Source organism: Mytilus trossulus, chromosome 10, assembly GCF_036588685.1.
Source record: "Mytilus trossulus isolate FHL-02 chromosome 10, PNRI_Mtr1.1.1.hap1, whole genome shotgun sequence".
NCBI classification, from domain to species: domain Eukaryota; kingdom Metazoa; phylum Mollusca; class Bivalvia; order Mytilida; family Mytilidae; genus Mytilus; species Mytilus trossulus.
This window is the reverse complement of record NC_086382.1, coordinates 63,201,381-63,273,469: the sequence shown is the minus strand read 5'-3', so window position 1 is coordinate 63,273,469 and position 72,089 is coordinate 63,201,381. Positions and strand designations below refer to the sequence as shown.

The window sequence follows — 72,089 nt, the reverse complement described above, 5'->3', positions numbered from 1 at the left end:
AATTGGAATTTTATAACATTGTGTGCCTATTGAAAAAGAAACCAAAAAGAAATTTAAGGTATTTAAATATTACATGTTTCCTGAAGCAAAATAAAAACTTAAATGGTTGAATATGTGATACGTTACGTGCGATGCACGTTTTTTGCATGTTTTGTGAGTCAAACTGCGCTACATATGCTGAAAAAGACGTATTTCAATCAAAGCAAAGATATCAATTTGCTTGATATAAATGTCCTTTTTCATTTATCTCCATTAAAACAATATAGAACGCATTTATTCGAGTTGATAAGCATTTTATTCTGCAGAGAATTGGAAAAGGGGGAAATATACATAGGCCGCATTCAAAAACAATATTTCATGAACTCAACGAAATAATTGTAACAATCAAACAATTTATTAAAGAACCAATCTTCGTTATTATAACACTTCGGTTAGAGACTTAAACACATAACTTATATTAAAGGTTTTGTTCATTATAGAAGGCTATATGGTAAAATATTAGTTGTCTAATGTCTACGTTAAATAGGTTTTGATGAAAGTTGTCGTATTGTTATCTCCATATTGTATAAAATCTGTCACATTTTACGTATTTGACCGAAATTTATTTATATGAAGAACTATTTAGAAAGTTCCTTATATGCGTATTAGTCAAATATATATTTGTGTTGAGTCACTATAGTTTGTTATTATGTAATAAATATAGTTATAACACTGTGTATATGTGATGCGTCTGGAATGTGATGTATGGCATAATACTACATATTTGACATTGCGTTCAATTTTGATATAAAAAGAAATATACGTTTCATTGAATTTGTAGAACTCTTCTGTAACTGAGTTATGCGGCGACTTTAAGTTCACACAAACATACAGTATGTAAAAGTAGCTTACATGCTAGCACAATTATGTCTTCATCTTATAGACTGTCTTGATAACAGAACCTATTGCATTATATGACACAAAATCGCACGTGTTTGTGTGAAATGAAAATAAAAAGCATCAACAGGTGTTATAACCTTTACAGTGAACGCCACAGTCGCTTATTGATCCAGTCTCTTTTGATTTGATGACTTCGAACTCGGGACAGTTGTTGTTCATCTAAAAACATCAATACAAAGCCTTCGTTAAAAAGGAATCTTTTGCTGCTGAAATAAAAACAACATTCATTGGCATTGTGCAACCAGATTTCTCTTGGTGGATCGCTCATTGGTGTGCCAATAGCATATCAAAGAATTTCATAATATAACAAAGTTCTGAAATGATATTTCTACATCTGTGGATTCATTTATTTTCGTGGGTATCAATTTTCGTGGATTCAGTAAACATTGCATTTTTGTGGATATTTTATTTGAATAAGTGGTTCACCTTTACCCACGAAATCCATGACAATTGATATTCCACAAATATTAATGAATCCAAAGTAAGTGTTTCTTCAGTTTCAGTATTAGGACAGAAACGTGCATGAAAGACTCAAGCTGTATTAGTAAAAAAACTTACTCGGTCTCATATTTGTCGAATGCAATCAACGGTTTTAAAACGTGGTTCTTTGTTTGTAAACAAATGTGTGCTATATAGGAGACAGGTTGTACTTAGAGATGTCTGGTTCTTTTTTCTTGTTGGTAGATTTGATATTCAATAGGCCCAACGCGTATCACATGAGGCAGGTTGCGCTTGTAAATAATTAAAAATCTACAACAATGTATGTTGTTTTAGTTAATTTATTGTAGGCAAGGCAGTATCAGCATTGGAGGTGGAGGAACAAAGGAATATGCCATGTTTTTTTTATTTGTTTCTAGATAGAAGGAATAATAATGAATGATAGATATATAAATAAATTATGCTTGCCATTTTCAACGATGATTGTCTATTGGAGCCGAGAAGATTGATACTGCAATGATTTCGCACTGTTCATTTCCGTATCAGACACTGTACTTAGAATTTTGAACTAGTCGTTTTTGCTAAGCAATACATTTTTTTTTTAGAAAATGACCAAATAGCGGAAAGATTACATTTATCTATGTGCTATTAGTGTTTTCTTACATATCTTTTAGTTGTAAATAACATTTTGTGTAAAACAAAGCATGCTTTTTATAATTTTGTCTTAAAATTGGTTAAAAGACTTGAATAGTCAAAGCAATAAATAACGATGACAATTTAGCAATTCTTTATATTCTGATAAATACGAACAAAATTCATAGCAGATAAGATATTTTGCACATAACAACACAATTCTCACATCGAACATGTAACATAATATTTCAATCATTTCATCATTTGCTATTATTGTAAAAATGTCCTTTTCTCAATTCAATTGATTAATGGACCTTTTATAACCGGTTAACTATAATTGCTTACATCCACTTCATTTGAACTTTAAACATGTTAAAGGAATACAGTGAATATTTTAGCTAATGGGCAAAACATTGTTTTATATATACTATATATGAAAGTAGAGAAATAATGTTAATGCAAATACAAAATAAAATAAAATGTTTGAGGATCAAATATCCTTGAAACTAGAATGCAAAAGTGTTGCCGTAAGACTTCCAACTTCTGAGTGTCCACTCTTCAATAGCTGTAGTGTTGTACTTCAAGTATGGTGTCTTTTCCTGTGATACCCACATTTGTTTTATCTCATAGTTACGTTAAAATCGAATTTGCCCATGTGTACGTTTGTTATAAGGTATCATTTATCTCAGTAAACACTTAGTAAGTTTGTCTGTTCTCTGTGCTCTTTTTGGTGTATATGTTTAAACTAGCTTACCTTGAAATCGTGAAAATCTAATTAAGTACAGAATAATGCATTCCACTAATTTCAATATCATTAACAGCAAAATAACAACTATCCTGCCACTCCATGAAAGTATTCACGTTGACTACATTTCCTGTTCCTACTTAAATGTGTCCATTTCCCCAGCTGACCCAGAAGTTTTTAAATTGATGTTCATGCAGTAACCCCCATTTGTTGTACTCGGAGACAATGTTATCCAGCCAGAACCCTTGCTGATTAACGATTTTGAATTGGCCCATGCAGCTATTGCAATCTGTAGAATAGAAAATTTTCTGTGGCAAAAGTCTCGTTATGGCACGTTTTGTTCCTTTCAGTTCAAATGTAAAAAAAATGCTGTTTCTAGGCAAAGCTTCACAATATGTAAGAAACACTCATCTCTGATTGGAACAGAAATATCAGCCCATGTAAGCAATATATATACGGACAGTTATTTGGCAAAACTTTTAGCAATTTTTGGTTCTCAATGCTCTTCAACTTCGTACTTTATTTGACCTTTTTAACCTTTTTGGATTCGAGCGTCACTGATGAGTCTTTTGTAGACGAAACGCGCGTCTGGCGTATATACTAAATTTAGTACTGGTATCTATGATGAGTTTTTTTAATTATTACGTGATATCTAAAACAATATTGTTTATACAAAAGATGCATTAACCTCAAGTGTAAAGAAATACAAAGATCTCACAAATGTTTATACAGTTAAAAAATGTGTGATACTTTCACTACGGTATTATTTATTGATTAATTTGTGTTATAGTTTTCTAGTATATCGTTCTCATATACAAATTTTTATCTCCAATACTGATTTGTTATAATATATATTAAGTTTAATAAGTTCTTTTTTGTCATATGTTTGAAATAAAACAAATTGGACGTTTATATTCGGGTAAAAATGTTATACGATTGTCATTTTTGTCATTTGTCAAATTTGTTGTGGATTGCAGATCTTTGGTTGTTTCTGTTTCATCTGATTTTAATTTATATTGACTCTGAAATATTTATAGATACACATTTTGTGTGAACACCTTGTATTTTGTTAAATAAGGTGTGTCATTTCTAGATTTTTTTGATTTTTTGTTAATTTTCAGTTTACCAAATTCATTTCTACCTTATTCGTTCTCTCGAATACACTTCAGGATTTTTAATAAAAATGAAGAATTAAAATGGGAAATGTGTGAAAGAGCCAACAAACCGACCAAACAACAGATACCGGTCGGAGGCAACCAATGGATATTCAACGCAGCGAGAAAATCACGCACTCGGAGGCGTGCTTTAGCTGGCCCCTGATAAAAAATGTATACTTGTTCAATGATAATGGACGTCATACTAAACTCCGAGATATAGAAAAGAAACTTAAATTAAGATGTATTATATGCAATTTTAGGTATAATATTTTTCCTCATTTTAATTGTGAAAAAATAGTGAGTCGACATATCGAATTGCTTGGATCGACGAATGTTTGATTACTACAATCTAACGAAAATAAGTCAACACCTACGCCGTTTTCATGTGATTGAATCCAAATTGAATCAGAGAAGTAACGTTAATACAGTTTTTGCGCTGGCATGTGTATGCCATCACGTTTAGCTATTTTATTAATTCGTCAAAATCATTCATAAACTATAGCAGAATTTTCATAGATTTCAAATTGATACGTTTTCTCCAAGTTCTTAAGTTCTGTTGTTTTTTTTGTAATGCATAATAATCAGAATAATAGTACTACAGCTGAACAGTTGCCGACGTCAAATGGAATTTTATGTTCTCAATTATCCGTTTCACTGGCTCCGCTACGCGTCAAACCGAGTAGTGTAACAGTTCAATATAAGATCATATACAAAAAACAGTTAACAGGTCTTGACTCATTTCATCGATGTTCAAAGCAGAAATACGTCTAACAAAACACAGAATGGACGTGACAGGGCACTTGCACAATCTGACAACCAATGAAAGCTGCATGTTGAAATAAGAGTGCTAATGAGACAACTCTCCGTCAGGTCAAATGTATAAAAAGTAAACAATGGTAGGTCAAAGTACGACCTGAAACACATAGCCTGTGGTCACACCGAAGAAGAGATCTGAACAAAAACCACTTCAATTCATTCTATGTTAGTTTTATTTCAATATAAAGTTCTTAAATTGACATTTGAATACATAGAAGGGAAATAAGTGTGTTAAACTTCTGCAAGTTTTGTTTATCTAAAATCGATTTTTACATATATGCCTATTGGTCAAATTTTTCCCAAATTAAGTTAAAGGGGGGGGGGGGGTCAGTGAAAAGACTATGTGAATTAAGTTTTTTTATCCTCCATTGTTCTTTTCATGTCTTCCCTAAGTAATATTTTGTACATATGAAAACGATACACAAACTCACGTTTCATTCTTGTTGGTATGTATACAGTAAATAGAAGCAACAACAAGTTCATGATTATAAAATTAACGGTACCAATTTTCTTGCACCAGATTATCTTTCTCCAAAACGTACGTTCACCAACTCAGAAGATCTATTTTATTTAAATATACTTAGAAAATACTACATTTCGTTATCTATTATTTATAAAGAGTTTAATTTTTTTGTTTAAATTATTCAGATATTTGATGAAATCTGGAGTTATATACAAATTAAGAGTGATATTGATTTCCTGATGTTCATATCTCGTAAATCGAGTAAGAAGAGAATAATACAAGTAACAAAAGAAACTGAGATGTGGATTGATGGCCACTGAGACAAATATTCGTAAGATACCAATTGAAGTAGATACTAGCATGCTAACTTGGATATTAGGTGAAAACAAAACAATATATTCGAAATTGAAATTATAGAACTTTAGAAGATAATTTTTTATTTTGTCTATGAAAAGGTATTGCATGATGCATGGAATCTGCCAACAAATATACTAGTTAGAAAGCTTAATGTCAGCTTAAATATCAATTTATCATTCTGTGTTCGATCAAAGAGGCCGGCATGTCTGCATAATATCATTATTGTCTGTTTATTATTTCAGATTTACTCAGTTTTCTACATAATAATTTTTAACTACCTTTCAAATGTAAAATGAAACGATGAATTCGACAACATAGAGTAGAAGTGGCCGAGTACTTGTATATCCCAACAACTAAAAGACAAAGAGAGTCTTAGAGGGTCTGGGTGTACTCACAGTTACTAGCAGCTAGATCAAAGTCACTAACAGCTTATAAAAAAAATCAATCTAACACTGAATTATCAATTATTACACATCCAACTTTCAATGGATTTAGTGTAAAGACGCCATACACAGTCAGAGAAAAATATGATGTTTTGTAATGTCAAGATACAGGTATCGATAGAGTGTAGATTCGTAAATGCGTATATGTATATTACAATGATATTTCAATTACTGATAACAAAATCAATATTAATACAAAAAAAAAACCAATATTAAATGATCTAATGAGCTTTTGAATATACCTTTTAGTTAGGGACCTTCCGCTTTTGAATTTTTCCCGGCGTTCGGCATTTTTGTGATTTTATTATGTACTCTTCGAAAACGATGTCCTTATTTCTTTAATGTAGCCCCATTTATCTAATACTGTTTTTTGAAATTATCTTGATTTCTCTTTCAATTCTTTGGTTTTGTTAACCTATCCTAGTACTTAGTGCACAGTGTATGTTCCTGTAACCTCAAATATTTCAAAAGGTTTCTAAACTTTAACATTTTGACGCCAAAAAAATCTATCAAATTGTTTACTTTTTCTCACAACTAATTGAATTTTCTAGACATAATCGATACAAAATCTGACAATTTTGCACCACCGGTAGCGTGATAAAATGTCTGGTGATTTATATGATTTTAATTATGATTTTGAAAAAAAAAGCGTAATTAAAACTTCATTTCAACAAATTATTAAAAAATCTATGTAATTTCATTAAGACGCCCCAACCACCTTAAAACTACTGTTCCCAATGCTCCATTGACGTGTCGACTACAGCGTATCATTTTACAGTAGAAAAGTAGTTAAAAATCATTGTTTAGTAATATGAATAAAATTCAAATACTACACAGACAATATGATATCATGTTAACATGACGGCCTCTTTTATCAAAAACATATGTTTTGAGTTTGATGGATAAATATTTAAGCTAACATTATTTTTTTTCAAATGGTAATATTTGTTGACCGGTTAGTTTGTAAATTATGAATAGTTGTGTTATGGGCAATCATACCACACACATCTCAGTTTCTCTTTTTTATATTCTTGTATTTTTCTCTTCTGAATGGATTTGCGAGATATGATATTTATGAAATCAATATCGCTCTTAACTTATATATTACTCTACTTTTCATCAAATATTTTAATAATTCAAAAATATATATGTAAACACGTTATGAATAATAGATAACGAAATGTAATATCTGACCATTATAATAGAATATATCTTCTGGGTTGGTGATCGTACGTTTTTTAGAAAAATAGTCATGAGCTTGTTATTGCTTCTATTAACTGTATACATACCAACAAGAATGATACGTGAGTATATACATATCGCATTCATATGCTTATTATATAACTTATCCGTTACAAATATAAAGAATAAGAAAAATCGACCCACGTTGACGTCACACCGTCTCTGATGAAACTCTCACAACTTTGAGCGCCAAATTCGACCCATTTCACTTTCTCTGTCTTTATATTTAAAACGTCTTATATTTGTCAACCTGTAGGGTTCTACCAAAGGTAGTACCCTACACACCGTTAAAAATATGCCAAAATCCCAAATTTCAATAAAAGATATTTAAAAAATGAGAAAAAACGTTACTTTCACGTTAAACTTTGTGGTCGAATTTCTATAAAAATTGCCAGATTTAGACTAAGACCAAGGATACAATCGTTATATACGTTCATATTTATTTTTACATCCTTCAGTACCTTGTACACCATGAGGCGCAAACACCCTTCGACTGATTAAAACGTGAAAACTGTATATCTGATTGAGAAAAAAATAGTTATAGTTAGAATTGGAATTTATTGTCTAAATGTGAATGAACAAAAATTGAAATGATTCTGTGACTTACGTATGGATTAAAAAAGTATAAAAAAACATGAGGTGAGGACTAATGTATTAAGAAACGTGATATGTGTAATTTACTAATATACATATTAATATGCACAGACATGGATTCAAATATCGATTATAGTACAAATATTTCTTACTATAAAAAAAAACCAAAAAAACATAGTGTTCCCTTCGTTCTTCCTAACATAAAGTAATATTGTTACATAAGGAATCAAACACACCTTTAGTTAAGAGCAGTTGAACAAAGATTTACCTGCATTTTTTCGATCAAGAGTTCAATTTTAAATCTACATATATATTTTATATCTAAAACTTGCATAGGCTGCATACTCAGGTTTTTTTTCCGAATTTGCATTTATTACGTATTTTCTAAATAGCCCATTTAAAATAAAGTATAATTGTTTAAAAATTATATTATTCAAATTATCTAAACATATTCCTAATAGAATGTCCTTCTCAACGATTGCATCATTATTTATAAAGTTAGAAAGTTGTACATTTCTGATAACTGTTTTTATCAATGATTTTACATTGTTACATTGATGAAATAAATGCTCAAGAGTTTCAATATTATTATTTCCATCACATAAGTGACATTTTCCATTTGACATGCATTATTTGCAGTCTGTTTTCGGTATATATAATCCTGTGTATACATTTCCATTTAAATTCTTTAACATTTTTATCAATATCCAATTAACTAAGATTAAGCAATTTTTCCCCCCAATTTATATACTCGCTTTAAGCTGGTGTCACACATTCACGTTTTTTACTGCCGTCTGTCACAGGACCATTCCCGATTAAAATATGTACAAAGTTTGATCAAGATCCTGTGAATCGTGAATGGAAATTCAAATTTTTAATTAAAATTTGTAAAACAAACAGTTTAATCACGAAAACAATCAGATATTGTTCAGGAAGCGTCGTTATTCAACCGTTTCCAAGCGAATTTATCCCGATAATCCCGTTCTCAATCCGCTTCTTATCCAATATGTATCTTTCGCCTGGTAAAATTCGATCGAGTCTGCCATGACTTTCTCTTGATTCTACTGAATGCAATCCGACAGAGATCAGACATTAATCAGACAGTGAACCGACGCTGACGGAAGTTATCTGTTCGAAAACTGTCGGCATACTCGGGATGATCAGGTACTGTCGGAACGTAATCCTATTACGGTTCACTCTATCGCATTGACATTGCAAACGGCTTTGTCTGGTTTCAGTCGTATTGTAATCTGTAATTGTCGGGACTCTGACGTGGGTATCATTGACGAATTTCGTATTAATAACCAGAACGGTTTTGGAAAAAACGGTTCGCAATCGACAAGATCTGGATGCAATCTGGAATCAATCGGCAGAAAAAAACCGCAATTAAAAATTTCTCCCGATCATTCCCGTTCCACAGAAAACCGTCCAGAATTCACAGAACATTGTTAGGATCTTGATCCGATACAGCAGAATCTGTCACGACATTGGCACGATTGAAATCCGACTAGACAAAATCGACTGAGTTTCCCCAAATGTTACGGGACGCACCTAACTGTCGGGGTGCTTCGCCGAACTATTCGGACTCTTCCCGACTCGTAGGAGTCTGTTACGAACTTAAACAACTGCGTTCAGGCAATGATAGGACATTCCAAATAATCGAGGATAGTAATCCGACTTTTTCACTTTACGTGTCGTATCGCAGTCTGATCTCAAATGGGAGCAATAATTGACAATGTGTGAACCCCGGATTACAAATTTCCCCATTTTGTTTGACATTTAGGGGTCTCAGATATGTTTAAGTTTAATTGAAGATATTGTTTTTATGTTAAATCTTTCATTTTGATGATTTTATTATCTAAATTGATAAATTCAAAGTTTTCAGAAGTTTTGATTTTATTTTTTTTAAAGTGCGTTGAACATGGCTATGTTTTAGCACCTGTATAACAATTTGAGGTACGGAACTTTTAATTCGTGAATATTCCGAAATACATTTACGTTTATCTATAAGTTGTTGATATATTTCACTGCACGATTTAACATCATTGCTTTTATCATCCCATATATCACCTATAGTTATTATTAAAATTTTCGAAAAAGAAGAATAGAATAAAGATTTTCTTTGAAATAAAATATTTGAGTTTCCAAATAAAGGCTGTTTCTTTACTTCCGTTTTATGAGATATACCCTGTGTGATTCTTGTCAATTTTTCAAGACCTGAAAGGTCTGAACATCTACGCTGAATAAGGTTATCTGCCAATTTTTATCATATTTTTTTAACCAAAATTTACCTATTGCATTCTAACTAGATAATTGCTTGTGTAATATCGAATATAACGATTTGATATATTACTTTCATTCCAACTATCAAAATTTACCATTCTCATGCCCCCCTTTTTGCCGTCTAAACAAATAAACCTTCAGGTCTACTTTTCTAGACATGTACACAATTTGGTACTTTTTTCAAATATTGATTTCCATATTTTGTCGTTATCGATGTTATAACCATGGTGAATACCTAGGTCTTCTATGTTATCTGTTGTCCCTCTTATCTTTTTATAAGTAGGCCGTTGCGTTTATTTCCGCAAATATTTATTCTCTTAGTCTTTTCGTAATTCATTTTTGAACCCGAGGCCTTTGAATAATTGTCTAATATTTAAAAACAAAATCTAATAGAACTTTCAGTATTATTAAATAATTGCGTGTCATCTGCAAGCATACCCCATTTGGTTTCTATTAGCTCGCCATTTAACTTCGGCTTAGTTTAAAGATATTTATTTAAAGTGGATTGGGAAACAAGTTTTGCAACTTATATAAATCCCTCTGTGAATTGGAAGGAAAGTTCTCATTGGCATTAATACCACATCTCAGTGTTTTTTGTTTAGTCTTGGTTTTTTTTCTCTCTTTAAAATGGATTTGCGAGATATGATATTTATGAAATCAATATCGCTCTTTTATATTACTCTATTTTACATAAAATATCTGAATAATTTAAACAAAAATATTTAAACACGTTATAAAAGATTGATACCTAAATGTATTATCTGCCCAGTATAATTAGATAGATCTTCTGACTTGGTGATCGTACGTTTAGAAGGAAGATAATCATGAACTTGAGCAATGAAAATTATTTCAATACATAATCGATATGAGGAGAAAATTTCAATAAAATTATTTCCCTTTTTTGTATTCAAATATCAATTCAGGGATTTTTAAACAGATATATCATGTTAAATAGGGGTATTTGCGAAAAATACCAGTCGAGAGAATGTTTCGGGAGCCGTAAGGCGAGGAAAATTCATTCTTTTCGCAAAAAAACCTCAAGAACATGCTTAATCTGTTAAATACATCGAATGTTTATGTTCAATAACGCATTGATTATCGTGACGTTACAAGCGTACTGTCGGAGAGAGTATATTTTGGCAAATACCATGGCAGAGAGTGTATAAAAGGCATATCCTTTTTGCAAATACCCTGGCGGCGTTAAAAAATGAACGATATTTATTTGAAAGCAGTAAATTGGTGAAAAATACACTGGATATCAACCATTCAAACCCAGGATTATTACATAAGGTGTAATTAATATTTAAATAGAAATACCATATCATGAACTGCAGGTTTTGTTTGGGTTTTTTTTATAATAAAATAGTTGTCAGTAATTGCTAGTACTCTCAGATTTATACTTCGGTTTGGTTTAAACATACTTATTCATAGTGGATTGGGAAACAAGTTTTGTAACTTATATTAATCCTTCCCACTTTGAGGGTGCGACCACTGCCTTATAGTGGCAGTAACCTGCTCTTTTTCGAAATCTTCATGGGTGTCTTTTACGTGCAAGATATATGGCTCTTCCTTTACACGGATTGAACCAAGCCTCCGTGTTGAAGGTTGTATTTGACCTACAATAGTTTATTTTTAGAAAATGCGACTTAGAAGGAAAGTGCTCATTGGCAGTCATACCACATCTTAGTGTCTTTTTGTTTACTCTTGTATTTTTCTCTTCTTAATGGATTTACGAGATACGATCTTTATGAAATCAATATCGCTCTCAACTTGTATATTACTCTATATTTGATCAAATATCTGAATATTTTTTTTATTTAAACACGTTATACATAATAGATAACTAAATGTTTTATCTAACCAGTATAATAGAATAGATCTTCTGAGTTGGTGAACGTACGTTTTGAAGAAAGATAATCATGAAGTTGCTGTTGCTTCTTTTTACTGTATACATACCAACAAGAATGATACGTGCGTATATATATATATATATCGCTTGCAAATGTATATACTATAACTTATCCGTTACAAATATAAAGAATAACAAACATCCAAAATTTCGAGATATTACTATATTGTTAAAACTGAACCTATTGTTTTTGATTTGTGAGTAGATATATCGCATTCACATGTATACCTAACCCGTTTGATAAAATAAAAATCCTAAAAATCCTAAAAAATCCAAAAATGCTTTATTGTTATAACTAATTAATTTGGTTTGTGAGTCGATATATCGCATTTATATTCATAGTTACTTTCAAAATTTTAGTCTATTTCCTTCTTTCGTTTTTTATTAAACAGCAATTCTCATCTTTTTATAGACTTATCAAAGTGCATTGAAAATTACTTCAATACATAATCGATATGAGGAGAAAATATTACTAAAAATATTTCCCTTTTTTGTATTCAAATGTCAATTCAGGGACTTAATATTTAGATAAAACTACCATATCATGCATTTTTTTTTATATAATTAACTGGTTGTGAGCAATTGCTAGTTGATTTAAACATATTTATTTATAGTGGATTAGGGAACAATTTACAATACTTTAATACATAATTGCATATGAGGAGAAAATCTCAATAAAAATATTTCCCTTCTTTGTATTCAAATGTCAATTCGAAGACTTTATATTTAAAAAGAACCAACATAGCATGCATTGAATTTTTTTTTTTCCCTTTTTTTTTTTTTTAAATAAATTAGTTTTCATTAATTGCTAGTACTCTCAGATCTATACATCAGCTTGAGCCAAGCCTCCGTGTTGGAGGTCGTACTTAACCTACAATTGTTTACTTGTTATAAATTGTGACTTGGGTGGCATTGGCATCATACCACGTCTTTTTCTAAATTCAGTGTCATTTTGTAGTGGGTTTGTACAAATACCCTGTCACATGCATCATTTCTGTGTGATGTATTTCTGCTTTGTATATTGATTTAATGAGCTAAGCCCTTGTCAGCTGATTTTTGCGGTTTTATCTTGTTATGAACTGTTACATAACTTGGTTGTTGGAGAGTTGACGCATAGCGGAGCCTGTAAAACGGATATCTGTGACTAGTACTAGTACTATTATTATGAGTATAATGCAATTTGTTGTCAGACTATAAAAAAATAAAATTCATAAAATTTTAAAGGGAGCTTCCATCAATAAATATAAACAATTCATTAAAGTTTCAGGATCACTGCCAATCATTTTTGAGTTATTGGCGGAATACTGTCAAATCCCCCTTTTATAAATTAACCCCGTACTCGAAAACGTAAAATCAAAAATTTATAAAAACCCTAACGGATCTCATGTTAAAAAAAAGGAGACGAAAGATACCAAAGGGACAGTCAACTCATAAATCTAAAACAAACTGACAACGCCATGGCTAAAAATGAAAAAGACAAACAGAAAAACAATAGTACACATGACACAACATAGAAAACTAAAGAATAAACAACACGAACCTCACCAAAACTAGGGGTGATCTCAGGTGCTCCGGAAGGGTAAGCAGATCCTGCTCCACATGTGGCACCCGTCGTGTTGCTTGTGTGATTACAAATCCGGTAAATAGTCTAATTCGGTAGGTCACATTCATGAAAGGAAAGGGCATTGTAGTTAGACATAAGAAACATATCCGATATCATTTGTGAAACGGTTATTCCATAACGGTCAACCAACTCGTGATGGCATCCGTAAAATTTACGAATGGATGATTTCAACTTCACCATTTGGAACTCTTGGTTTAATAGCTTCCTTGTGAGCAGCAAACCTCTATCAAGAAATTCATGATAGGAAATGCAAGCACGGGAATATCGTATTAATTGGGATATATGTACCCCGTATGTAGGTGCTGCTGGAATGTTGCTACTTCGAAATGGAAAGTTCACAATTGGAAAGCTTAAATCATCTCCTTTGTCGTAAAAATTTGTTTTCAACCGACCTTCATTGTCAATTTCTAGATGTAAGTCAAAATTTAACTGTATCTGTAGATTCCTTTATCTCTAGTTTGATGGGATAGATGCATTCCACATAGTTACCAAATTTTGAATTTTTTTTTTTTTTAAGTTTAGTGAAAGAAAATCATCTATAAAGCGGAAAGTAGAGTTAAAGGATATTGCTAACTTCTTATTTTGATATATATTTAAAGATATATATTAACAATTAACCAAAATTTCTTGCAATTTAGTGAAAGCATTCTTGAGTTATTGTCTGAAAACTGGAAATTCCCATTTTTTTTAATGAATAAAACCCTTTAATTCTGAAACGTAAAATCTGAAATTGATAAAAAATGAAAGAAAGTTCAGATCAATAGATGTAAATAGTTTACAAAGTTTGATGAGGATAAGTTTAAGCGTTTTTGAGTTTAATTCCGACATGTTGACGAAGGACGGACAGACGGACAAACGGACGGACGGAAAGCGGTTTATTATAACACGTCCCGTAATCCATATCGCGCAACTTTGATGCGCACCCTTTATCATACCCTTTATCACACCATTTATCACATCCCTATTCATTTTTCTTTTATTTACATTAAGTTCGTTTTAATTTATGCAAGCTTCTGAAGAAATATTTTTTTCTCAAAACAGGTCCTAAATGACAGATCATTTGGGTGTGACATTTATTTTTTGAATGACGTCATTGTTTGGCATGTGACATTACAAACGTCGAGTTTTCATATTTTCTGGCACACGAATGTTTTAAATTTGTAAGGTTATCAAAGTGGTTCGGATGAGTAATTAAGCAGTTCTTTTAAAACTATTGAAATAAGACAAAAGTAAAACTGTAGGTAACCCAGGTGCTGAGGATCAGAAAGCAGTTCCTATCTACTCTCCTGTTGAAATATATGATAAAGCGTATACATCTTGGAAAAATCCGTATCACATGCCGTATCACCCTCGACCAATATCATCCCTCTGGTCTAAAGCCCTCTGATCGATATTGGTATCTCGGGATGATACGGCATATGATACGGATTTTGCCATGTATTAATTTCTATTTATAGCATCGCTTTAAATATCTTTTGTATACAAACATTTGTTTTTGATATCACCATTCCTTATATATTGCTTTCAGGGGCTAATATTTTTGTTCCAATAAGAGCTGCATCTGGTGACAAAATGTTTCTTACAGATTTTGAAGCTTTTCCAAGAAACGATAACTTTTTGACATTTAAACTGAAAGGTGACAAAGATGCCCACCTAAGACTTTTGCCACAGAGAAGAACAATTAAAGAGCCTATTCTACACATTGCAATAGCTGCATGGGCCAATTCAAAATCATTAATCAACAAGGGTTCTGGGTTGGATAACACAGTATCCGAGTACAACCACTGGTGGGGGTTACTGAATTCCAATCAATTTATAGACTTCTGGGTAAGTTGGGAAAATGGGCACATTCAGGTAGGAACAGGGAATGTTGTCAACGTAAATACTTTTATGGAGTGGCAGGAGGGATGTTACTTTGCTGTTAACGATATTGAAATTAGTGGAATGCATTCATCTATACTTGATTGGATTTTCCCGTTTCAAGGTAAGCATGGTAAGCTAGCTCAACAAACTCATCATAAAACCCGGATTAACATTTTGTATTTGTGCCAGATGCGCGTTTTGTCTTAAAAGACTCCTCAATGAGTTCGAATCAAAAACAATTATAAAGACCAAATAAAGTAGGAAGTTGAAAAGCTTTGAGGACCACAAATTCCTAAAAGTTTTGCGAAATACAGCTAGGTAAAACAACTGCATCAAAAAGAGCACAGAAAAGAGACAAACTTAATATACAATAAAATCAACGGTACCAATTTTGTTGCACCAGATGCGCATTTCGACAATACATGTCTCTTCAGTGATGCTCGTGGCCAAAATATTTGAAATCCAAAGCTTATTTAAAAGATGAAGAGCTATATTCCAAAAGGTCCAAAAAGTATAGCCAAATTCGTGAAAGGAATCAGAGCTTTGCATGAGGGAGATACATTCCTTAATTTAAAATAATTTATAATATTTTGTAACAGCAAATTTTAATAACACAAAAAAATCCGTATTTTCATGCCAGTACCGAAGTACTGGCTACTGGGCTGGTGATACCCTCGGGGACTAATAGTCCACCAGCAGAGGCATCGAACCAGTGGTAGTAATAAAATCAACGGTACCAATTTTGTTGCACCAGATGCGCATTTCGACAATACATGTCTCTTCAGTGATGCTCTTGGCCAAAATATTTGAAATCCAAAGCTTATTTAAAAGATGAAGAGCTATAATCCAAAAGGTCCAAAAAGTATAGCCAAATTCGTGAAAGGAATCAGAGCTTTGCATGAGGGAGATACATTCCTTAATTTATAATAATTTATAATATTTTGTAACAGCAAATTTTAATAACACAAAAAAATCCGTATTTTCATGCCAGTACCGAAGTACTGGCTACTCAGGCTTATTACTACAAATTATATAAAAAACAAATGGAACAATTTCATTTTTGATGTAATTAGTTATCAAAGGTACCAGGATTATAATTTAATACGCCAGACGCGTGTTTCGTCTATACATCAGTGACGCTCAGATCAAAAAAGTTGTAAAGCCAAACAGGTACAAAGTTGAAGAGCATTGTTACTCTTCACTGAGTAACAATGAGAAAATCAAATGTGAGTGACAAGGGAAAATAAATCATACTTGAAAAACAACATAACACTAGTGAAGAGTGGACATTTCAGAAGTTGGAAGTCTCACGACAACACGTTTGCATTCTAGTTTCAAGCTCAAATATTTACTCTACTTTGTATTTGCATTATCATTTCAGAACCTTGTTATATTTTGAAAACTTTCGATTTGCTTTTGGCACACCAATTAGCTATACATAAAAAAAGAAATATGGTTGTACAATGCCAATTAATTTTATTCTGATTTCAGCAACAGTCAAGCCCTTAGTTGAGAATAGTCCTTTAAACGAAGGCTTTTTTAAGATGAACGACAAATGTCCCGAGTTCGAGGTAATCAAATCAAAACAGGCTGGATCAATCAGCGAGTGTGGCATTCTCTGTAAAAGTTACAACACTTGTCGTGGATTTGTTCATTCATTTCCCACAAACACGTGTGATTTGGTATCAGATAATGCAGTAGGTTCTGTAATCCAGACAGTCTATAAGAGGAAGATATAAACGTTATTACAGATATGTTATATATGTTATATTGTGCCATACATTTACATTTTGTTCAGATGCACCAAATTTGCAAAGTGTATTATTCATAATTATTACAGATAATAACAGCAACTTTGAAATGGTGAAGTCAATAGTTTTGAAGTCCAACATGCCAGCACCACCTGCATATGGTGTACATATCTCCCAATTTATACGATATTTCCGTGCTTGTATTTCCTATTATGATTTTCCTGATAGAGGGCTGCTGCTTACAAGGAAGCTATTAAACCAAGAGTTCCAAATGGCGAAGTTGAAATCATCACTCATCACTTCGTAGATTTTACGGACGCCATCACGAGTTGCTTGCCCGTTATGGAAGAACCGTTTCACAAATGAAATCGGAAATGTTCCTTACGTCGTTACTACAATATCCTTCCCTTTCATGAATGTGACCTACCGACTGAGACTATTTACTGGATTTGTAATCTTATAAGCAACACGACGGGTGCCACATGTAGAGCAGGATCTGCTTGTCCTTCCGGAGCACCTGAGATCACCCCTTGTGTTTGGTGGGGTTCGTGTTGTTATTCTTTAGTTTTCTATGTTGTGTCATTTGTACTTTTGTTTGTCTGTTTGTCTTTTTTCATTTTTAGCCATGGTGTTGTCAGTTTATTTTCTATTTATGAGTTTGACTGTCCCTGTGGTATCTTTCGTCCCTCTTTTCCAAACTTTTGATTTTACACAAGTATATATTTGACTAAATAAATACACAACTTGCATTCAAATACGTAAAGTGTGATATTCAATATGGAGATGTGATATGATTGCCAATAAGACATCTTTTTATCACATCCCACATGACGTAGATATAAGACAACAAAAAAGTAAAATCACAAAAATACTGAACTTATAGGAAAATCAATTCGGAAAGTCCATAATCACTAAATATATTACTGTTAGCCTTCTATAATGAGCCATACCTTTGATATAGGTTGTTATTTAGCAAGTTTGTTCCTGAAGTGTTATACTATAGTTTCAACTCCTCTAACAGGGATAAAGACTGAAAATGTCTACTCTCCAGTGGATTGACAAAAAGGACATTTGTGTCTCAAATTACGAAAGAAATGTTTCAGAGATTTTCGTCTGGTCTGTGAATTTATTAATTGCGTCCAATTCCCTAACTAGAAATGTCTGAAAAAGTCTTAATGGCTGGTTATGAATCCATGAGCCAATCTGTCGACTAAATCTGCGTAAATTTGGAGTTTCCTTCAAGTTTTTGCTTTTCTCTTGGTTTGTTTATTAACAATAGATTTCTGTAAAAATGTCAAGATACCACATTTGCCTTAGGTTTCTTTATAATACTGCATGTTATATAATTATGGTTCAGTGGTACTTTTTAAACATATCTGCTTTCTTTATCAACATTTATTCATCTCCTTATAATAAGTGTTTTATTTGCTTGTGTATTTTTGTTATTAAGTTTTTATTTCAAATTTGTATACCTAAGACCATACATTAATAAATGAGAATAACACTTTGATTTATTTCGTGTATCCATAGCGCTATTCAGGATTTTGTTAAGTTGCAACGCTCACAATCAAACAATCCAGAGGTAAAATACAAATCCTGAAAACAAATGAGGTCTTCTTTGACTGAATGAACCTTAGAGGGTATACTTCGCAATGTCGGACTAAAATTATCATATTTTCTATCATAATTTGATTTTTTAATTTTACTTTAAAAGGATAAAGTATTTTAATTCATGTCAATATCGCGGCACCGATATCTAGACTGGTCGATTCTCGGAGTGTTTAAAAACCTTAACCCGTTCCACAAGTATGTCTGATTATAAACTTTAAAAAAAATTGGTAGTGGTGATACTGATTTGTTTTGTTTTAAAAAAAAAAGACCAGTCAACGTAGATATAAGTATCTTGTCTTAGTCGGAAATCAATCGTACTCATTAGAAAAAGCACTCTGATTTAATAACGGATAAGTGTCAATAAACTCATCATAGATACCAGGACTCAATTTTGTATATACGCCAGACGCGGGTTTCGTCTACTAAAGACTCATCAGTGACGCTCGAATCCCAAAAAGTTAAAAAGGCCAAATAAAGTACGAAGTTGAGAGTATTGAGGACCACAATTTCTAAACGTTTTGCCAAATACAGCTTAGGTAATCTATGCATGACGTATAAAAGCCGTAGTATTTCCAAAATTTTAAATTTTATAAACAGTTAATTTATGAATATAACTATATCAATGATAATTCATGTCAGCACTGGGCTGGTGATACCCTCTGGGAAATAAATCTCCAACAGCAGTGGCATCGACCCAATGGTAGTAAATAAACTCATCATAGATACCAGGACTCAATTTTGTATACACGCCAGACGCGCGTTTCGTCTATTAAAGACTCATCAGTGACGCTCGAATCCAAAAAAGATAAAAAGGCCAAATAAAGTACGAAGTTGAGGAGCATTGCGGACCAAAATTCCTAAAAGTTGTGCCAAATACAGCTAAGGTAATCTATGCCTGAGGTAAAAAAAAGCCTTAGTTTTTCCTAAATTTTAAATTTTATAAACAGTTAATTTTTAAATATAACCATATCAATGATAATTTATGTCAGCACAACAAAAGTGCTGACTACTGGGCTGGTGGTTCACTCGGGGAAATAAATTTCCACTAGCAGTGGCATCGACTCAGTGGTAGTAAATAAACTCATCATAGATACCAGGACTCAATTTTGTATATACGCCAGACGCGCGTTTCGTCTACTAAAGACTCATCAGTGACGCTCGAATCTAAAAAAGTTAAAAAGGCCAAACAAAATACGAAGTTAAAGAGCATTGTCAATTGTTGTAAATACAATCCATCCAATTCGATTACATTCCCAGAATATGACCTACCGAGTCAGATTTATTACCGGGTTTGTACTAATATGAAGTAGCACTCAAAAATGTTAATTAAATCAAAAAATGTTTAATTATTTTTTACTGGCTTTTTAATTCATAAGGCCAACTAGTTTGTGTCATACATGTGCATGTATATGTAATAAATGTTTTCCATTGATTGGATTTCTAAAAGTCAAAAACGATGAAATATCATTTCTCTTTTGTTTATTCATGGCAGCAATCGTTCTATGTTGTGTTTTGTTTACTGTTGTTTGTCTGTTTGTATTTTTCTTTTCAGTCATGACGTTGTCAGTTTATATATGACTTATGAGTTTGAATGTCCCTTACAAAAGTATCCTTTCCCATTGTAAGTTTAATAAATATTTACTGTTTACTGTGTATGATGAAGTGAATATATAACATAGGTAATGATAATTTCAACTAATAGAATAAGGTAGCACTGACATAGTTTGTGGGGACAAAAAGGATAAATTGTTTTAACATATGAGTTTTTCTTCTGCTTCGGGTAAAAATTTAATAATATATCTATTTAATAGTAAGTCTGAGTCAGTGACAACTCTACAACAGATGTATTCATCCGATCACCAGCAGTGATGTTGATACATGGCTGTGTGCATAATGTATATTCAACTCGTCTAAACATCAACCCAACAATGTTAGATCTGTAAATTTGCTTTCGCGAATTTTTTTTCTTCACTCGCAGGGATTCGAACCCATGATACTTAGATATCGTGACACCAAATCGCCTGCACTGTAGCCGTCTTGCTAGACCTCACGACCACCTGGGCTTCATAAAAATGAAGCTTTCGGAGGCGAGTGTTACCTTTCTACGTCAGTTTTAATCTAGCGTCGTACTACAGTACATAATATATATGGCATAGAGATGTTATTTTTACAGATCAGCTAAATTATCTATTGTAAAGGATCCTACAAATTAATGTAAGATACAGTCACAGAAAATAATTAAACTTATAAGTACGTCTGAGTCAGTGACATCTCTATAACAGATTTTTTAAAAGAAAACTATTTTAGACTGAATATATATAAGACATAAAACCATCTATTAGAAGTTGTAACTCAATCTTCATAGGCAGTAAACTTCGTATTAAAATCTAATAAATTTAGGTCTATTTTCTTTACCATAAAAGAGGAACAAAAGACACCAGATGGACAGTTAAATTCATAGATAAAAAAAACCTGTCAACGCCATGGCCTTAAAAGAAAAAGACAAACAAACAAACAAACTACAGTATACAAGACACAAAATATGAAATACTTGAAGATACTCGTCACTAATTAATGTAAATGTCAAACAGCTGTATATAACCTATAGCTGAAATTAAAATATTTTGTTATGTTATGTATTCTACCTCGATCATCATAGCCCCTAAGAAAATCTAATGGGACACATAATGCCTCTATCTACATGAAAAAGATAATTTGTTAACCATTATCATACCTTATATACAAAAATACAATTGCTATGGTAAAATAGTGGTTGCTGTCCAACCCTTAGGTACTTTGCATCGATCACCTGAGTTGTACTTAACAAAACGAACAGAGATGCCAAATGGCAACCAAAATCATAAGTAAAAGACAACCGATACAATATTATCCAACAAAACTTTAAAACAATAATTTGCAATGAACAACTGGTCAAAAATAAAGGATGTCATAAACAGTTCAATATCACGTTGTAAGTTACATTTGGCGATCAGTCACGTATAAAGTTATTAAAATGATAACAGAATATTAGCAACAAAGCATATAGTTATCTGTGAAAACTCATAAAAGATACCAGGCTTATAAGGCAATCCAGCGTTTGGTTTATCTAAGACTCATCAGTTGAAACAGATATTCCTATACAAATACTACAAAAGGTCCCTTGTCACATCCTATGGTGTTTATAATCTCAACTTGTACGATACGCTTGTGTATATGAAAGCGTATTAGATTTTAGCTAATGAACTCTTTGTTTTTAGTATTATTGAAAAAATATTGCACATGGGTTTTTCTATACCGAAACTAGTCAAAACATTTACTTACAATCGTTAAAAGGACATCATTCGTAAATATGTAGACATCCAATACGTTAAGTTATTTCACATTCTTTTTTTTATGGTAATATTATTTACAAAGCACAAACATGTCGGCATTTACCTCAAAAGCTAACAAAATCTTTAAACAGACTTATTAAGAAAGATATAGTTACGATATTGTTGGCATGTCATTAAAGATGGCATAGTTTGGCTTTAATATTTGTTCACCTATAGGATCTTTGCATCATAAATAAACACATTTATGCTCGAACCAGTTGTAATAATGACACTGTTATGTTCTTCTCATATATTTTATGATAATATGATACTAAACTATAACGAAAAGGATTGTGCTTTCCAATGCAATTGAAGTCTGGAGCTGGCATGACAGTAACTGCTAGTAGTCCTTTGTTAATGTAGTATCATTGTCATTTTGTTTAGTTTTTTTTTTTTGTTAGCTATTCTAACATCGGACTTGGACATTTTATTATGCGTATGGCTGTGTTTTTTTCTACATTGGCTAGAGGTATAAGGGGAGGGTGGCGATCTCAAATATTTGTTTTAAACCGCTGCATTTTTTCGCCTGGCCTAAGTCAGAGGCCTCTGGCTTTTGTTGGTCTAGCTGGCATGATTTTTATTTGTAACTCTTTTTTTTTTTTTTTTTTTTTTTTTTTTTATATATTTCGGTATTTAGTATATATGACACTGAACTGGCACAATATTTTTAGGGACAAGCTGAAGCACGCCTCCGAGTTCGGAATTTTCCTGCTGATTATATGACTCGGTTGTTTTCTGCTCTTAGTCGAGTTTTTGTCTCTGAAACATTCCCAATTTCCATTCTCAGTTGTATTTGGTGGACTACCTTACTAGTATTTGTACTCAAACTCAGATTCTGTCTTAAAGGTTATTTATTTATAAGTCATCTGATCAAAAAGAAAACATAACACTTTTATTAATAATTAATAATGCGATAATAGATATAAAACTATTGTTATCTCAACATATGATTATCAAACTATCTCATGACAGAATTGTATGACAAACACACATATATCTGTGTTTGATTAGAGATACAGAAAAAGAATAGAGTAACAGAATGTCTATATTTTGATACTTATCAATGAGTGAAATCTGTAAGGATAATTCGGATAGATTTTGTTTCAAAAGATTGAAAGCTTGTAAAGTAAACGATACTCTGAAAACTATGTTGTGTTGAAATTGATACTTTTTACTATTGTAAAAACATTTAGGGCAAATTTACAATAAATAGATTCTTCGATATTACAAAAACTAAATTAATACGTTTTGGGATAAAGAAAGGTTGAATTGTTTGGTCTGTTAATGCCCTACTATGGGTTATTACTCTTGAACTTTTAAAACTTTGCGTATAATCTTTTTGGCTAAAGCGTACTTGACAAAGTTTATCACAGAATCTTTAAACATCCCTATTATTAAACTATTTTACATTGACATAGTTAATAAAAATGAAAAGGGTGACTGTGTAAAAGAGACAACGATCCGACGAAGGAGCAGACAAAAGTCGAAGGCCACCAATGATTTATCAAAAGACCTAAATCGATTGTTTCTGTGAATTTTGTCTCATTAATGGATAATCACGAACCATGTATCTATTCTCCATGAAATATGTATCATTAATTGAAATATTTATAATGACATTAACTGTTTATGTAAACAAAATAGTATCATAATATTGCAAAATTTATCAATTTAGGGAATCCTTGTGTGTTCCATATAAACTGTCATTAGAAATATTGCACTATGGTCATATCAAATGATGGACCATTATAAAGGGCTATTTGGATCAACATTTTTGTTTTGAAAAAGTCTTATTGTCATTAGAAATATTTCACTATGTTTATATTAAATATGAAAGACCATTACGGGGGGCAATTTGGATCAGATTTATCTTTGACATATTCTTAGGAGCATTGCGTTGGTGTAGCAAAATATGATTAGTGTATACTCACATAAACAAATCTAAAAAGCTGTCATAAATGGTATAAAACGGGTTATGTTCTTCTCATATATGTTATGATGGTATGATACTAAACCCCTAACGGGAAGGATTGTGCCTGATGTTCATATGATGAAATCATAATCTTTTAGTCAGTTTAATTGAAGTCTGGAGCTGGTATGTCAGTTAACTGCTAGTAGTCTGTTGTTATTTATGTATTATTGTCATTTTGTTTATTTTCTTTGGTTACATCATTTTTGCGCCTGTCCCAAGTCAGGAGCCTCTGGCCGTGGTTAGTCTTGTATTATTTTAATTTTAGTTTCTTGTGTACAATTTGTAGATTAGTATGGCGTTCATTATCACTGGACTAGTATATATTTGTTTAGGGGCCAGCTGAAGGACGCCCGCGGGTGTGGGAATTTCTCGCTACATTGAAGACATGTTGGTGACCTTCTGCTGTTGCTTTTTATTTGGTCGGGTTGTTGTCTCTTTGACACATTCCCCATTTCCATTCTAAATTTTATTAGGTGTAATTTTGGGGTCAAATTTATAAGGTAAGTTCCCATTTTTGGGGGTTTTATTTCATATTTGTTCGTGGTTTTTTTTTTATTATACACTAAACTGTAAGAAACATTCTATGATGTTTTTGTGTTTACTCCCCCACCTGTCAACGTATATTTGTTTCTCCTAACAGATGCACCACTGGAAAATTTGTCATAAACAATGTCATAATATCTTTTTAATCCTATTAGAACACATAGTATATACCATGGAAATAATATTACAGAATACTTTTTCTATTAGGAACTAAAACTATGAAGGAAATTCTATAACTCTTGACAAAAAAGTACATTTTACTATTTTCTATTAAATTTTTCATCAAAAGTAATCACTTGCCAGAGTGGAGTAATGTGTTATTGAAAGACAATGCATATTTGTACTTTGAACTTTTAGATTTGGTGAAAGATCTCAGTTTTTTTGTTTTTTTTAACATTCTAAATTTGCTAAAATTTTACAATTCTATTTTCAAATTGCAGTTGAGGTTATCTTCATGGGTTCATCATTGTTCGTGAATTACTTGATTGTACTGAAATAAATCTTTTTTTTTTCTAAAATTATGAATAGTAAAAACACAAAAATACTAAACTCCGAGGAAAATTCAAAAAGGAAAATCAAAAATCAAATGACAAAATCAAAAGTCCAAACACATAAAACGAATGGATAACAACTGTCATATTCCTGACTTGGTACAGGCATTTTCTAATGAAAGTTAATAGTTGGATTGTGATAATATTAACTAAAGTTTGAAAGGCTGTTGGTGTGGCCCTCAATAAAAAAAAAGCTTGTTCATAAAGACAACATTATATACTTTCAGTTCGTACGTGGTCAGTATATTTTCTAGTGTTGTCAACGATTAACCGGTTAACCGGTTAATCGGTCGAACGACCGAATACCGAATACCAAAAACGCTAACCGGTTAACCGGACTTTTTTCAATTTTGATAGAATTGATATAAATCTGTATTGAAATTATAAAAATTGTCGTCGTGGTAATTAATTTGACAGATCAATTGTCAAGTAAATTGATTGCTATTGTTAATCCTAGAAAAAAATTATTAGACTTCGGGGCAGGACCTTAAAGAAACATAATAAGGATACATGTTTTTTTAGCAGTAACTTTAAATCAGTAATCCGATTAAATTTTACTAATTACTTCATTTTTCCGTTTTTGATCTAATATTGTGTAAACCTACATCTAAATGTGCAACCTCCGTAGTTCACATTTCAGACATATGACATAAATTCTACAAGGTTAAGAAATTTTTTTCCAATCTGAAGTTTGTACAAACGCTATAGTTGATACGGTGTATTTGATTATCAAAAGTCAAACTACGCCAGGAAACCTCACGGACAAGCCTTAAAATGCAAAAGGAAAAACTTCAATTTTAAAAGCGTATTTATGTCTTGGATGAAGTGTTGTCTAATGACACTCATACCACATCTTATATCTATGTGTAGGGTTCTATTGATAAGACTTTCAAACACCAACTTTAACTACCGGTTAACCGGTTAATCGGTCGAACGATTATCCGAGTAACCGGTTAGGCAAAAGTGTACGATTTGACAACACTAATATTTTCCAAAATATCAAAAGGTTTTCCCCTTTCTGATTTGCGAAATTAAACTTGATGCTCCATAAGCCTGAATCGCCCTCTTGACATGTTTTCCAGGTGTATACGGATATGTTACAATTTCCTCGAATGTGAAAATCAACGAATTTGTACTTAAATATACTCAACACAACGGGTCTGCATGCAGAGCAAACACACTTTGGCTTCAAATCATTGAGTGGTTTCAGAAAAGATTTTAAAGGAAATGTTTTGTACAACACACAGTTGGACTATTTGATTGAAATGTGTAGACATGAAATATCACTGATATTATCAATCAATTTCCAATATTCTTCTGTTAACAATTGCTGATATCATTTGAAACACCAAGGTCTTTCTACCCCGATGCATAGATGACTACTGTTGTATTTGGCAAGACTTTTCATTTTTGTTTGTTTGTTTCATTGCTCTTTAACTTCAAATTTGTGTTCGTTTCGAGATTGGCATTCACTGGGTCGATGCCCTTTCTAGGGTACGTTTCTTCTCACTGTGACATCATTATTTAAGTACCAAGCACAACGGTGCACACAGCCAATTTTCCAAGGTACTATGTCTGTACCAAAAATCTGTAGTGCTGGAAATCTACTTTTCATATTCAGTACTATTTTGTTACTCTAAAAGTATTGTAATATTTAGGTACCTGTATTTTACAGTACTTGATTTGTACTTGAAAATTTAAGTACTACATATGTATGGTTACAAAGTTACATTTTAAGCATTTTGATAATATGTCTACTTCAAATCTCTTAATATTATGATTTTTAAACATGGAATATTTTGTTTGCTTTTGGTATTATTTCTGTACCAAAATTTTAAGTACAAATCAAGTACTGTAAAATACAGGTACGTAAATAGTACAATAATTTTAAAGTGAAGAAATAGTACTAAATATCAAAAGTAAATTTTCAGTACTACAGATTTTAAGTACAAAAATAGTACCTATACAAAATTGGCTGAGTAAACATGAAATATCAATGTTAATTTTAGTATATATTTTTTTAATGTTGAATTATTCAAAACACTTGTTTCTTTTAAAACCAGGCCTAGTTGGTTTAAATCGTATTTAATACAACTTTTTGGATGTTTTGGTCTTTCAATGCTCTTCCACTCCTCATTTTGTTTGGCCTTCCAACTTTTTTTTGTGTCACTGAGGATTATTGTGAAGTCCATATGCACGTTTGGTATAACACATATTAAGCTTATTATATATCTAAATGATTATTTGCAAACACTGGGTTGATGCCTCTACTAAAGCCGTTTCGTTCCCTATATCAAGACCCTTCAAGTAGCAAGCACTGTGGTATAAACATGAAATATCAATGAGGTTAATTTAGAAAAAAATAGAATTATCAAAAACACTTGTTTCTTTTACCCCCAGGCATTAACGGCCTTTGTGTATATTTTTCGAATGTTTTGGGTCATCAACGTTTTAAAACTTCATAATTGTTTTGGCCTTCCCACTGATCGTTTCCAAAGCCACTCAGGAGTGAATGTAAACGAAACATGCATCAGTTATTATGTATGTTAAATGAGTTACCTTCGTTAAATAAAGAATTTATTATTATTATTATTATTATTAGCTTGGTATATCTGATGATAATTTACAACATTTGAGTCAATACAACTGCTCTTTGACGTTTCATATCTGTGGTTATAGAAAACTGGCTGGATAATAATTGATATGAAATACCAAAGACAAGGTTAATTTCAGTAAATAGCAAAAAAACAAAACGGAATTAATCAAAATTGTGTATCTACACCAGGCCGTATTTGGCGCAAATTGTTAGATTAATTTTTAAATGCTCTTCAACTTCATATTTGTTTTGATTTTCAAACTATTTGTTTCGAGTGAGACAGCTTAGTCTTGTGTAAACTAAAAGTTTCTGGCAGTAAGCGTGCTGTTTTTGATGATTATATATATATATATAGAACAAAAGACTTCATTTTAAAATTGCACTACTGACATTAGGAACTATGCAAGTCTTCTCCTAAAAGTTGGATAAAATATTTTACCTATAGGATCGGTTAAACTCATACAGCCATACTAACTAAAATTTTGTAAATTTGTACATGACTACTGAGGCAGAAAAAACATAATCAGTCAAGTCACAGTTATATTATCATTATTATTTTTGTTGTGGTCTAATAGAAATGTCTTCAATAAACTAAATTTTACATGGACCCTGGATCAAAATAGTGTGGAAAAATGTGTGTGCCAGCATATGTGCCATTTGGAGAGCTTTTTTAAAACAGGTTTGGTGCTTTCTGTAAGGCTTATATCTTGAGCTTAAAGAACTCTTGACTTTTCAACTATTCCAACTATTTTAAACATTCATGACAAAATAGTACTACTTCAACATTAAAATATATTTTATTTCTCATATCAGGCATCATACACTTTTTATCATGTTCTTTCAAGTATACAAACACTTTAGGAATGACAAACACAAACATAACATATGAATTAAACATTTAATAATATATAGAAAGGTCTAGGAAGGCTGGTCATGTAAATATTTCATCAAAATCAATTTCTGACAGACAAATGCAGAGCATGCATTAATTTTACTCATTTTCAACAAGTTATGTAGTTTTCATAAAATTTAATTGGCTTTCATATGTAAATAGTGTTTTTATTATTAAATCTAAATACAAACTTGAAATATTTAATTTAAACAGTTACATTGTTCCAAAAAAAAGGAGAGAAGAGCTCTATGAAAAACATTTATACGTTTTTAAATCTTAAATTAATATTTATCATATGATATGTGTCAAATAGAAATCTACCATATGCAAGTGCATGTATATATGTACATGTATAAGACTATGAATGGTTTTGGAACTTTCAAATATGACATAAAAGATGAATTTTGATCTGTGTTGTAGAGTTCTTATATCAACTCAATTCCTTAACAGTTACAGAGTTTGCATAACAAAATTTTCAAACCAAAAATATTTAAGGAATGACTGTAATATTTTTTCTATCTATGAAGAAATTACATAAAAAATTTGGTGCACACTGAATAGCGTGTGTAGCGGGTTATTTAACAGTGTGCACCAAATTTTTTATGTTATTTCGAATAGACAGAAAAAATATTACAGTCATTCCTTAAATATTTTTGGTTTGAAAATTTTGTCATTTCTTATAATTTAATTCTAAATTCCATTTTAAACCGTAGAAAACCAAGAAAAAACATTGATGACGTCACAGTCACATGACTAAATTATGTCTATGGGCTCATAACAAAATAACATCAGCCTATAAGAAGACGTGTTACATCCAAAATTAAATTATCAACAGATGTATTGAAAATCACACATTCATTTGCATAAGGTCGATTTTTATTGGACACATCTCTTGTCTCATATTTATCATTGGTATGATATATGAGAACTATGTGAACTATTTTCTAAATCCTATAGAGATATTAGACCATATGAATTTCAATTTGCCATAGAATAATGTAACAAAATAACAATAATACTAAATTATTTAGCCATAATCTCCATACTGACTTGTAAAAGTATATCTTTCAATTTTGAAGAAGCTATTTATATTACCAAACAAAACCTACTTTGTTTAGATATAATTTCTACAATCTATTTATTTAAATTCCCTCATACAGATATAATTCATGCACTAACATAATTAGATTTAAGATGCTTTAAAGGGTCACAACATATAATCATATGCACCAAAAGGCAAATCATACACAATATATATTAGGAAAAGGCACTTTTAACAATAAATAGCACTGAATCATCCAAACTGTTGTTTTATAGTTCTTCTGTTTGGTAGTGGATTAATACCAACCAAGCAAGATTTAAATTGATCTCTGACCAGAGGGTGGAATTGCATTTTCTGTGAAGCTTTTAAATGTCCCCTGTTTGCTACCGTTCCCATAAAAGTTTATTTAAAATGTTTCTCCATCATATTCTGGTTTTAACTACCATTAGCATCAGCCAGAAAATAAGATACTTAACACAATTTTTACCGTTAATATTGGGAACCAAGTTATCACCCTCTTACAAAACAGCACCAAATAACATTATAGCAATGGCAAGGTAAGCACTGGAAGGATTTAAGACAATATTTAAACAGTATTTTACCCAAAATATACATATTTAATATCAAATACAATAAAAAAATACATTCTTGTTACAAAATATCAATTTAAAAATCCTTTTAGTGATACCAAAGGTTTTTTTTACAATTACAGAAGAGCAGATACACTAATTTAAATTTTCATAAAAAAAGCTAAACACTTTTATAAAAACATATTTTCAAATAAGGTTTTGAGCATGTAAGTATGGACCCGAAAAGAGATGCTGCTCTGGAAAAGTTCATATTGTTAAAAAACCAGTGTGAGTCTTTTAAAGAGTGTGATGTTATTGAATATTGATGATGTAAAACTATCAACAAATTGTTAAGACCCTAGTAATTTAATGTTCAATAAATTGTATAATTGTCTTTTGCTTTAGACCATATACAGATGTCTCTTGTTGTTTTTTTCATGTTGTTGGGTTGTATTCATTTACATATTCCTCAAATCTGAATAAACTGTTAAAAAATGTAATATTCAACAGCTAACATATACATACCTGAAACTTTACAAGATATGATGTAATGTGATCAACAGAAAAAAAAAAGTTCAAAAGTCATTAACCAGTAACCTTTTATGTATTGATATTTTCTGCCCACCTATTGAAGTACTTTTTATACAATGCTTAAATTAAACAATTATGAGTATCCCATGTATATACCGTTAAAGCTTCATTATAAAATAGAACTCATGAGGTAATAATTTCATTATAAAGACCTTTCATATGATTCCATAATTTTGATTGGCCAAGGCATTCCAAAAGTTATCAATGATAATGTAAAAGTAATGAGTAGAATGACAAATCAAGGCCTAATGTAACTCATATTTCATGGTAATGGCATTAAATGCAATTAATAGAATGGAATGTTTTTTGTTTAGTTATTCTATATGGTTGTGTGAATGTTGAATGTACACACACTTCTAATATAAATTGATTGTATCTTTCATATAAAATGGGGCTTTGGTTGAACATCCCAATAATAAAACAAAAAGAAGCATTCCATTCTTGAATTAGCTAAAGTAGTTAACCAAGCTAAATTTCAACCTTCTATATTATCCCACACTAATGATGTGATATTACATTACAATCAAAATTACTATGAATATTTTTTTTTACATTCTGTCAAAAAAAGTTAAAACTATTCCCTCATATAATAAATAGTGTTTATAGACGTTCCATTAAAAATCAATTATTTTAATCAGTTGTCTACAATTGCCAATTTACACTGATTTCCCAACTGCTTGAAAACTTAACAATGAATGTACATAGTAAAATATGAATGAAGTAAAATTTGTAAATATGTCAGTGAGACAGCAACCCGATGACACAGCATACTACAAACAACTTTCGGACAAAACTTTTAATAGTTTGCTAAGTTTCCTACTAGTTTTCTATATGAATCTCATGGTACATGATATCTAACAAAAATCCTATTAAGAAGCTCTTAAGATAATACAAAAATATATTTTGGCAAATCAGGTCAGTTTATGAAACAGTTTCAAATTAAAGAAGAAATGTATTTTCTTTATCTCTAATAAAAACAATATTTAAAATATTTAATATCTAACTATGATATAAAAAATATTTAGACTTTCTATTTCGAAGTTATATGTTCAAAGGGTGCCTCAGATGATTAAATGATTTTCAGTTTAATTTGTTAATGCATTGAATCAAGTAAACATAGCTTATTACCTAGAACAAGATTTATAATACAAAATTTCATGCGGAAGTTACATGAAAAGCAAGTAACAGCTTTTTTCTCATTAGAACTTCTACAAATGAAACTACCCTTCAAAGCAGTTTTGGACCTCATTATCATAAAAAAAAATACAAAATACTTTCCCTCATTCTTTATCAACTTGATGGCTACGTTCTCACCATCGATCATAAAACAAAACTTTCATAATAGGTCACACATTCACTCATATCAATATAATTATATGTACATAAAATACTAACTTTTACAATGTACAAAAAATTTACAATGAAATAATAAATAACTTCAATGATAGTAAACAAACAATTAAACAAGATAATGAAATTTGATCCATGGTATGTGCTGCAAAGAAGATGAACCTCTTGTTTCCTTGCTGAATAACCTCTCTTTATAATGATAAAATACTAGCCTTTATAAGAATCAGGCAATATCCCCAACAAACTGTGTTGGGACTATCATTACTGATTTATCTCCCCTTATTTGATTTGTGTATAGTGTATTCTACAATTTATATTTCAATTTATTATCTGACAGGAAGTAAAAACTATATCTTTAAGGATTTCTACAGAAATTGGATAAATCTATAAAAATTCAGATGGATTTTTACTATTAAATTACACCATTCCTTGATTCTTATAAGACCAGCACTCTGTGTATGGTTGATATCTAGTCTAAACAGGCAGAAAAACATTTTTTCGCAGCATCCCTGAAATAAAAGTTAATTACAATATGAATCTGTTTTGTTGTATTCAAGAAAAAAAAGATTTTTTTATTTGGGAAAGAACTTTGTATCTTGCATACATTAATCATAAATAACTAAACTTCTAAACTTCTAAAGATATTTCCTGCAATACTGATGAAATGAAATAAACCTATAATTTAAATTTTCAGGAAAATTCCTATTTATACAAAAACATGTATTTCTGCACGAAAAAATAATACAGTTTTATAAGAAAAATTACACTTGATTTCAAGATTGATCAACAAATAATAATTTCTCAGTAATCACACATCATAAAAATATTTCCAAATGATCATAAAAAATTGTTAACATTTGAGAGTTTAATATCTAAAATGTCATGAAAATCAGACCAGGCTTACTTTCAAACTCAAAAATCAAATTTCAAAGATAATTAAAAAATTCCTTCATTTTGTGCAAAATACATACTGGAACCACTTGTGCACAATAAAAGGAAAACTATTTTCTCATTTTTTAGTCTTGGGTTTTATTCTCAAAATATTGTAAAAACAGACATACAAAAATTAAGAAAAAAAACTTGAGGACTAGTTTTTTTTTGTTTTTTTTTTTACAGAAGATCAAATCTACTGTGAGATAGAACCAGCAGCTTCAAAAAATATAAGAGATATAATTACCTGGCATAAGGTATGTAAGACAATGAGTACCATGTCAAGGCCAAAAACTGTAAAACACAACACAATATAGCCAGTGCTGCCCCCTTTTTCAGCTGTAAACAATAGAAACATTATGTTATTTTCTCATATACGGTGCAGTCCAGTGTATCTGAGTATATAAGACTTAAAACTTTAATTCATTCAATTAATAAAACATTAAAATGGATAATATTTTGTGAACACATTCATAACATACTTTTATTTCATAAAATCTTCTGTTTGTATGGTTTCACCCTCAAGATGTTGTGTACTTTGTGTCAAAATTTGGAAAAAACCTGTTCCGAGACTTCCTCAAATGTCCGGTGATTTCGCACATGCCTTGCAAAAATAGGTTATTTTGAATAAAGGAAAGATTTTATAAAATGAAATATAGTTGATTTCCCCCTTGGAAACACTTTATCAAGGATGCAGAGCAAAATATATTTCAAATTTTATCTGATGATGTAGGTTTTTTTAATGGAAATCGGCCAAATATGGAAAATCACATGATTTCAGTCATTAACTAACTCTTGAACTTATCAATTTTATTTGTGTTACTGTGGTGACTAGGAAATATTTGTAAATTGATCTGAACATTTTGCATGCTGCAGTATTTTAAAGTAAAAGATCAAAAGCATAACTGGTTATAACATTCTAGACATGCTAGATATTAAATATAACACCAAAATAATTTTCAGTTTGAAGATCAATTCTAAGCCATTTAATTCATTGCTTATTTTCTTCAAAGTTATCTATGTTTACAGTTACCATTAAAATGTAAATCATATAGGCTCTTTCATTAAACATACATGGGAGCTAGAGAAGGCACTTTGAATTCTCACCTTAGGTGGATGTCAAATATTGAAAATGTAGGGGAATTCTGAGTTTGCCTTTACTGGTGATTGAATTTTTTTGAAAGGACCTTCACTAGGTCCAATGTATCATTAAATGGAACAGTTTAGGTGTATAAGAAAAATTGGAAGTTAAAAATTTGTACTTACTGCAAAAGCACAAACTAATGTGAGAACAAACATCACCTGCAAGAAAAAGATGAGTTATAGTTATATGTAATAGTTATAACAGTGTTTAAATATCACATTCATTTATGTTTTAACATTTGCAATACATTGTTGAAATTATTAAATGAAGTGCTAAACGATTTATATATGCTTTTTCTTTACAATATTCTAACCATGTGATTCATATAGGACATACTCCTTCAAACTATATTACATAACAATTTCACAATAAAACCTGGTTGCACACAGTTTTAAACAACCCGAGAGGTTGAACCCTGAACAGGTGGGGCAAGTATGGATACAACATTCAAGGTTGATACAGCTCTGAATTTGGATTGTGACCCAATTTTTGACATAATATAGGTTTCTGATACAAAACAAATGTTTTAAAAGATCTTACAAATCTATTACCCAATTCTGTACAATGAACGATTTCTTCTTAAAACTTTTCAAAAATTTTAAATTTGAGAAATTTTGAAGAAAAAAAAATCTCTACCTTAAAAAAATAGTAGCCGCCCAAACTTTTTGATTCCCCCCTTGGAGCAATTACCCAAAAACTTGATCCTAGCCTTTCCATCGTAGTATATGGAACCTTGTAGTACAATTTCAGAGAGATCCATACACTTAAACACAAGTTATTGTCTGGAAACTAGAAAAATATGTTTTTAGCACTTTTTGGGGCCCCTTTATATTTCTGCATGAATGGGGCATTAACCCCCAAACTCTATCCCGGTATTCCTTTTGTGATTTGAAACTTTGCGGTACAATGTCAGAGAAATCAATACACTTACACATAAGTAATTGTACAGAAACTAAAAAAATGTTTGTTTTTGGCCCCTTTTTGGCCCCATAATTCCCAAACTGTTGGCACCATGGCCCCCAAAATGTGGTATTAAACATTGTGGTACAATTTCAGAGCAATTGAAAAACTTATACGCAGACAACGATGACATCATACCATTATATGATCCACAAAAAAATGTTTGCAGTGGTATAAAAAAATAAATTGTTAAACCTAAGAACAGATAAATCAGTTAAATTAGTTTTAATAAGCGGAAAAATAGTATGCATATGTAATTTTTATATATCATTTGAAAAAAAATGATAATTTATTTGACATATATGAAGAAAAAAAATCTGATATATCAAAAAGTTTATATCCTGCCAACAATGCAAAGAACCTACCAGCACTAAAATTGTAGCTATTATTCTGGTCTTGGCAAACATCTTCTTCAACTGATTTAATGGTCCCATCAAGAAACATGTGCTGTAAGGAAAATAACTTTTTAATTTAGAACAAAAACAAGAATGTGTCCACAGTACAAGGATGCCCCACTCGCACTATCATTTTCTATGTTTAGTGGACTGTGAAATTGGAATAAATTCTCTAATTTGGCATTAAAATTAGAATGATCTTATCAAAGGGAACATGTATACTAAGTTTCAAGTTGATTGGACTTCAACTTCATCAAAAACTACCTTGACCATAAACTTTAACCTGAAGCGGGACAGACGGTCGAACGAACAAACAGACAAACGGACATACAGACCAGAAAACATAATGCCCTTCTACTATCGTAGGTGGGGCATAATTATGAACTGAATCTAGTAAACTATAGGTTCCTATGAAAATATCACTAATTTTACTTTTAAAATACAGTGTAATATATATATGATATAACAATAATGCATGCATTGTCATGCTTTAATAGCATAACCCCGCTAGTAATACATTATAATACACAGTATCTGAAAACAGGAAGTAGGTATCCCACAGATCCAAAATGTGCTCACATGTTACAACTCATCAGTGTCAAGATGATGACCAAATATTAAACTATTATGTAAGGTAGTACTGGAAAAAATTGTGACTAAATTTTTTTAACCCTTGTCACTTGTGCTTATGAACATTATCATGAATATGAATGTAAAGAAATAGGAGACCATCGTCAAATTCATTGATACAACAAACTAATGCAAGTTAAATTGAACAAGATTTACTGATAATTTCTGTGGTATAAAAGTTAGAGGCTCTAATCATTTCAAAAATGTAAAAAAAATAATCAAAGATTAAAATCAAATACTGTGAAAGTACTTTAATTCGTGGGTATCAATTTTCGTGGTTTGGGAAATATTAATATGTTCGTGGGTTTTTAAATTCGTGGATTTTAGTTTTCTAATAAAAAAAAATATTTGAAAAATTAAAGCCTTTAGAAACGAAGATTACAAATAGTCTTGATTGAAGGAAATTGCAAAGTAAACATTGACCCGTGTAAATCCTAGTGATAACACTTATTAACCCATGATAAAGTGATCAACAGATTAAAGACCATCATAAGTGTTAATTAGGCCATAAACATGTCACCTTAAGAAAACAGTAACATAAACATATGCTTGAAACGTTTCTTGAATTGTCAAATAATTCGTATCAAAATCAAGCCCAGCATGAAATTATTATTTCTAATATGTACGAGAACTATGAGGATATAAAATGAACACTTTATCATACTGGCATATTAATTATGGAAATCTAACTTTCTGCGATCAAAAATATTTTTCATGAGAATTTAAAGATCAAAAGTTGTACAGTTTAGGTTATTAAAGATTAAATAGGTATAATCCTGCATCAGTTGTAGTTCTGTGACTGCTATTAAAGTATTCTCAGATTTGGCGTTATTCAATATATTCTCTAGATCATATCAGTAGTCGAACTTACCGAGGGGTATCTTTCCATGTCTTGATTTGGACAATGGTTGTTTTATTTCGTTGGACACTTAAATTCGTGGATTAAGTCATCCACGAAAACCACGAAAATTGGTACCCCACGAATAAAAGTACTTTCACAGTAACAGAACCATGAGAACTGACTACTGAAGAAATATTTCCCAATGTCATTCAGCAAACACTGAAGCAAGTTGTCTACCAAACTAGTTAGAAGATTTATCACATCAACTTCTGACTCTACATGTGTACATATCCAAATGTCAAATGAGATAAATTGTCTCCTACATGTATCTGTCGTCTGGGAATGAGGGGGGAAAAGCACAAATATCATAGGTAGCAAACAAGTACAAATTTAATACATGTAATACAAGGTATATTGTAAAAAATGTTCCTACCTGGCCAGTGCCAAGACATTTCCAAAAGTATATAAAACTGCAAATATCACTAAACCATTTTTCATGAATAATAAAGCTGTAGCCTGAAAAAAATACATGTCAAGAAGTAAAAGTCATTTTTTGCACATACAAATGTAACACACATGTGTTGAAGAAACTAGATTGTTTGTGGACTTTGACAAAGGAAATTATTATTCTATAAGATATTGTCAATCCTGATATTTTTTTATGTGAATATGTACATGATGTATATAAAAATACATATACTGGTATCTAAATGTTGAATATTAATCAAATATCAAAGGAAAAAATTTAAACACAATTTTATCAGTATATCATTGCAATGAATGGAAATTTTCATTGTGTTCCTTACTTTTATCATACATGTAGGATATAACATATAGTCTAAGACCAAATGCAGCTATTTTTAGTTTAATTTCAAAGAAAAGTACTTGAAAAATATATATCATTCATAACTCTAAATTATCTTATGAAACCATTTGTAACTATTTGCTTCCTTGTTTCATTGACAAATAATTTATGAAATCAGTGTAACATTCTTCATATCTTTCTTTATTAACATAATCATCTCATCTAAATCTTTAAGTAGGTACTATTTGGAATTTGAAGGAAATTTGAATAACCCATTCTTTGTTGGAACTGGTCACTGAAAGTTAAGTACAGCTCTTTATAAGAACCAGGCAGTGTGCCATATACATGTGATATATGGGGGGTTTCCGATTTTATCTATATTTGGCCTCGTAGAATACTGCTCAAAAAAAAATTTTGAGTGGCAAAATATGAGTGGTTGCCATGGTAACGGACACAAAATTTTTTGGTTGTTAAGCATTGTAAAATCTTTCAAAAATCAGCTAAATCACCACATTTCAGAGCCTGATTATGAATAGAATCATACATTTTTCATTAATTTTCATATGTAACATTGATAGAACTTGGTTTAAGCTTCGTTTTAGTGAAGATTGCATGTCAACCAAATTTGTAATTTTTTTGTAAAATTTTGTGAAAAAATGCATATTTTCAACTTTTCTGAAATTGGGATTTTTGCTGAATTACCACATTTTCTCCGGTGTTTTTCAGAAAAGTGCAAATGTGTACAAAATACATGTAGTTAGCACTGTAGTTATGAAGTTTGGACTACTTTACCATATTTAATAGAAAAATGTGTGGGATTTATTTAAGTTTTATCACCATAGCAACCGATTTTTTCCTTGGAAACGGAGTTTTCATTTTCAGAATATTGCAGTTTAAGAGCTTAAATGTCCTGAATTTTTCATAACCGATAATAAAAATACACAAAAGTGTTGTTGACTTCAATTTTTACCACGGAAGGACATATTATACATAGCAACATCCACTAAAAAACTGCATAAATAGAAATTTATGTAAAAAAGATATATAAATAAAGGGTTCAAATTGGAATATGCTGCATGTTGCATACATGTAGATACTTGAAAAGATAATTGCGTTTCGTAGTCCAAAGAAACATTGGTTTTCGCACTTTAACTTTAACAAGGATATATTTCAAGATTGCCAGTTGTCGACTCAAACTGTCTCCTCAAGGTGAAATACATTGGTTCAGGTTACATTACCTAATGCATGTACATGTATTAACCAGAGTTCTATGTGTACATGTAGCTAGTCAATGTAGTTTTGGCTCCAAAAACAATCAAGTTTTAAAATACATTTACTTTCCACTTGCATGACTAGGTAGAACTTATAATAAAATGATTAATGACAACAAAAAATGTACTATATTTTGTATCTGATAATCAGTAGTTGAGGTTCATGAGTGTTTCTCGTTTCTCATTTTTTTTTTCTGAGGGTTGGTTTTCTGGTTTAAATGGCTTAAAACTTTCATGTTTCGGGCCCTATATACATGTAGCTTGCTGTTAAGTGTGAGACACGGCTCTGTGTTTAAGACTGTACTTTGACCTGCGTGTATAATAGTTTTCTTTAAACATATTGTGACTTGGATAAGTAGTTTTCTCATTAGCACTCTGACATACCACATATTCTTATATCTATATATAATAAATGTTATGCAGTAAATGTGTACAAATTAAATGTTCTTACCAGTATAGATAAAACAACACCCAACACAAAACATATGATGAAACCTTTGATTCTGGTTTCCCAACTCAACTTTGTAGCATCAGAAAACTGTCAATTAAAATATATATGTATATTATTGTATTTGTCATGTATGTAATAAACAAACGTGTTTGGACTGTTCCATTACATTTACTACCTGAATTTTCTTACCATTCTTATTAAAACTTTAAAGAACAATTAAGGAAAGTTTAAAAATGAAACAATTCAAATGACTAAAAATTGTAAATTTCTCAAGACACTCCAACATTTTGTCCAAACATTTCTTTTGATTTTTGAAGATTTTGAGTTTAAAAAGTTGACCACACTCTCTGACGCTTTAAATATATTAAACTGATCAACACTCGACAAAAAGTGTTAATGTCTATTGTTTTATTTTATATTTTCATGAAATGAAGACTTTGTTTTGAGGTATGACACTTATTCAATAGTCATGATAGTCCAAGTAAATACATGGCCATTTAAAAAAAAATCTGTGACACCAGGAAGGCGTCACAGAAAAATATTTAAATAGCCTTGCAAGTCCTCATTATTATAAAGACTAGACACCTATATGAAATACACCTATTTGTCCGCCATTATTGGAGATCACACAGGTTCCAGAAAACTGTGGCATCAGATACAAAATATCTCACCCCACAATGAAATTGATTGTTGTATGATGTCAATAGTGTAAGCGGGACAGATTCTCAGTCAGCTTGGAATAGCAATAAGTTGTATTAATATATGAGGTTTTTATCCATTTGAGAGAATCAGTCTCATCCACCGAAACTTGTTCTACAGTCTACAGTAGTCTAAAAAGGCTATCATACATACATTTTTTACATAAATAAGGCCGTTAGTTTTATGGTTTGAATTGTTTTACATTGTAATTTCAGGGCCTTTTATACGTTTATGGCTGACTATGTGGTATTTCACATTGTTGAAGTCCGTAAGGTGACCTATAGTGGTTAATATCTGTATTTTAGTCTCTAGTGGAGAGTTGTCTCATTAACAATCATACCAGGGTTGAGTTCAATATCATAGCAGCTATGTAGCTGCTATCAATATCTTTGTAGCAGTTAGTCTATAGCTACATGTTCAATAGTGAAAATCTACGTAGCAGCTACCATATTGAATGCGGATCTTCTTTTAGATATCATAATTATTTTGCTTTAACCCTCTTGCTGCCAACTGTTTTTCAAGGTTGCATTTCACATGCCAGAAAATACGGCAGCTTAATGTCTGTGATGTAACATGCCAAACAAAGACGTCATTCAATATGGAAGCAAGTTAACTCTTACCAACGACTCGTACCATGTTAAGTTAACTCGTACCACTGGGAAGTCGTACCATCAAAAATATATTAAAAATTACGAATATTTTAGTGTATTTTTTTGTAAACTTTATAAAACTAATGTTGAATTACTTGAATTTTATACTGGATTTAATAGACAAAAATATGAATATTTCTCTAAAAAGCTTAAGTTTTTTAAGCTGATCTTTCAAAGTAGTTATAATCCAGAAGAAAGAAAAAACATTGCTTTAACTGTACCTTAAGTTGAATATCTATATATCCAAATTAAATTTTTTAATGCTGTAATCCATGATCACAAATTGATTGCTTTGTTTACAACATTGAAAGCCATGTGCTTTTTGGCGGGAAAATTCGGGAACAGGAAACGGTTACATTTCATTGTAACTCGACTTGTTATTTATAAAAAGTAAGAATTTCATTTTGGAAATCATTTTGATTTACTGTTAGGATTTATTCATGAAAAATTACTTTGGAATGATTAAAAATTAAATTCAATAACTATCAGTAAAAGTTTAAACAAATCTTTTCAAAGGAGACAACAATGCAAATCTGCCACGATATTTTCTATCCAATAGACAGGGAACATTAGCTTCAAATTGGTCATTGTACTTTCAAAGTACATTTGTACAATGTATATACATTTTACAGACTTGAGAGGTATTGAGTGAAAGTAAATTACATACATCATTTCACACCATTTAAATGCATTTAAATAAGTTGGTACAAGTTAGCAGTGGTACGGTACGAGTTTTTGTAAAGTGGTATGAGTTGACGTTGGTACAAGTTTACAATGGTACGGGATAACTGTTCAAGATGTCATAATTATTTTGCTTTAACGCCTTATAGCGACTTTTCAAGTGTCATAATTTGCTTTAGTCCAAATAATTATGAAGTCTGGCAAGGCTATTTTATTTTTTTTCTGGGACGCCTCTGGCAAGGCTATTTTTATTTTTTTTCTTGGACGCCTGGTGTCCCAGAAAAAAAAAAAAAATAGCCTTGCCAGACGTCATAATTATTTGGATTAACATTGCTATAGAAGAGATTATGAAAAGGGAGACTGGAGTGTGAAAAAAATATTATCATGATTCGTTGCGAAATGTCCAATTATCTATTTCAATTCTTTTGATAATTTCTGGTGACAACCTGTGTAACGATCCCTTGTTCCTCATCACCATCGTCTCCACTCAACGCCTTCTTTAGTTTATCCATTTATTCAGTTATTTTGCTATTTTGGGTTTATTTTTAATAGTAATGTAGCCCACTTCCGGTGACGATGCGAAAGTTTTTGAAGTTGGCTCCCTTTGAACGGCGGAGTCATACGGAAATTGCCGAATGAAAAATTATTCGTCGACGTAAACAAACAAGCAGCTGGAAAGAGAAGTAAACAAAAACACAGAACACTTGATTAATCGAAATACATTGAGATTTCTATCAATCTTGTATGATCATTTAACATTATTCATTATTTATTTAAACAACTTGGCATTCGTCAGTTGGTTTATGATATTAGACAATATTTTCATTGTGCAAGATTTGTGTTGACATTTTTGTTCCGCTTGAGTGATTGCCAGCTGATTCACCATATTTGACAATACACACTGTATGAAGAGTGTAGCTTGTGCAATCCTATTTTTCGGAGTTTGATTTATTTTAGCAAATGCTACACCATACAGAATATATCTCACAATTTATGATAAAAATTCTTGCAGGGCTGAAGAAAAATATTGATTATTGTCATTATCATGATTATTGACTCATTAAAAAAACTAATATAAGGCAGCAACCATTTGATTTTCTGGGGGGCTATGTTTTTTTTGGAAAAAAAAGTTTGTTTCAAGTTTTTGATGAAAAAAATAATTTGTTTTGGACCCTGAGAAAAATAAATTGTTTGTTTCACCCTCAGCTGCCACTATATATATGCAATGCTAAAATTGAAGGAAAAAAAAAATGTTTTCGGTTTGTCGCTTAAAAAATAGATTGTTCTTCGCCAAAGGCGAAAAAAAAGTTTGTGAAAAAAAACAAAACATAAATCAAATGGATGCTGCCTAAATAAAAAACATGTGATGAAAAAATACTTTTTGATCCTTTAATATATTCATGAGCCTGGTTATTCCATGAGCCTATTTAAAGTCAGAATTGTCTAATCTGTCAGTGGAGGATCCAGGGAGAGGGTTCCAGGGATCGGAACCCCCTTTCTTTTGGAACGATCAATGCATTTGAGTGGGGACATATAGTTGGAACCCCCCCTTTTTTACATGGCTTGATCCGTCTGGAGGTCATATTCAAAACAAAATATATATAGACATAGGTTTGAATATATATAGCCATTTATCAGTTTATAGAAGTGTCTTTAATTTTCCTCTGTTTTACATAATGTATATTTATAATATTTCATATCTCCTTTCAGCTTAGATACACACACAATTAACATACTATGTCCAATAGTCCATTCAACAGGGGGTTTCATTGGCAGCAAGGACCACCACCTTATTTCCCTTACAACAGGATTATGAATCAACAGATGATGAATCATCGCTATATGCAGTCCACTAGAGGATTATTTAGAGCACCTCATCCCCAGTGGAACAATTATTACAATAGAAGAGGTCAAGGTTGCTCATATAGAGGGCACCACCACCACAGACATCGTCTACAGTTGAACGATTATGATGACTATGTCTGCTTCATCTGTAAAGATCACTTACAAAATTGTGAAGACCAAGGGGTACATTTGTGTGATGGTGGTGACTCAGGCCATGATGACAGCGATTTAAAGAAAGAAGTGTTAAACTTTACTGTAGAGAAAGAGAGCATAAATGCTAGACTAGGTACATGTAGACACTTATATGAAGAAAAAATAAGTTTTTATGTTAAACAAGATGATCCAGACTCCTTCATATCAAGAATTTGTGATGGCATCAATTGACACATACATTGTAATGTACTTTAAATAAGCCAATATGTCTGACAATATAACATTCTGTAGAAATTCTTCAGTCATGTCAGTACAGAGATAAAAATTGTCAATTGTATGCTGAACAAATACTGATTTTCGTAATACATTTCATTCTTCAAACATGTTTATTTTTGCTGTTAACTGTCAATCTTTGAACTTATTTTTTGACAAACTTTACATAAGCTTCTTTCCTGCAGTTTATGTATCTCCTTATTTTTATATTAATAATTTCAGTTTTCTTAATTTGAAGCCAAATTAATGTTATTGAAAATGTACAACTTTTTTTATTTACAGAAAAACTGGTATCTGAAATTAAAGACTGTTTACACACCAAATATGAAAGTGTTACAGAAAGTCTTGAAGCACATGTCTCTAACAGAATAAATGAAATCGACAGTATCAACAAAGAAGTTGTTGATGAAAGAGAGCATCTACAAAATCTAAAGAAAGAACTTGAATTACGAGGCAGAGAATTGGAAAAGAAAGAAAAAGATCTGATAGCAAGGGAGAAAATATTTGACAAACACCAGGAGAAATGTAAACGAGAACTACTGAAGGAAAAAGAGGAGATTGTAAGACAATGGCAGCAGTTACGGGATGAGATCACACGAATGGAAGAATTGCATAAAGTTCAAAAGGTATGGAGTAAATTTAAGAACAAAATTACCAAGTACAGATCATTTCAAATTTAACTTGCCAAAGAAATGGAAATGTTATTTTCCACAAAATAAAATCATCATGTTGCTTATACATGTACATGTGCTATACATGAAGTTACTTGTGAGATGTCAAAAGGTACATGTAGTCACAAAGGTATTGTCTTAGGCTTTAAAATTGCTGGTCAACCAAGAAAAAATGTCAGAATTTAGTATTTTATAACCACTGGACAGCATATGAAAAAAAGACATACGTTTACAAAAAACAATTTTTAGTACAAAATTTACAATTTATTATCAAACAAGTCCATTTTTTTCTTAACATGCTAAAATTATTTACATTAAGTATTTTTTTAATTTATATATTATCATGCCTTAAATATACAATGATCATTTTTAGTAATATTGTTCTAATTGATAAAAGTATTTATTTTCTTAAGCATTTAAACAAACAGGAAACTCATATACATAAAAAGACAAGCAGGTAAGTCAGCGCTATAAAAAGACATTTTTGTTCTTAAGGTATGAACTAGTGCACGTGGGCATTAGAAGGTCTGGTTCACAAATTAAATACAAACAAAAATTATTGAGAAGAGGACACTAGAAACTAATTAATACAATATGCTTTAAATATAATTCCTCACTAAAATACATACATGTATATACATGTAGCTGATAATGAAGGTACGGTTTGTATTGAGAATTCTTTTATGTGTAGAGAGACAACAGACAAGAGTTCTACATAAGACAAGCATATATAAACTAAAGAATCTCTCATACATGTATATAAAAAAACGAATACATGTACAAAACGAGCTCTATAGAACAGAAACAATACCAAGCATTTACACAATGAAAAAAAAAGAAAAAGTCTGAGTTCCAATATACTAAGTGCCAACAGAATTCAACAGCAACATATTTTCCATCTATCAAAATTTTAAACCGGCAGATCTTCTTTAAAAATGGATGTTTGTGTGTAAAAATATGCAGAAACCTTAGACAAAATGTTGGATTATGCCAAAAAAACTTGTCAAGCAATTTTGAAAACTTATGACTAATCTTTGACTTACTACTCATAACCCAAAGAAAGGGTTTCAAAACAAAATGTAACCAAAATTTTCTGGAATGCTTTCAAAGAATTATTTTGTATTTTTATTCAAAAAGGGACCAATTATGGCAATAGGGGTGTTGAAAATGTGTTGTGTTTCTATTTGCACTTAATACATGGTTATAAAAAGAATTAACTTGAATACTTAGCCATTCTGTGGAAACAAATACATGTACTAATGTCGTAAAGCAACAACAACTTTTATTGTTAGCAAAAAAGTTTTTAAAAAAAATACAATTAAAACAATGGGACAAAACACACAAAACCAAAAAAACAATAGCACATATATTAATCTGTATATAATGTCATAGCCAAGCCTGCATTATATCTCAAGGAGGGAAAACTAAAAGAGGTAGGACCAATTTAATTTGAGTCTTATTTCAAAAAAATTCTGGTGATACAGATTTTTGGATATGTTGATGTGTACCACTTCAATCTGTTCCTTCCTTGTATCAGAAATGAGAGGCGGCTTTGAATTGTTTTGACATGTCCTATGTTTTGTCTTATAAACGTTTCTTGCAGGGTTTTGATGGAGGATTCACCCTTTATATAATTGGGGCCCTAAATTTTAGGGTATTTTAAAGGTCCAGGTGCCGCTTTCCAGAAATTGTTAAAATACAGGTTTAGTAAAATATCGTAGTTGTACAATCTACAGGGCTCTAAGATTACAGTCCCTACCTTACGTTGTTCTTAATTTCCTTGCCATATATGTTTTCACTTAGATAAGTATTCAGTCCAGAAGTTAATCTTTCAGTCATAGAGATAAGGTTCTATGATTGGTCCAGATTATAAACTGACTGAAAAGGAAAATTTTAGAGCTCTGAAATTTATATTTTTTTTATGAAAAGATTTTTTTTTTAAGTTGAACAAAACATTGTTTGAAATTGAAACAAAATATTTGGGATAAAGTAAAAGAAAAGTTTTGGAAATTATTTTCCAAACTACAAATGCAAATGAGTCATCTCTGACAGCAATATTTCAAAAAAGAATCCTGATAATTTCTTATTTTATGCTATAAAAAATAGTATTTCCTAGCTTTACATTCATTTTTAAAAAAGTAGTAAATTAAGTTAACTAAACAGCAGACTGATATTTATTTTAATGACTCCTAAATTGTTTGTTTTTTTAATGTTATTTTTATGATATGAAATGTTTTCTTTTATAATATTACACCTAGGTTCTCGACATTTATGGTCCCTTTTTCAAGGAGATAAGCCTTGATTTATTAGGGCCCTTTGAAGCTATACAGTTTTCTGTGGGTTTTATCCATAACACGAAGTCATCAAACAAACTATGCGAGATAAACATCGAAGAATATGTCCATTAAATGTCACAATGTCCATGTTGTGTAAAGGTAATTCGTTGGCGGTAATGAGTAAGATAAGTTTATGTAGTGATTTCTGATGAACTGGTAACCAACCATTATTGCTTTTCAGCCTAGTAAAACAACAGGTAAAATTTACAATTTATACAATCATCAAAATTAGTAAAACAGTTGAAATTAGCAACTATAAACAAACTTTGGATGTTTCACTAAACATTTTCTTTCAAAAAGCAAAAAGTAAAATATTATTTTTGGTAATTGGAAACACAATGAATTAAAAAAATAAACACATTCTTTAAAAAAGAAAGAAATCATTTGCTTACATCCAAATTATTTGGATATTTTTCTAATTGGCAATCATACTGTATCTCTTTATATAAACATAACCTTTACCAGTTGTTTAGAATGGATAGGGTACCAGTTTAATTCTACAGGAAACATGGGAGGTTCCTTATCAATACCTGATCTGTGAATGTTTCCATGGTAACTGTAGTTATATAATTGTTTTCAGTTTCATACATTTTAAAAATATATTGCTTGAATTTCAATCAAGTATAGTGTATCTGTTCAGCTTAATAAGCTCAGAAGTGTGAGCTGGAATAGTGATGTGTAAGGCTGTGTGTATACTAGGATTAGAATGTCAGACTTTTTATCTGTTTTCATGCATAATACTGCTGTTATAAGCAAAAGATGCATTTTTAAAAGCACTAGAACCATGATTTAATTACACTGTAAACAGTATTTTTGTATTTAGTTCATGCAAAGAGTGAAATGTATACAAACACAATTCATACAAGAATACTTTTATGATAAAAAGGTTTGCCTTTAGTTTGTTAGGTCATCATATCATGTATGAATATGATGAGATAACCTGTAGATAATAGATAGTTTAGTCTTCAAGAAAACCTTAAGATTTTGTTTTTTTTGTTTTTGTTGAATGGTTGCAAATTGGGTATTGAGACTTTAACAAGAATAAAAAAAATATAATTTATAATGTCCTCTTTTTCAAAAGGAGGGAATGATGTATAAATAACTATAGATGATAAAGGCAATTGGCTAAACTTTAAGTATACTAGAAAACACCCGCGACATTGCGGATCCATGACTTACTAGAGTACCTTGTAGTACACCTTATTTTAAGCCTGTTTTTATGCCCCACCTATGATAGGAGAGTGGCCTTATGTTTTCTTGTCTGTGGCTCCGTTCGTCCGTCCCTTTTCAGGTTAAAGTTTTTGGGCAAGGTAGTTTTTAATTATGCTGAAGTCCAATCAACTTGAAACTTAGTACACTTGTTGCTTGTGATATGATCTTTCTAATTTTAAAGCCAAATTAGAGTTTTAACCCCAACTTAGGACACACTCTTGTTTTAGAATTTGAATAATTTGTCATCTGATAAAGTCGTGGTGATTATAAAGGTGCATTGTTTTATCTGCTATCAAAACTCTGTTTGAACATGTACTGGTTTTCTTACTACAATCAGAAAATTCATTTGACAAAGAATAAATTTAGTAGTGTTAATCCCTGTATAATGATGAAGTTCTTGACCTCATTATTTAAGTATTATAAATTTCACAGGTAGTATATATGTACATGTTGACTGAGCATGCATCAAAGCATATAAGACAAAGACTGATAACGGTTTCTGAATTTGGATATTTTCTCAAAAATTGGCGTTTTCTGTAGAAAAAAGTTTTTTTCATAGATTGATTTAGGAAGTACAAAACACTACATTTACGTCATGTCACAAATATTTTAGACTTTGTATGGTTTTAGAGGAGTTGCAGCTCAATAAAATGGGTCTCTACCTTTAGTAATATAGATGATACCTTAAGTTTAACAAAATACATTCATCATCTATAGAATACAGAGTTGCCTCCCCTTAACAGTAGACTAAGCTATTGCCATTACTTGGTGTCTGTAGTCCTTCTTCTTATTATAAAAAAAATTCCGATATAGTTTTCTCTGAAATGATTAGACTAGATGGAGTCTTAATTTGGTCTGAAAATTCAGTTTGTTTTCTTTAAAAGTTTGCACCTATATACCTGATATAGGTACTGATTATCCAAAATAGTTATAAGGAATCGAATCTGATGTACAGTAGTTGTCGTTTGTTTATGTAATATATACATGTTTCTCGTTTCTCGTTTTGTTTATATAGATTAGACTGTTGGTTTTCCCGTTTGAATGGTTTTACACTAGTAATTTTGGGGCCCTTTATAGCTTGTTGTTCGGTGTAAGCCAAGGCTCCGTGTTGAAGGTCGTACTTTAACCTATAATGGTTTACTTTTTAAATTGTTATTTGGATGGAGAGTTGTCTCATTGGCACTCACACCACATCTTCCTATATCTATTAGAATAGGATAGCTGGTATGGGAATGAAATGAAAAAAAAGATTGATGTTGGGTAGATTAATATAATACAACAGTCAAGAAGTCAAACAAGAAGTCCAAATATAAGAGAACTTGTTCCAAAACTGTGAGTGGTGAGAAAAATGCCACTTTGTATAGGTATATGAATGTGTCATATGGAACTATTTTAAAATTGCTATTCCGGTTTCAGGAAAAGTATTTAAGGGAGATAATAATTGCTTTAATTTATCTGTCCTCAGATCATTTCAAAGCAACATTTTGAAAAATGCATTATAATTTTAAGTTATTATTCTTTTTTATGCTTTCAAAATTTGGGCTGCAAAAAGGGACAAAGTTTGTCATAAGAAAAGACCATGATAGAAATAATGACGGCTTTCCTAAAGAAAAGCTGTGGTTGTGCTATTTTTGCGGCACAGTAAGATTAAACGAAATAGTTATAACAATAAAAGTTTTGCCCTGGTTTTATTTATATTCAAACCATTATTGTGGGATGGGCTGAACTCTTTTAACAACCATTGACATGCGTTAGATTTTATCTTTGTAGGGAAGAATCAAACTTGATGTTGGAGGAACAGTATACACCACCTCAGAACTGACCTTGACCAGGGACAGTGAGTCCATGTTAGCTGCCATGTTTAGTGGACGTCACAACATAAAACCTGAGGAAGATGGCACAATCTTTATTGATAGAGATGGCACTCACTTCCGTTACATCCTGAACTACCTTAGGGATGGTGGAATCGCAACAGATGCTCTACCCAGAAGTCGTCAGGTGTTGAGGGAGCTCAGAAATGAGGCCATTTATTTTCAGGTTTGGAACTTTTCAAAATTTTTGGTAAAAACATGATAGGACTGTAAATTATCTAAAATAATTTTGTTGAGAATAAAGAATTGCAGGCTTGCTGGGGATAGTGGATATGAAATAAGATTTCTAGTCAATGTAAGAATAAAAGTAATGCTTGCTTTAAGTTAGATTTATCTTAAGTTAAGGAGTAGAAAATCTCTATATAAAAGCGCCAACATGTATCCAACGTAAATCCCTAAAATAGATATAGGAAGATGTGGAGTTAGCCCTCATGCTTGATTTGCAAATTTAGATACATTTAGAGGAGTTACGCATATTATAACTGTGCTTCCAAAAAAAAGAGAAAAAGTCTTTGTAGCTGCAGACAAAAAATGATGTGTCTATCTTGAAAGCAGTCAGTTCTCTAATATTATCATAACATTCAAGGGATAGAAAAAAAAGTTCCGACTAGACTGATTTTTTTTTCAAAGATTTAACTTTATTAAATGAATCTTTTCTTTATTTCAGCTTCATAGTCTTGCTCAGCAGATTGAAAAGCTATTGAAGTGAACAAGCATTTAAACAAGACTAAGAGATGAAATGGATTGAGTTGTTCCAAAAAGTTCTTATTGTACAAAGACATTTATAGGACAGCTTTATTGTGACAAGTTAGTCAGTATATTGATGAATGTGACTGTGAAATGTAATTCTAAATGAGTATTTAGTGTTTTCAGCTTGCTTTTTGACCCATGTAAGTTCTCTGTCTTGGTGTCTCAATTGTCAAAATCAGGAAGGTAATATAATACATAAGAGACATGTGGTACATTTACTAGACCTCAAAGATTTTATTTAGGAATTGATGTTTTTTTAATTGAAAATGCCTGTAAGCTGTGCATTGTTGTAAGAGAAAAGGTAAACATTGTCTGTACGCAGTCAGTGCATACAACAATTGATTTTGGTCCAAGTTATTGTTGACTGGTGGTCAGCTAGTTGTCATTTGTAGTTCCTAAAATCACCTGCTGGTGTATGCACAGGATAAGAACTAAATGCAACTGTCGGATGATTCATATATCTTTATATACTACAGTTTATAGGTGTTAAGTAATGAATTTAGCTATATATTATGACCAAGAAATTAAAAGTTATTAAAAGATTGTAACTGTATCATTAATGCATGAAAAAGAAGAAAAACTAAAGCTTAAATTGCTTTAGCCTTTGTTAATGATTTTGCAAAGTTTACCTGTTCAAGTTTCAAGTGAGACCCCATTCATAAATTTGAATTGGAATTCTCTTGCTGCCTATAGATGATACTTAGATTTGAAATTATCTGATATTACCATGTCTACTGTGCATGTTTTTTCATTGATTATAAAACTTAATGATAACAATTGGCAGCAGTTGTAGATTTTTGTTCAATTAGTATTCACATGCATTACATGCTATGCAAATTGGCCATAGTGGTAATACTGGTAGAAGTTTTATTTTAAGAGATTTATTGATGATAAGTTAATTCAAGTTAATTCAATAAATAATAATAGATTTAATTAAGATTTAATTGGTTATTTTTGGTTGTTGATTATTTGCAATCTGTATTTAACTATACTCAAACCCACATTAGTTACACAAAATGATACCAGTGAACAAAGTTTAATCTCAATCTCCATTATATTTCCATTTTTTGTTGTTGCATAGCATATTAATTAATTGCATTGTAATACCTTAGACTAAAGGTTCCATATCCCTTAAGAATCAAATACATTTAAAAGTGTATGGTAAAGGAGTAGGTTCAGTAAGACCTCTTTTTGGCCCCAAAATATGACAGTTTTACAAAATTGTTAAAATTTAAACTTTTTCTTAATTATTGGAAAGTAGAATGGTTCTGCTACATAAAAATGGGTTGCTTTTGCCAATACAATGCACATATATTGGGTACTAGCACCATGAAGTCGTGCTAAATTACTGAAATCTTCACAATTCCAGCATTTTAGTTAAATTTTAGACAGTTCTCGGGTAAAACGAAAGTGGCCGCATTCGTGTTCATCCAAAATATTGAAATGGAAGTTGTATTTTATGATAATACATAACATATGTAAAGATTGAGGATGAACACGGATGCGGCCACTTTCGTTTTTGACAAAAACCATCTGAAAAGTGACATTTTTTCGCATATTTGGTAGATTTTTGATATTTGAGCTTGAATCGGACCGTTTTTAATGACTAAATAAGTTAAAATCTTGCACATAAATTAATTGAATCATATGAAATAGACACTTAAGTGTTTAAAAAGTGGTCAAAATCTTTCGTCAGATGAAACTTAAATTTGAGGCCAAAATCGGTCCTTACCGGACCTACTCCTTTAAAGATGAGGTCCATGTCAGATATTTATTATCATAGAAGGCTTTAAATGATTTGTTTTATATATTTTGTTAGTAATTAACCTTACTACATTTCCCATGCTATCTCAGGTACTTTTTGTATTTAATATAAAATGTGTTAAACTTTTCTGGTAAATACATTTGTTTTACAAACCAAAAGGTTTAATATTACATATATGCATTTTTAAAATAACATTGTATTATGAAGAATGTGTAAAATTGGTGGTGTAGTTTTGGGGTTTTATTTTTAAGAGTTTTAGAAGTTTTATCAAAAAAGATTTGAAGTTACCGATATTTAGTTTCCAAAGCAAATAACTGTTTGTATACATGCAGTATAGACATTTACATCATGAAATAAGTTTCCATACATTTACCTTGAATAAAAACAAAAACCTAAAATTAAGGGTTATTCCATTGCTGATACAAAGTAAGTCCTTTTAAAAAATCTGTTAAGCATTGTATGCAAGGAGCGAAGGCTCTGTGTTGAAGGCTGTACCTTGACCTGTAATGGATAACTTTTATAAATTGTTATTTGGAGGGAGAGTTGTCTCATTGGCACTCATACAACATCTTCCTATATCTATAACTTAAAACCAGAAATGCACTTTGTATTTTCCTTTTTTGTTTTTTTAATGTATGTTCATTATATGTCATGTTACTGTTTCAATTTATTGTATATATGATTTTAAACTTGTTGAATATGTATAATTGTGTTTGTATCAGAATCAAATTTTATTATTACATGCTTTTTATTAAAAACAGCTTCAGATTGTAGAATAAGCAAATGATCTCAAATATTTTATAATAAGTATAATTTGTCGTATATCTGTACATTAGTATGTAGGAAACCATGAATAGAATTTATGTTCTATTTACCATAAAATACTTGAAATGAAGATTATTTTTCTGCATGTTTCTTTTCAAATTTAACGAGTGAAAAAAGACAATAGGAATTCTTCATAGTTTACATGTAAAAATTTGTATGTAGATTATTTAAGCAAAAATCTTTCAAAAAATATCCTGTTGACAAAAAAATATTTGCATTTCAATATGCCCAAGCACCAGAGTTACAGCTCATTTACAATTTACCCATTACTTACTTGATGTTTTTTGTTTTAATTTGTTATTTTTTATGGTTTTAGAATGATTTTTTTTTATTCATATTGGTTTTTGTTATATAATTAAAACCATTACTGTTTTGGAATGGAGTCAAGATGCACTTGAATTAACATTTCTTTTCATTGACAATGAGTCCTGGTTTGTCAAAATTGCAATATGCATCCCCACCTAACAACATTGTAAACTAAAGTTATCATTCTTTTTTGTTTGTTTTCAACAGTATGACAAAGCAGAATCCTTCCATTTGATGAAAATAATTTTTTAAAACACATGGTATAAATTCATTGGAAAATAATATAAATTTTTCTATAGACATTGACACTAAATTTGTCATGCACATTGATTTGACAATGACCATGATTCTGATCAACTTATCATAAGAAGTAAGGCACACTACATTCTAATTTTATTATACATAAGTTGAAATTCATTAACCCCTGAAGAAATCTCTGCATTAACATAATTATGATATACAATATTGAAAACAGTTTAATTATTATACAAGATGTTTTCTTTTTATGTTTTGACATATCTATCATTATTATTGTGCAATTAAGTGCTGTTTATATTGAGTTGTTTAATGACATTTTATAAGATACTGTAAATTCAGAAATTATTGTGATGTTTTTATTATTTCCAAAAATGCGACTGAGTTATAATTGCAATAATTTAAAATCGCATTTTGAAATTTTTTATATGAATTAAACAGATTTTTTCTTAATATTGCAAAAATTAAATCACATTTTAGAGACTAAAATGAAAAATACAATAATAAATGCACACAATAATTTCTGAATTTACAGTATTTGCAAAGCGCTGTGACATTAAAGACATTTTGTTATTTATTGATGAAAGATGTAATTGTGTAGTTATGAATGCTTGTGATATATTAATATTTTTTCATTATACATTTAGCAATATAGCATAAATATCAAGTGTTTAGTGTTTTGCATTTTCAATATAAAAATAATGTGGTATGATAGCCGAGGCGACATCATTCTGCACAACACCAAATGAAGCTAGAGTTAGCTCTGATTGGTCACTGTATGCATGGCATTCAAAATTGAGCAAAACCATACAGTATTAAAGGCCACATAATGTAAAACAAGTCAAACAATAAAGCTAATGACCTGTTGTACGATAAAAAAAGGATAATTTAAGCTTATTTGGACAATTTATCTTTTTCTCCTGTTTTAAGTTGATGACATCAAGCATCACATGACAGATAAGAAAATACTTTTGTTTTCATCAAAGATTATAGTTATCAATGGTACCAGGATTATAATTTAGTACTCCAGACACATGTTTCTTTACATAACACTCATTAGTGACGCTCATATCAAAATGTTTATAAAGCCAAACAAGTACAAAGTTACCAAGATAACTTGGGAACTCATACGTTTTGTCTACATTTGACAGATTAGTGGTTCTCAAAGAACAAATTCAAAACCAAATCAAAATAAAAAGAGCATTAAAAACCGAAAATTGTGCTAACTTTAAGTATGGGAGTGTTTGCCTGTTGGTAAAAAGCATAGTATTTTAAAAGGGGCGAAAGATACCAAAGGGACAGTCAAACTCATAAATCTAAAACAAACTGACAACGCCATGACTACAAAAATGAAAAGGCCAACAGAAAAACAATAGTACACATGACGCAACATAGAAAACTAAAGAATAAACAACACGAATCCCATCAAAAACTAGGGGTGATCTCGGGTGCTCCGGAAGGGTAAGCAGATCCTACTCCACATGTGGCACCCGTCATGTTGCTTATGTGATTACAAATCCGGTTAATAGTCTAATTCGGTAGATCACATTCATGAAATGGAAGGGGATTGTAGTTACGACGTAAGGAACATATCCAATATCATTTGTGAAACGGTTATTCCATAACGGTCAACCAACTCGTGATGGCATCCGTAAACTTTACGAAGGGATGATTTTAACTTCACCATTTGGAACTGTTGGTTTAATAGCTTCGTTGTGAGCTTTAACCCTCTATCAAGAAAATCATGATAGGAAATTCAAACACGGGAATATCGTATCAATTTGGAGATATATACCCCGTATGCAGGTGCTGCTGGAATGTTGCTACTTAGAAATGAAAGTTCACAATTGGACAGCTGAAATCATCTCTTGTGTCTTAAAGTTTTGTTATCAACCGACCCTCATTGTCAATTTCTAGATGTTAGTCAAAATATGAAGCCGACTTAACTGTATCTGTAGTATCCTTTATCTCTAGTTCGATGGGATAGATGCGTTCCACATAGTCACCAAATTTTGAATTGTTTAGTGAAAGAACATCATCTATATAGCGGAAAGTAGAGTTAAAGGATATTGCTAACTTCTTATCTTTCTTCCTAAGAAGTTCCTGCATGAAGTCGACAAGTAGAGGGGCACATTTTGTTCTCATTGAAATGCCGACAGTCTGTTGAAAAACACGTCCTCCGAACGTAACAAATATGTTGTCAATCAAGAAATCAAGCATCTTGATAATATCAACTAATTATTTATTTTACAGGATTAAACTGGCAGGAATGCGAATTTTAAGACCACCAAAAAATGTTGCAAGATATAAAATGCTTCGCCACAAGAAACAGGTTCCTGCAAAGTGGAATTCAAGGTAAATCCAAAGTACTATTCGAATGCACCATGATGGCGATGTCATTTTAATAATATTTTGTGTGGGTTTGTTTTTGAAATATCACAGTAGCAAGATGATAAACTTCAGAGCAAGTTAGTGAAGAAATAAAAAAACACATCTCAGCGTGAATAAGAATTGGTGATATTTGAAACTTCTTGACAGTTTGTATATACACCAAAAGATTGCATGGCTTTGTTAGGAGGTTTCAGTTCAGTGACTAAAAGAGGGACGAAAGATACCAAAGGGACAGTCAAACTCATAAATCTAAAACAAACTGACAACGCCATGGCTAAAAATGAAAAAAGACAAACAGAAAAACAATAGTTCACATGACACAACATAGAAAACTAAAGGATAAACAACACGAACCCCACCAAAAACTAGGGGTGATCTCAGGTGCTCCGGAAGGGTAAGCAGATCCTGCTCCACATGTGGCACCCGTCGTGTTGCTTAAGTGTCCTATAAGATAATCACAGGATCAACAATTGCTTTAAATGTAAGCAAAATTTAACATCCATATATGCTTTAAAAAAAAGCTGAAGATACTAGTACAATAAGGGACTATATAATAAAGATTAAAAACTCAACAATCCAATGACAAACAACAACGACAAATTAAGCTTTATATAAATGAATAATCAATGTGAATTCCACAAAAATCTGTCGCCGGGTGACCCGGGTCATTCCGACCTGTAGACAGATCCTTCCTCACATGTGGCACCCATAGTCATGCTCACAAAAAGAACAAATTAATATTATATTCGAGGAAAAATCGGTGGATTCTTACAGATCATGATGACGTCAAATTAGAATGAAGTTAATTGCATGGAGAGAAAAAACAGTAAGAACATACTTGATTGTGAATGATCCTAAATGGAAAAACAAACATGACGGAAAAAAAATATGTAACAACTGTTCACGAAAGATGCATGGAACAAAATATTAAAAAGCTAGGATGAATTTACTAGTAATAGAACAACAACACTAGTACCACGTGATGATAATGACGTGTAAAATCTGACAGAAATGTTATTTGGATTGTCAGTTGACTATTGACTATGGTATATCAATGACATGGTTTCAGTGTTATTCATTGCTTCAATTTACATAGAGGCTCACTGAATGCAGTCATCCTATAGTTTGGTCCAATTTTAATGGCTGTTTTCCAACATTTATAAGAAAATGGGTATAGAACTTGTGTCTTGTCAACTTCTCCATAGAGTAATTGGCACTGTTTAGTCCATCAAGAAGGAATCTTTTGTTTACACCACTCAGCAGTTTAATCCTGTAAAATAATGATAGATGTAAAACTATTCTATTGTTATTAGAACATGTAGAAGTGTACTATGTTATATTATCACTAAAAGAGGGACGAAAGATACCAAAAGGACAGTCAAACTCATAAATCTAAAACAAACTGACAACGCTTTGGCTAAAAATTAAAAAGACAAACAGAAAAACAATAGTACACATGACACAACATAGAAAAACCAAAGAATAAAAAACGCGAACCCCAACTATGTTGAACTTTCATATTCCTGACAGGCATTGTTTTATTTAGATAGACAGACAATCGGATTTTGTATGGAAACCAATTATGCTCCTTTTTTGCCGACAACATATATTATATAAATTTTAATAATTTGAACATTGTGTAGCAACATTTCAGCAGACCATAAAATGGAGTATACTAGCATATCCCCAAATTCCGTCGATATGTATCACACGGGGTATGCGTTTCAACTGCTGATTTCATTAAAACAAGGTTGTTCTGTACAAGGCATTGATTGAAACAATAATTTCAAATAGTTTCAAATAGCAAACATGAGTCATCCAGTCGAAAGTTCTACGACGGTACCATCGTTTGGTTGACTGTTTGATAATATCTGCGTCCCAGATAACCATGAATATGTTCCGCCGCATGTCTCAAAATGTCATCTTGCAATGAACTTTGTCACTAGTTGAACAGGAACTGCATTCCCTACATTAGTTCCCTCCAGGTTATTTACAAAATCTGGACAATGGAAAGAGCGGAGTTTTTGGAGGGGTTCGTCATGCTTAGTCTACTAAATTGGCTATTTAACTGATGATTAATGCATCACATATAATTGTATTTTTTTTTCATTTAAAGTATCTGAAAGACTAACAAAATAAAGAAAGCTCAATGTTGACCATTTTACTATGACAATGTTAGATCAATATTGCTAGACAGAATGTTTATACCTTTACTTAAAATCATCACTGAAGCGATGTAAAATACAAATATGTAACACCCGTTATTAAAACATCATAATCAAAATGCGGCTGAGATGTGTTTTTTTATTTCTTCACTAACTTGCTCTGAAGTTTATCATCTTGCTACTGTGATATTTCAAAAACAAACCCACACAAAATATTATTAAAATGACATCGCCATCATGGTGCATTTGAATAGTACTTTGGATTTACCTTGAATTCCACTTTGCAGGAACCTGTTTCTTGTGGCGAAGCATTTTATATCTTGCAACATTTTTTGGTGGTCTTAAAATTCGCATTCCTGCCAGTTTAATCCTGTAAAATAAATAATTAGTATGAAATAATGTGGTAAGGTTTATGATACAACCCTGCAAGCATCAAAATCAATGTAAGAAATGTTGAAAAATAAAACTGTAATGATGTGTAATTTCAAAGATGACAACTACATGTAATATGATTTTAATTGACCATATATCTTTTTCAATTTCCTGAAGGATAACCGAATTCTTGAGAATAACGGTTAGAAAAACAGCCCATTAAATAAGACAAACTTTTATAAAATTGGTGGCAAGGAATGATTTTACCCATTATTTTATAGAAATTTCTGCTGAATGTCTATAAATAACTTAATATAATTATTACCTGTATGCCATGTCATCATCTTCTCCTCCCCATCCCCAAAACTCGTTAGAAAAACCATTCACAGTCTCGAAGTGTTCTTTTCTCATTGCCAGAACTCCACCAACCAACATTTCATACTGTAATCTACGTATAAATATAAAAATGTTTAAGTTTATATTCTAGAAATAACAATTGAGTTCAGACAATCCAGTGTAAGGTTACATATGGCGCCTCTTCGACAGATCACAACAAACGCAACACGATTTTATACACCTGTAGGTCGCTTTTGTTGTCAGTGTAATGTACTTTGATCTGTTTATCTATTCGTCATTTTTCTTACGAACGCTAGTAGTATTTTCTTGCTTGATTTTTTTCTATCTTATTCACAAATGTTCTTTTATGAATAAAACTTCTGAAAAGTTGATTGTTTTTTAACAACATTTTAAAATATTATAAAAGTGATCTGGCATATCGGTTAAAGGGAGTCATTTATGATTGATTGATTGATTGATTGTTGGTTGCTTTACGCCGCATTAGCACAAAAAGGCTATATCGCGGCGAGAGCTAATTCGTATATTTTTACAATTTAATGAATTTTCATTTATGAAACGTTCGGCAAACAACCGTCATATTCCTGCTTTGATTAAGGCATTTTTTCATGTAGAAAATAGTGAATTTAATCGTGTTTTATAGGTAAATACAGGTACAGCTGTATAGCTAGCTCAACCTCTCACTTGTATGACATTCGCATCAAATTTCATTATATTGCCAACGATATGTGATCAAAATAAACAGACAGAATAGATAACATTGTTATTATCTTAATCCCTATAAAACGAACAGATAAACATGTTAACAATTATTTAACATGACACAAAAAACACAATGACGGGATGTATATAAGTACAAAGCCACTTTGACAAAATTCCATTAACAATTCTTCATTGCTAAAGTCCTTAACTTAGTGTATTTATAAAACCCATATATTTCAATAAAACAGTAAGTGAAAAACTACTGATAATAAAATGATGTTGATTTCAAGACAAATGAAGTAAGCGGATGTTGTGATCTATCATTGGAAGATAATTGTCAACGACTGGACGAGATTATTTATATTTAACCATTTGTTTTTGGCTATGGTATTGAAAAAGACAAATTTTTCTATCAAGCACATTTATGTATTGATTATCTTGGTATCTTTCCTTTCGCTTTTCCCAACAATTGGATTCTGTCGTGTTTTTTGTTTAGTAATCAATTTATGAATCTATTTCAATGACCATCCTACCATTTCTGCAATCATTTGAAATATTTGTTATTTCATATCACCCTCTGATAATTAGTCTGGCATTGATTGGGACAAGTTAAAGAAGGACATAAAGCAAAACTAAATCAGATGGTCTCTCGGGATCTGCTTGTCTGATGAAATTTGTCTATCAATCTTTCTAAATATTGATATGTCTTTATCATTTGAACTATCCTTTTGACAGCCACAAAAACATGGGTTAATACAATATTACCAATGGCTGAACTGTGATCGGTCAACACGTCTAAATGATTAAACAATTATTCAGACTATACATAACGATAATTGTATATATATCACGTCGCATATACTAACATGTATAAGTATATTGTGTCATCTCATATTTTTATAAACCTCTCCTGGACACTCAGTTATCGGATTAACAATGTTATACATGTCACTGAAAGGCATTCCATCGTCACCAACTACAAACGTTGTACATTTTGTTTTGTTATGACTGTGTAAACCGTGCATATTTTTGTAAGCTTGTTTATAATGGACTGACTGTTTTTCATCCTTGTTTATATTAGACTGTTTTTTTTAATGCCATTTACAATGGGCATATATTTTGCTACGAATGTTTATGTCAGACAATTTTTTGTTTTGTATCTAATTCGTCGTTTAAACTCGTTACAGCTGTCAAGTTACATTTTTTTCCATACTTTTTAAATTGTGTCAGCTTTACTTGCTGGACGTTTGCATTCATGTTAAATACAGTAGTTGACATACTGCAGTATAATAAGTAGATAATTTTTACCATTACTGCTATCTTTTGATAACAGTATACACAGGCAAATTTTGCTCACATGAAATTCACATGCATCTCACATGAAATTCACGTGAAATATTTAACGTGAAATACCTCAAACGAGCTTATACATAAAACTCACGTGAAACTTTACATGCGAATTTCACGTAAATTGAGATTCACAAGAATCTCATGTGAAATTTTTCACATGAATTTCAAATGAACTTTTACAACAACCAAAAATTGGCACTTTTCAGGATTTTATTCACATTTAAAAGTTTAAATGTTATATGAATTATTTTATTTTACAAATTCACGTGAATTTCACAAAAAAAAATCATGAAACTAACATGAAACTCACATGAACCGATTTCACGTGAATGTCACGTATAAGCTCGTTTTAGGTGAAATTGATGTGAATTTTACCTGAGATTCACATGAATTTAAATTCACGTGAGATTCACATGAATTTGAATTCACGTGAAATTGATGTGAACGAAATTTGCCTGTGTATATTGGATAAAGATCAAACTTGCATGTAGTTAAAATTAAAGTACTTTTAAATTGCTATTTGATAAGAGTCTTCATTACAGAATATCAATTACGTTGCTCTTAGAATAACTTTCACGCTATAATTTCATAGGAAATTACATAGGATGAAAATGAAAATGAAGGATGTTAATTATATTTGAGAGAAAGGAAAGACCGTAAAATTTAATAAGTTTTCCTCAGAACATTGATGTGAAGCCATATTTGTTTTCTGTAACATTCATTTCAATCTATTTTTACTCGTAAATGAGATTTTAAAGATAAATTTGCCTGCAGAAAAGGAATAATACTTTAATGTCTTTCAAGTAATTTTTCAAAATTTCAATTATTTTTGACAGTTTTGTTTCTTTTTAAGAACACACGTAATGGAACTGACGCAGATGCAAATTTGTCTCTAGTATAATGTAAGAAAGAACCTTTTCTCTAGATAATTTAATGTATTGAAAATGAAAGCAGAAAATCCCACATTGTTGGAAATATTTACCACTCGAACCTATTTCACCTTACATAGTACAAACAATTATCGATCAATGAAAACTGTATGTGCTTGTCTCAAGCCCACTGCCTGCTATAGTTAAGTGGTTGTTTTGGTATATGCTTATCCTGATTATTTTTCGTACATTGTTTTCAGCATTTAAAAGGAAGTTGCTTTGTCAGTTTAATGTTATTTTTTGCTTCTCACTATATTTCCATCCTGACGCTTTTTATAACTGGTTGTGTTCTTTGTTCAGTGGACCATCAAACTGGGGTAAACACTTTAATTTGGTATTAAAATTAGAAATATCATATCATAGAAGACATGTGTACTAAGTTTCAAGTTGATTGGACTTCAACTTCATCAAAAACTACTTTGACCAAAAACTTTAACCTGAAGCAGGACGAACGGACGGACGATCAGACGAACGGACCCACAGACCAGAAAACATAATGTCTCTCTGCTATCGTAGGTGGGGCATAAAAAAAAAACTGTAGTGACCAACGGTTTAGACCTTTGTCATTTAGTCTTTGGATATGATTGTCACATTTTTATTTACCACATCCTTTATATTTTAATTTATGATTGTCATCTACTGCACGTATTATTACATACCTGTAATTCATCTCATCAATTGCAACAGAGAGGTGTGTTGGTTGCCATGGACACGGATAAATGTTTCTATCGTCTTCAGGAATTAAATCTACGTCATGAAAGACAACACACTGGTAGCTAAACAGTTTGGTTGATTCGATGAACGCAGCATTCATAAGTTTTCCTTTGTTGAAGGTTTCGTTTCCAGCCTATAATAAACAAAAATATTACAAAAAGATGTATTTGTATATTTCAACACATTTTAAGAACTTGAATTATTTGTTGTTTTCTTAAAGTCCAGTGACAGAGACTTCTTGCATAACAAGAACAACTATACTAGTAGGTATAATCTGAAGGAAAAGAAGAGAATTAAAGACGGGAAATTAAGACTGCCACTTTAAATGTTAGTTTGACAGACCACCTAAAAGGTTTTGCAATCGGCCGTAAATTAACAGACAACATGGCATTTCTCCTGACAAAAGGCTGCAAATTAATGCATCTCGTGCATTAAAACCGGAGCATATCTTCGAGGTACTGGTGATTAATTTGCAATAGCCTTGCAACCTTTCAGGTGACAAGAAAACCCTGTCATGTGATTGAAACATCTTTGAGCTATATTAATGTAAATTGTATTGTACCAATTTCGGTTTGGCAACGTTTTATTTTTCTGACAGGTTGTGACAGCATTTACTTTAAATCGCCTTTCAAGACCGTCATAAGCATGATAAATATTTGAACAAGTATTATGAATATAATTGTGAGTTATTGGATCTCATACCATATGCATGAATTTCAAGATTACCTTTGATATACGTCATTTGTTTTTTGTTGCTTTTGTCCATTAATGTGACGCGCAGTTCGTGGTGTCCTGTGCTGTCATTTATTCATGGGACGTGTTGTTATACTGGGTTTTACTTGTTGTAATGTACTATTTTTCATTTATTCGTGTATTCCTATTTGCTGAGTGTTCTCGCCCGTTGTTGCGTTTGATTAATATTGTACTGTATTCTTATCACGTAGTGTTGTCATTGTAGCGTTATATTTTTCTGTTAACATTGCCATATTTCGGGAGTTTTGGCTAGCAAATAAAACCAGCTTCAACCCACCATTTTTCCTTAAAATGTCTTAACCAATCAGGAATATGGCAGTTGTTGACAACTAGTTCGTTTCAATGAATGTTGACGTTTGTTTTTGTTGCTTTTCAGTGTTGCTGTTTTTCCGTTATTTTCCTCTTATTGTTTATGTGTTTTTCTTAGTGTTAGTTTTTAACCCGGATTTGTTTTTCTCTAAATCGATTACTTTTGAACAGCGGTATAATACTGTAACTTTTATTCAAAGGATGTAGCAAGAAACCAATCTTGCTCTTTTCGAAGTGTTTTTCATCAACATAAAGCAAATCACCTTTCCAAATATCTGATACAGATTGAAGAGGTTTTTTTGGTTTGATTCAATGCAATAGCATGTCTTGTTTCATTTTTGCAATACCATCGTTAATAAAAATGTCTAAAGATTTTATCCAAGTTGTTTTATCTATACTATTTGAACGAGGACAGTGTTGGTTCGGTTCTATTTATGAGAAAATATTTTAACGGGAAAATATGTCATTAGTCATCTTAGTTTTTATTTAGTCGAAATTTTATGATGAATTTCATTTTTGTTCGAAAACTCGAGAAATTTTAAATTTCTTTCGTGTTTATAACTGGATAACGTGCTTCCAAATATACAACAGTATAAAATGAAAGATTTGATTGATTTAATTTACTGCTTCTCTATCAAACTAATACACCTGTATGATTACATTTTTTCTTTTGCACTGTTTCACTTTGTGATAAAATTATGCTATCTGTGCATTTGTGTGGTATATCTAATCGATCAGCATTTTAAAACATTGCTGCTAGATGTTAAATACTGATCTTGTTATTAATCAAACAAAAATCGCATCAGCAAAAAGTAAAATCACAAAAAAACTCAAAAAAGTTCATAAACAAAAGATTAAATCAAAAATATCAAACGAATAGACAATTGTCATATTCCTGACTTGGTACAGGCATTTAAGACGAATGTTCCTTAAATGTCGTACGGTGAACTGTAGTTGTTGATGTCCGTCGTGTATGATTATGTGAACTTGTGCCGTTGCTAACTTTAACCCCTTTCTCTATTTTGTTTTCTAAACACAAAATTTGCAGATGATAAAGAATAAAAGATACAATAATACAAGAACACAAAAAATACAACAAACCAAAAATGTGAAACAGCACAAGGGATTTCGAAATATCTTTTTATAGTGTCTCGATTAAATCATTTATGTATTACATATGTATATTAACACTCTCACTTGTTCAGCTACAACAATCCTGAACTCTATATTCTGTCTTTTCAACATTGGTATAATGTAACGTAGTAATATGCAGAGGTGCTGTTGTCTGTCCCTGTACGGTATGATAATAATGAGAGCATGTCGTGAACAGTTGTTGGATCGCCAGTGACCACCATCTTCAACATCAGAATGGAATGTTCTTAAAAAGTGAATTGCTTCATCACAAAGTAATACGTTGTTGATAGGTATTTGGCCATCTGGAAAAAATAGGAATCAATGATCATTGAATATTTTTGTCATTAAGAAAAAGGCATCGCTTTAAAATAAATAATTATTGCTATGAGTTACAATTTATGACAAAAATAAGCAAAGACCCATCGAAACAACTACCGGAAAACAAATTCAATAATACTTTTAAATGATATTTTGGCTTTCAATAATGACGACTTCAGTATGCATATTAAAGAAATTTATCCTGTTTAACTTACTTCAAATAAAGCTAATACTTACAATGACCATTGCCCTTTCCTCGATCTTGATATCTATATCACTAACGGAAAGCCGAATACTAAAATTTATGATAAGAGATGTTTTTTTCATTTCCTATCGTTAGTTATCCTTTTTTAGATGGTGACGTTCCCTTGTCACCATCTTACGGTGTTTATATATCTCAACTTTTCGCTCGTGAATGTAACAATGTTTTAGATTTCAACGAGAGAAATGTATGTATTACTGAAAAATTATTACACCAGGGTTTTCGATATCACAAACTAGTCAAATCATTTACTAAAATTTATCATCGGTATAAGGATATCATTCGTAAATATAGCTCAACATACAAACTTCTTATACGTTCAGGTATTTCACATCCATTTTTTTATAGAAATATTCTTTATAAAGCACAAAGGTATCAGTATTCACCTCAGAAACGAACAAAACCTTTGAATAAACTTATTAAAAAGTATAAGATAGTTACGATACTGTTGTCAGGTCATTAGATTGCATATTTTGGCGTTAATATTGATCCACTTAGAGGGTCTTTACATCGGAACTAAACACATTTATTAAAAAACCAGTTGATGGCATGACACTGGTTATGTTCTTCTCATATATGTTATGATGATATGATACTAAACCCCTAACGGGTAGGATTGTGCCTGATGTTCATATGATGAAATCATAATCTTTCAGTCAGTTTAATTGAAGTCTGGGGCTGGCATGTCAGTTAACTGCAAGCAGTCTGTTGTTATTTATGTATTATTGTCATTTTGTTTATTTTCTTTGGTTACATCTTCTGACACCAGACTCGGACTTCTCTTGAACTGAATTTTGATGTGCGTATTGTTATGCGTTTACTTTTCAACATACTAGAGGTATAGGGGGAGGGTTGAGATCTCACAAAAATGTTTAACCCCGCCGCATTTTTGCGCCTGTCCCAAGTCATGAGCCTCTGGCCTTTGTTAGTCTTGTATTATTTTAATTTTAGTTGCTTGTGGAAATTAGTATGGCGTTCATTATCACTGAACTATTATATATTTATTTAGGGGCCAGCTGAAGGACGCCTCCGGGTGCGGTAATTTCTCGCTACATTGAAGACCTGTTGGTGACCTTCTGCTGTTGTGTTTTTTCTATGGTCGGGTTGTTGTCTCTTTGATACATTCCCAATTTCCATTCTCAATTTTAGGTTGTAACCAGTAAACAGGTTCAAAGCAGCAAATTAAAAAATAAATGCATTTATTCCTAAACAAATTCTAAGATTATAATCAAAATAATTATTAAAGAAGTTTATTATTTTAAGGTAATTGCACATATTCCGAAAAAATGTATCCCCCCTAACGGACCATGGTATTTTGTTTTTTAAACTTAAAACGATAGCCGACTCGAAAATAGAAATTTTAGAGAAAAAAGAATTAACTTTGTGCTTCAAAGTTATTTCATAAAATGTTTTCCACTTTTTAAAAAATGTGCCATTCAAGTATAAAGAGTTTATTCAAATCATTGTTGCCTATGGATACATATTCCTCATTTGAGGTACAAATGTTCGTTTAAAGTGTTCTTTATTTGTTTATAGTGTGTTAATTTACGTTTTTTTATTGAGTTAAGCCTGCCAGTTGATATTTTTTATCGTGTGTTTTTTTATGTTGTGATGTTATGCTATTGACGTTATGCTAAAAGGGAGAAGATTTGGTACCATAAAACTTGTAATCCCGCTGAAAATATTTGCACCTGTCCTAAGTCAGGAATCTGATGTACAGTGGTTGTCGTTTTTTTTTATGAAATTTATACGTGTTTCTCGTTTTTTTTTATATAGATTAGACCGTTGGTTTTCCCGTTTGAATGATTTTACACTAGTAGTTTTCGGGCCCTTTATAGCTTGTTGTTCGGTGTGAGCCAAGGCTCCGTGTTGAAGGCCGTACATTGACCTATAATGGTTTACTTTTATAAATTGTTATTTGGATGATGGCACTCACACCACATCTTCCTATGTCTATCTACTCCATATGGTGTCTTGTGTCCAATCTATTTGACAGCCTTCATTAAAACAGAAACGTCCACTTCCTCGACGTTTTTTACTATAAATCTTGAAAGAATTTTCAAATTTTCGATTTGATTCAAAGCTTTACTTTATTTTTACTTTTAAGCTATCTTTTGAACGAAACTTGAAGTGGTATTAAATCTGCTAAAAGGATTGTACTACTTACCTAGTTTTTCTAATACTTTACACTCATTGTCGAAATTTTGTCTCGATGGAAAATGTTCTATATCAGCAGAATTCGTAATCCTTGTTGAGTTATTACTAAATTCTTTTATAATCTTTTTGAATCTTTGTCTATTTATTTCATATTGAGCAACACGTTGGTACTGTCTTAATTTCATGGAAGCTCGTGCTTCTCTGTTATATTTTACATCAACATGTTTGGTTTTTAAATTTATTCCGTGTTCATTAAAGATCTCCTGTGTCTGATCCGAAGTAGTGCAGATCTCATAAAGAGTAAGAACTGCTGATAATAGAAATGTAAATAAACAGATTGATTTGATAAAGCTTTTCCGAAATAACATAATGCATGGTTGCTTATTTTCATCTCGACTCTAGAAATATATTTCACATCCAATCTTTCTTTTTACTTTGTAAGTATATTATTGCAAAAAGCATATGCTATTGAAGCAAACGTTTTACATGCTATTAGCAGCAATCAACTAGTCTTTCCGCTTTCCGAGATGAATAGTTTTCTCTAACAAACACTCCCGATAACATCAATCAAGCATATAATGGGTTAACTATCAAATTTTCATATTACTTTCGGTATCAATATCTTGGGATCATCTTCGGTATCAATATCTTGGGATCATCTTATATCGATTTGTCACAAGAGCCTCGTAGTGTCACTAACTTCTTAATAATTCTGTGGCTATCACACGTCCAAATGAACCGCATAGTCGTGATTAAATCTGAAGATTTATTGAAGTCAGAGAAGTATACAAAGATATTCACTACTGCAAGCTAATAACTTTTATCATTTGTATTGTGAGCACGTTATTCTATTTCAAATTTCTATTATAGTCTGCGTTAAGGAGTTCAATTCTTACGTACGTAAATGGTCGGAGCATCGTATAAGAATATAAATCGAAAGCATTCCAAAATAACAATTTAACAAAGTAGACAGTTTTTTAAATTGCTTTGGTAAGAAATAGATACAGCTGTTGATAATTAACCAAATACAGAATAAAAATACACAGAAAATACCGAATCATTTATCTCGTAGTCATGATCTTGTGAGTGATAACAAATCTAAATCAACAGTTCTATAAAAACAGACAACACATCGTCCAAAAATAGAGGACAACAAATGACAACCAATAACAGATGCTTACACAAAACAACTAAATTGTCAAAAGAGTAAGAACAAACAAAGTAAGCAATCGCATGTCATTAAACAGACAACTAATGATTTTACACTAGTAATTTGGGGGCCCTTTATAGCTTGTTGTTCGGTGTGAGCCAAGACTCCGTGTTGAAAGCCGTACATTGACCTATAATGGTTTACTTTTTTAAAATTGTTATTTGGATAGAGAGTTGTCTCATTGGCACTCACACCGGACCTTCCCATATCTAACACCATGGCCAAGAATAAGAACGAATATGACTAACTAAAAAAAATACACCTTTTAAAGTGAGCAGCGCGAATCCAGTAAAAAAAAATACGGATCTTCGCAGAACGCATGTACTCCGGAAGGGTAAACAGTCAATAGATAATGTGCAGAAATATTTAAAAAAACTAAAGATGCAACTCTCCAGTGGTTGTCTGGCTTTGATGAGTGATTATTCTCTCAAAGTCCCTTCTGGTTCTATTTTGTCATATGTTATCAACTTTGAAATTTAAAGGACGTAAAGCACTTATGTTTAAAGTTAATCGATAAACTTCTGCTTTATCACAAATTTACAACATATGAATTTTTAATATAAGTACAACAAATGGAAGTTTTTAACTACCTTGGCAGGCTATACAGCCCTTGCACGGTAGGTAACCACTAAAACAAAATATAAGTGTACGCAGGGTCTTTTATGATAACAATAAACGATAAAGAAAAATAGGTTTATGCTACTATGTGGACGATATCGCAGAAATAGATGCATTGATTTTGTGAAGTGGGCAGGACATTTTTTAGTAAATCGTCTTGATGAAAACAAATGAATTACAGTTTATTTGATTATTTTTTGTATGCTTCCTGAACTATGCCATGCTTATGAACAGGAAATAAGTCAATATCAAATCAAAAGTATCTTTGTAATTCGATAAAAGAGATACTATTAAGGTCAAAATTTACTAATCAGTATACGCTCAGGGGAATAAATAACTGTTATTGGTAGCATACGCAAATAGATAAATGATAAGGCGAAACGTAATCTAATTGTTTGTTCATGCTACTTTTGCAAACGATTCAAAGGTTTCGTAGCAATGATCAATATGAAGTAGCATTTCAAACAGTTATTAGAAATGCAAAATTGGTAAAAAAAATAAATTTAGCAACACTACTGAATAGAGAAGTGAAATCAGAATGACATATTTCATAATTGGACTCTGAAGAAAGAGACCTGTTATTTCTTTTACTTGAATAATACAAAAATGTTATATATTATTCCATATTCTAAATTTTTCAACTTTGAATCATCTGCTTTAAGCCTTTTCACCCAGTCATAAGTTCAAATTGTTTATAAATATTTCTAACATTCATCAACTTTACTGTCAGGTAAATACAAAATGTATAAGGAAGGTATCTTTCGAGCTTTGTTTTGATATTACATGAAAAATGAAATAGCATTATTGGCTTTAAAAAGGGGAAAATACGCTTAATTTTACTAATTTTACTATTTTAACTAAGTTAATCTTTCGTTTTCAAAGCCCCTAAGGCAGTGCTTAAAAGTGGTGTTACAAAACAGATAATCAAATCAAATCATTTATTACTGTGTGTTATTTCAAATGAAGGAGGTTAAGTTAAGATTAATCTATGAGGTGTTGCACTACTCATCATAGATACCAGACTGTGAGCAAATTAATGCAAAAGGAGTGAAATATATGCCATCAGAATACAAATGTAGTAAACGTTGATTACAATGTTGTCTTCCTAACCTACACTAACGAAAAGTACATGCATATACATTTAGTATATACATGGAGTTTAGTGTGATGTCCATTTTCATGGAATAAGTACACATTTTGTAAAGAGGACCAGCCTTAAGGTGCAGGATTTTCTCGCTTCGTTAAAGACCTACTGGTAGTTTGGTTGCTGTCTGTCCTTTGATCAAGATTCTTTATCTTTGAATTATTCCTTTGATTAAGATTCTTTATCTTTGAATTATTCACAATTTCCATTCATTTATTTTACAAGTATTTCACCTCATGGAATTTAATGAAAAAAGTGTAATACTATCTTATAAATCAATATTTGAAAATGATGACAAATAGAAGAATTCAATCCCTGTGTTTAAATGCTATTAGTACTGAAGCATATTTCTTTGGTCTGCTATTGGCTTAATAATTTGGTCCTGTTTTGGTTCTCTCGCCTCTTCAATGTTTGTATTAGGCTTTGGATTTCCAAATAATTTGGTCCTGTTAGGTTCTTTCAGCCCTTTAACTTTTGTATTAGGCTTTGGATTTCCAAATAATTTGGTCCTGTTAGGTTCTTTCAGCCCTTTAACTTTGGAATCAGGCTTTGGATTTCCAAATAATTTGGTCCTGTTAGGTTCTTTCAGCCCTTTAACTTTTGTATTAGGCTTTGGATTTCCAAATAATTTGGTCCTGTTAGGTTCTTTCAGCTCTTCAACTTTTGTATTATGCTTTGGATTTCCAGATAATTTGGTCCTGTTAGGTTCTATCAGCCCTTTAACTTTTGTATTAGGCTTTGGATTTCCAAATAATTTGGTCCTGTTAGGTTCTTTCAGCCCTTTAACTTTTGTATAAGGCTTTGGATTTCCAAATAATTTGGTCCTGTTAGGTTCTTTCAGCCCTTCAACTTTTGTATAAGGCTTTGGATTTCCAAATAATTTGGTCCTGTTAGGTTCTTTCAGCCCTTTAACTTTTGTATAAGGCTTTGGATTTCCAAATAATTTGGTCCTGTTAGGTTCTTTCAGCCCTTCAACTTTTGTATAAGGCTTTGGATTTCCAGATAATTTGGTCCTGTTAGGTTCTTTCAGCCCTTCAACTTTTGTATTAGGCTTTGGATTTTCAAATGTTTTGGTCTCATGCATCACTGAAGAGATGATGTAAATATTGTGCAATCAAATTGAAACAGTAAATGTTTTATCAA

The 72,089-nt window shown here is 31.3% G+C and overlaps 3 protein-coding genes across 4 annotated transcripts; 1 reads left to right on the top strand and 2 right to left on the bottom strand.

The window, feature by feature from the left end:
- Nucleotides 1–32,727: 32,727 nt before the first annotated feature.
- LOC134688366 (vesicle transport protein SFT2B-like) lies at nt 32,728–42,401 on the bottom strand. Its single transcript, XM_063549028.1, has 7 exons — nt 42,249–42,401; nt 39,773–39,859; nt 37,679–37,761; nt 35,745–35,826; nt 34,542–34,577; nt 33,523–33,614; nt 32,728–32,854 (listed from the first exon to the last, which is right to left on the bottom strand). Exons 1-7 carry the CDS (start codon nt 42,312–42,314, stop codon nt 32,815–32,817), a joined length of 486 nt encoding a protein of 161 aa, XP_063405098.1. The 5' UTR covers nt 42,315–42,401; the 3' UTR covers nt 32,728–32,814.
- Nucleotides 42,393–52,073, top strand: LOC134688365 (uncharacterized). 2 transcript variants are annotated; one of them, XM_063549026.1, is made up of 5 exons: nt 42,393–42,544; nt 43,513–43,933; nt 44,356–44,699; nt 50,063–50,329; nt 50,831–52,073. In XM_063549026.1, exons 2-5 carry the CDS (start codon nt 43,540–43,542, stop codon nt 50,870–50,872), a joined length of 1,047 nt encoding a protein of 348 aa, XP_063405096.1. In that variant the 5' UTR covers nt 42,393–42,544; nt 43,513–43,539; the 3' UTR covers nt 50,873–52,073. The 2 variants fall into 2 exon arrangements, with proteins under 2 accessions (XP_063405096.1, XP_063405097.1); XM_063549027.1 differs by having other exon boundaries at nt 42,396–42,485.
- Nucleotides 52,074–57,543: 5,470 nt separating this feature from the next.
- On the bottom strand, nt 57,544–68,478 carry LOC134686467 (beta-1,4-N-acetylgalactosaminyltransferase bre-4-like). Its single transcript, XM_063546134.1, has 6 exons — nt 67,985–68,478; nt 65,301–65,539; nt 62,987–63,174; nt 59,318–59,440; nt 58,889–58,990; nt 57,544–57,725 (listed from the first exon to the last, which is right to left on the bottom strand). The coding sequence occupies exons 1-6, from the start codon at nt 68,340–68,342 to the stop codon at nt 57,569–57,571; spliced, it is 1,167 nt and encodes a 388-aa protein (XP_063402204.1). The 5' UTR covers nt 68,343–68,478; the 3' UTR covers nt 57,544–57,568.
- Between the last annotated feature and the right edge of the window lie 3,611 nt (nt 68,479–72,089).

What these genes read in the sequence shown, in the direction of transcription:
- LOC134688366 (XM_063549028.1), bottom strand. Translation starts at nt 42,314, where the DNA reads ATGGATAAACTAAAGAAGGCGTTGAGTGGAGACGATGGTGATGAGGAA. An exon ending in AACAAGGGATCGTTACACAG is followed by an intron (nt 39,860 to 42,248) that starts GTTGTCACCAGA and finishes TTTAATTGACAG; the next exon opens with TTTTCTGATGCTACAAAGTT. An exon ending in CATTAGTTTGTGCTTTTGCA is followed by an intron (nt 33,615 to 34,541) that starts GTAAGTACAAAT and finishes TATTGTTTACAG; the next exon opens with CTGAAAAAGGGGGCAGCACT.
- LOC134688365 (XM_063549026.1), top strand. Translation starts at nt 43,540, where the DNA reads ATGTCCAATAGTCCATTCAACAGGGGGTTTCATTGGCAGCAAGGACCA. An exon ending in AATTGCATAAAGTTCAAAAG is followed by an intron (nt 44,700 to 50,062) that starts GTATGGAGTAAA and finishes TTATCTTTGTAG; the next exon opens with GGAAGAATCAAACTTGATGT. An exon ending in ATGAGGCCATTTATTTTCAG is followed by an intron (nt 50,330 to 50,830) that starts GTTTGGAACTTT and finishes TCTTTATTTCAG; the next exon opens with CTTCATAGTCTTGCTCAGCA.
- LOC134686467 (XM_063546134.1), bottom strand. Translation starts at nt 68,342, where the DNA reads ATGTTATTTCGGAAAAGCTTTATCAAATCAATCTGTTTATTTACATTT. An exon ending in ATTGATGAGATGAATTACAG is followed by an intron (nt 59,441 to 62,986) that starts GTATGTAATAAT and finishes ATTTATACGTAG; the next exon opens with ATTACAGTATGAAATGTTGG. An exon ending in CCTGCAAAGTGGAATTCAAG is followed by an intron (nt 57,726 to 58,888) that starts GTAAATCCAAAG and finishes ATTATTTTACAG; the next exon opens with GATTAAACTGCTGAGTGGTG.